The sequence below is a fragment of the Andrographis paniculata genome, unplaced genomic scaffold, assembly GCF_009805555.1.
Source record: "Andrographis paniculata isolate CXL003 unplaced genomic scaffold, ASM980555v1 Contig71END, whole genome shotgun sequence".
Lineage (NCBI taxonomy): Eukaryota > Viridiplantae > Streptophyta > Magnoliopsida > Lamiales > Acanthaceae > Andrographis > Andrographis paniculata.
This window is the reverse complement of record NW_026137608.1, coordinates 5,891,788-5,963,876: the sequence shown is the minus strand read 5'-3', so window position 1 is coordinate 5,963,876 and position 72,089 is coordinate 5,891,788. Positions and strand designations below refer to the sequence as shown.

The 72,089-nt window shown below is 31.4% G+C and overlaps 6 protein-coding genes across 10 annotated transcripts in view; 3 read left to right on the top strand and 3 right to left on the bottom strand.

Moving 5' to 3' along the window:
• LOC127264922 (glutamate receptor 2.7-like) overlaps positions 1–4,350 on the top strand; it is a 4,713-nt gene extending 363 nt beyond the window's left edge. Inside the window, exons 1-5 of one of the 2 annotated variants that reach the window (XM_051294518.1) lie at positions 900–1,339; positions 1,489–2,744; positions 2,830–3,136; positions 3,217–3,605; positions 3,685–4,350. In XM_051294518.1, the coding sequence (XP_051150475.1) occupies positions 1,710–2,744; positions 2,830–3,136; positions 3,217–3,605; positions 3,685–4,182 (2,229 nt within the window). In that variant the 5' untranslated portion in view covers positions 900–1,339; positions 1,489–1,709 and the 3' untranslated portion in view covers positions 4,183–4,350. Of the gene's footprint in view, positions 1–899; positions 1,340–1,488; positions 2,745–2,829; positions 3,137–3,216; positions 3,606–3,684 lie in introns of those variants that run through there. The other variant, XM_051294517.1, reaches the window with a different exon arrangement.
• On the bottom strand, positions 4,122–7,946 carry LOC127264923 (diacylglycerol kinase 7-like). The gene is made up of 12 exons (XM_051294519.1): positions 7,405–7,946; positions 6,368–6,490; positions 6,070–6,207; positions 5,916–6,001; positions 5,745–5,832; positions 5,588–5,663; positions 5,418–5,500; positions 5,231–5,301; positions 5,082–5,159; positions 4,911–4,998; positions 4,713–4,829; positions 4,122–4,446 (listed from the first exon to the last, which is right to left on the bottom strand). Exons 1-12 carry the CDS (start codon positions 7,741–7,743, stop codon positions 4,288–4,290), a joined length of 1,446 nt encoding a protein of 481 aa, XP_051150476.1. The 5' UTR covers positions 7,744–7,946; the 3' UTR covers positions 4,122–4,287.
• A 28,872-nt stretch (positions 7,947–36,818) lies between these two features.
• On the top strand, positions 36,819–41,300 carry LOC127264749 (protein SUPPRESSOR OF MAX2 1-like). The gene is made up of 3 exons (XM_051294255.1): positions 36,819–38,569; positions 38,900–39,188; positions 39,275–41,300. The coding sequence occupies exons 1-3, from the start codon at positions 37,296–37,298 to the stop codon at positions 40,925–40,927; spliced, it is 3,216 nt and encodes a 1,071-aa protein (XP_051150212.1). The 5' UTR covers positions 36,819–37,295; the 3' UTR covers positions 40,928–41,300.
• Positions 41,301–58,509: 17,209 nt separating this feature from the next.
• On the top strand, positions 58,510–62,121 carry LOC127264897 (alpha-xylosidase 1-like). Its single transcript, XM_051294475.1, has 3 exons — positions 58,510–58,815; positions 58,899–59,581; positions 60,112–62,121. Exons 1-3 carry the CDS (start codon positions 58,601–58,603, stop codon positions 61,986–61,988), a joined length of 2,775 nt encoding a protein of 924 aa, XP_051150432.1. The 5' UTR covers positions 58,510–58,600; the 3' UTR covers positions 61,989–62,121.
• An 882-nt stretch (positions 62,122–63,003) lies between these two features.
• LOC127264899 (cyclic nucleotide-gated ion channel 17) lies at positions 63,004–68,320 on the bottom strand. 4 transcript variants are annotated; one of them, XM_051294477.1, is made up of 9 exons: positions 68,201–68,320; positions 66,954–67,015; positions 66,661–66,787; positions 65,966–66,470; positions 65,676–65,888; positions 64,691–64,998; positions 64,405–64,516; positions 64,080–64,316; positions 63,004–63,995 (listed from the first exon to the last, which is right to left on the bottom strand). In XM_051294477.1, the coding sequence occupies exons 3-9, from the start codon at positions 66,687–66,689 to the stop codon at positions 63,264–63,266; spliced, it is 2,136 nt and encodes a 711-aa protein (XP_051150434.1). In that variant the 5' UTR covers positions 66,690–66,787; positions 66,954–67,015; positions 68,201–68,320; the 3' UTR covers positions 63,004–63,263. The 4 variants fall into 4 exon arrangements, with proteins under 4 accessions (XP_051150434.1, XP_051150435.1, XP_051150436.1 ...); XM_051294478.1 differs by lacking the exon at positions 66,954–67,015 and having other exon boundaries at positions 68,201–68,313; XM_051294479.1 differs by lacking the exons at positions 66,954–67,015; positions 68,201–68,320 and having other exon boundaries at positions 65,676–65,801; positions 66,661–66,920.
• Positions 68,154–71,321, bottom strand: LOC127264898 (probable alpha,alpha-trehalose-phosphate synthase [UDP-forming] 11). Its single transcript, XM_051294476.1, has 3 exons — positions 69,113–71,321; positions 68,757–69,030; positions 68,154–68,668 (listed from the first exon to the last, which is right to left on the bottom strand). Exons 1-3 carry the CDS (start codon positions 71,065–71,067, stop codon positions 68,342–68,344), a joined length of 2,556 nt encoding a protein of 851 aa, XP_051150433.1. The 5' UTR covers positions 71,068–71,321; the 3' UTR covers positions 68,154–68,341.
• Between the last annotated feature and the right edge of the window lie 768 nt (positions 71,322–72,089).

Sequence of the window (72,089 nt, the reverse complement as noted above, 5' to 3'; positions counted from 1 at the left end):
TTAAAAAAAATTCAATTTGCTGAATGATTGATAGTAATGGTTGGTTTGTGTGAGTTTTTCGATAAGAATATACTATCTCCTCCGTAAAATTTGAAAGTAAATGTTTAGTTTTTTTTACGGATTTAAAAAATAATAAAATTTTAATTATAATGAATAATTAAAACTAGCATAAGGATAAATTATTTTTACTTTTTTTTATATAAAAATAATAATGTAATGGTAAAATATAGATATTAATAAAAAAAGAAATTAAATAATTTAAAATAAAAATATATATATTTAATAAGTGGTCGAAATGAGTATTATTTTTTTTTTAGCATAAATATTAAAATAATTTTTAAACCAAATCTTCAATTCAAATCAAAACCAATTAAACAAACACATTGGTTGTGTTTAGTTTGACTTTTTATTTAAAAAGGAAAACAAAATTTTAAAAATTTTAATAATAATATTTTTTTTTTATTTTTACAAAATATAATATTAAATCACTGTTACACAAACCAAAATCAAACAAACCCATGCTATTCAACACTGAAAATGTTTTTGCTTTTTTTTTTTTTTTTTTTTAAGATATAATAGTAATTGACTATATTTTTTAATTTGTTAACCGTAGATATTTTTTTTATTTTAGTTTTGTTGTAAGTGAGATAGTAAGTGAATATAATATTTAGAATAAAAATATGTTGAACATAATTGTTTAGAGAAATTGATGATATTAAACAATAAAAATTATACAAATTCAATTTTTTATTATTTAAAGTTCAAATCTAATTGAAGTTAATAGGCCGGCCGACCGTCCGTCGTTTTGTATAGGTTTCAATTTTCGGAATCCCTAATTTTCAGAAGATTCTTATCCAATCTTGGAAGAAAGATTTTGGTGCGTGCCCGAAATCCTGTAATGTTGCTTTACAACTGATATAAGAGAGAAGAAAAGTATGGCTTTGATCCTCGCAGCTGAGGCAAGAGTTTCTGCAACGGCTGCACGCAAGGTGTTTGTTGAAATGCCTCAACAAGAAAATGGAATTTTTTTGGCTCATTCAGTTGAAGAGAGTTGTGAAGGGACAGAACGAGAGAAATTAGGGACAAAGGTTTATCAGAAAGATGTGGAAATATATATGTATTACATTAGATTGAATTTTCCATTTGATAGCTAGAGAAAATGGAGATGAAGATGGCTGAGAAGAGCATTGAAATTTTGGTCTTGAAGGAGACAAGAAAACATTTTTGTTGAATGTGTTCTTTAAGGTTACATAAAGGCTATGTAGGAATCGAATTACCGAAAGTTTCGAAACAGAATCCTCGATTCTTTCGAAATGGAATCATCATTTAATACGTTGAGGTAATGCAATCGCGCAGCGAAGTGAAGTTTAAACGTCGATTCGCCAAACAAACAGTTCTTTTAGAACCACATTATGCATCTCTTTTGCTGATTCAGGTAACTTTACAAAAGTAAAATTAAAAACTTACTGTCTAATGTTTGTGATGCAGTTTTGGAGTCAGCCAAGCGTGGAGAAGTAGTCGGCGTAATTCAGCCTCTAGAATCGTCGCAAGCAGAAGCATTTGCCGCAGCCGTGGGGAAAAGCCTTCGCGTGCCGATAATTTCCTTCACTGCACGAAGCTCGGCTCCATCAGATGCTCGAAACAGCTACCTTGTTAGGACAACATTGGATGACGCCGTACAAGCGCAAGCGCTCGCGGATATTTGCAAAATGTTCGAATGGAAGAAAGTTATACTTTTGTACGAAGACGCCGGAAGTGGAACCCAATTTCTTTCTCGGACAATTAAGTCGTTCCAAGATGTCGATATCCGATTGGAGCGAATGAATTCGATCCCAACAGCAGCAGAGGATCGCGATATCTTGAAAAAGCTCGACGATTTGAAGAAGGAAGAAACGAAGGTTTTCGTCGTCCACATGAGTCCTGCGTTGGGCTTTCGATTCTTCAAGCTTGCGGATGCTTCTGGAATGATGAGCAAAGATTACGCGTGGATCATCACCGATAGCTTATCAATTCTCCTGAATTCGTCGAATTTTAACGTCGATGGTTCCATGGATGGAGTTCTTGGGATAAGACCTTACGCTTTTGCCGCGAAACGTTTCGAACAAAGATGGAAGAGGATCATGCTCGGGGAATTGATGAATTCTTCGATTATGAAGGTGAATATCTACGGTTTATGGGCATACGATGCCGTAACGTCGTTAGCAATAGCCGTGGAAGAAATTGGCTCGACGAACTCCAGCTCGTCGTATGGTCCAAGGCTTCTCCGGAAGCTTCTAAGAACAAAACTCAAAGGCTTAACCGGGAATTTCCAACTCGTCGACGGAAAATTGAAGCCGTCGCTGTATGAGATTTTCAATATCGTCGGAACGGGAGAGAAGCGATTGGGATTTTGGACACCAAAGAGACGAATCGTAAGCGATTTACGAGGCTCCGGTGCTTCAACAGACGGACTTCGAAAGATTGTGTGGCCCGGAGATTCAGTAATCGCACCGAAGGGTTCGAGAATCCCGGCAAACGGAATATTACGTGTCGGAATTCCATGTAAGCCCGGATTCAAAGAGTTCGTCGACTTGCCATTCGATGATCCCGAACATAACTGCAAAAACGCAACTGGATTCGCTATGGATATCTTCCGGGAAACATTAAAGGTACTACCTTTCCCGGTGAACCCCGAATGCTATTGCTATCACGTTAATAGATCGACGGGCAAGACTTACGACGACATGCTTCGTAGAATTCCTCAGGTAGGCATCGATTCTTCGAGCATTTTCTTAAACGAGCGTTTCGTTTTGCTTATTTTCATAACTATGGTTTTACGTATGTTGATAGGACTACGATATCGTCGTAGGAGAGACTACGATCTGGTCTCCGCGGACAGAATTTGTCGACTTTTCACTACCATATTCCGAAACCGGAGTTGTTCTTGTTGTTCGAAACCGGAGGCCACTCGATATATGGATTTTCATCAAGCCATTGAGATGGGATCTTTGGCTCGCGATTATCGTCGCCTGCGTTTACATGGGAGTTGCGTTGCATATTTTGGAACGACGAGCGATTGTTACGGATGAGCAAGCGACTAGACCTCGACCCGGGTTGATCAATTGGTCTCCGATCGCAATTCTTGCTTTCCCCGAAAGTGAGTGTCGAATCCTACTCTCTTTTATAGCCGTTTCACAACATCTCATAGAGTCGTATGTTCTTCGTTTCTGTCCATAGGGAATCTTGTGTCGAACAAGTGGTCGGTTTTCACGTTGGTTTGTTGGATTTTCATGGCGTACATACTTATGCAGAGCTTTACAGCGAGTTTGTCCGCGATTCTAACGGTCGATCAGTTGAAATTCGCGTTCTCGGAGAATTACTACATCGGCTACCACGACGGCTCCTTCTTGGAGAGCTTCTTGAAGGATCAGCTGCATATAAACGGAACACGGCTCAAGTCGTTAGGTTCGCTCGAAGAATTCGACGATGCGATGATGAAAGGAAGCAAAAACGGCGGCGTGGATGCTATAATCGACGTTGTTCCTTACATGAAGCTCTTCCTTAACAAATACGAGCCCCGGTACAAGAAAGTCGGGCCGACCTATCGAACCAACGGTTTCGGATTTGTAAGTTCTCGCCATCGTCGTCTCTTCACTTATATCGAAATTTTGGCATCGTTTGACATATTCGATCTTTAAAACGCAGGCTTTCGAGAAGGGATCTCCGCTCGTACAACACTTCTCGCGGGCTATACTGAATGTTACGCAAGGTTCGACGATGAACAATCTCGAGCAAAAGAATTTCGGGCCGGGATATTCTTCGCAAGATCCAATGTCGTCCGAGTTCTCGCAAGGGAACTCGGAGCTTACGCTTCGAGATTTCGCAGGATTATTTCTTATCGTAGGATCACTTACTCTGCTAGCCCTGTTCTGCTCGGAGACGTCGATCGGACAGAAAATGAGCGGCGCAGTCGAACGTCTGATCGCAAATAACTGTACATGTTCGACCGTGCAAGTACATTCCACGGTGGAAATTAGCGTCACCGGAGATACAAATCACGGTGAAGGGGACAATAGCTGCGAATCAGACAACCCCTTCGACACGTCTCAACACAACCACGACGAAATCGAAACACCGGCGGCGACAACCAACGAGGTTGTTATAGTTGCTTTAGAAGTCGAAAATGGCAACAATGCAGTCTAGTTTGTACATTATCAACACTCATGTTACAATCCAAAGCCTGTTATACGATGTCCGATTCTTGCAAAGAATAATTCAGCACAGTATGTACAACGAGTGGGTTGAACGCTAGTCAGCTCGGACCATAACGGATTGGTGCGGGACTCTCTTGATTTCGACAAACGCCGAGAACTCATTGTCCAACGGCTGTTTCCATGGCTCGCCGTCCATTTGCATGTACGCTCGCTCCCATTCGCCTCCCCTGAGCTCGAACCGTATCGCCGAGGCCTATATAAGAATTGTAGTTCTCATTTTGTTAAATATCGATTGAAAGTACCAATCATGTCAAGACTTTAAAGTTACATTTCAGGTTATCAGTTCAATCCGAAATCCGACCTGATCTAACCTGAATTCTTTCAAATTCAGATCGATCTGATTTTTAAAAAATCCAAACCGCCTAAACCTAAAAATATTCAAGTCGATCAGGTCCGAGTTTTCGGGTTATGTTCAATCTAACTTAAGTGTGAATAACTCGAACAACGCTATTACGATACCTGGGCGATGTGTTTTGCGGATATCAGTTCGACCATCACCATCGAAGCGTGCCACCCGTGTTTTAAGCCGAAGATTTCTAGCAACCCATCATCGGTGTGGGCCTCGACAAATCCTCTCTGTGAAATGAATTAAACGAAAAATGGATCAGCTTGCAAGCTATTTGGATTAAAAGAAGTTCGATCTGATGGGCTCGATACCTTCTCTAGATAATCTGGCCGCAAACGTCCCCATGGATGTCGACCACTGCCATAGCTTGGGAGATTGAGAGCAACAATAGATCGAACGCTGTGAAGTTTTATGGAATTTGGGTTAGTTTAGGAAGCATCGGCATTAATCAGAGGCGAAGATAAAGTCGTGAAAATACCAACCTTGAAGGGACCGCAATCTTCTCCCACTTCGAACAATTAACCTTCTTGACAAATATCCTCAAAATGTTCTTCAAAGATCTGAACCAACAAAATCAAGCGAATTAGTTTTTGAAAAGATGTAAGCAGCAAGCGGAAGGTGAAGTTGGGACCTTAATCCCGGATTGCTGCTGCACGGTGTGAAGAACCATCCTTGCATGCAACTGAATCCCGAATATATGATCTGCATTCGAGATAACAATAAATTCATAATCGTAATACAATCTCGACTTAGAGAAGAACGTAACGTTGAAAAATGAAAAACTTCCGCGCCTATTGCCAAGAAAGAAGAGTTTTCACCTTGTTTGAGACGGGACCCCGAGCGAGGTAAGGTTTATCGTTGCGTAAATGGTGGAAGTCGTATGCAACTTGGGCATCCATCCCTTCATTAGCATAGCACAGTCAATTTCTTCAATCCGAACACAAAATAAAACAAGAAAAGAAGAAAAATTTGAAATTCGAAGACTAACCGATGCTGAAATAATTATAAAAGACTCCTTGATAGCAAGCAACTTTCTCCGGAAGCTCCCCTTCGATAGCCAGCTCCTGCATTCGTCGTGAAATTCAACAAACGAACAAAGTGTACGAAACAAAAAAAGTGAAAAAATAAAAAACATATATCTAAACCTGATCGAGAAGTGTTTCTTCCGTCGCCTTCAGAGAGTACGGTACCTCCAGCTCCTCCCCACCCGGCATTGATATTAACACATGCCAACTGCACTAACATTTTGATTCCTTAAAGCATGTAAAGAATTGACGGGAAAGACTATTAGAGTTAATACAGAGATGGCACTTCACCTATCAAGATGAGCAATAGAACCGTGCGCAACCTTTTCAAGAATTCGCTTCACGGCAGATTTCCAATTGAAAGGGAAAGAACCACCCTGAAAGAGAGTTTCAAGAATCATTCGAAATTTCCGAGACGAAAAGGAAGCATACAATAAAAGCTCACCCAACCGAAACTTCTGGCCAAGTCATTTCCAGTACCGAGCGGAATAACTCCACTCGGCGGAAGGGGTAGCCTCCCCTGTTTGTTAAGGTCGCCAAGGCACCCGAGAACCCAGCCAACGGTACCATCACCTCCCGCGACCTGTCAAAGACTATATATTTGAAGTTTTTCTGTTGCAATTCTTCTTAAATTTTAAAAAAACCCGTAGAAGTAAGCACACATTATCAATGAAGGATGTTATGTGTATATATATGTATATATATATATATGACAAATGTATTCGAGGAGTAAACAAGTATACCACAATCCTAAGCTTTTCGCGGGTTTGTTTTGCACAGTTATCTCCCCGAGCAGCGAAATTCTCTAGGCAAGACAATCCATACTGAACAAATTCATGAGGCTTCACGGATTGCAGGTCGAATACCTGCCGGCATTCAACAAGATACATTAAACACAATTCGATTAGCCAGACACTTCCATCTTAACAAACTTATAAATGTACATTAACAATAAGGATGATGTATCGAAATCGAGGAAAAAGGTCTTAGTTCTAAAGGTGTGTTTGGTACAGAAAAATGAAGACAACAGAATATAGAGATAATCTCATTTTACAATTTTTAATGTTTTTTACTATCTAACTTTTATAATTTTTACTAAAAATAAATTTTATTGCATAAAATATCGATATTTAAATTACTATTCAAAACTAAAATTAAATAAAAATTCACTAACTAAATATACTAATGCTTATTTGCTAAACCATCTATCAATTGCTTTGCTAATACATTGTTTCCTCCAAATCTATTCTTAGATTTACCCAAAATAATAATCAATTCTTATTTTTAATTGAATTCTCTCTTTTACAAAGAGATGACTCATTCTTTGTTTTTATTGATTCAATTCTCTATTCCAAATAAGCTCTAAGCTTCGATTCATTCTTTGAAGGAACATTGCTTTAACAACTATGGAGTTTAATTCGATTTGCGAAGAATTACCTATACATGAACACTACAATCACTTCAATTAGCTTGAGAGATTCTGAACTTCATATTAAGCAAAACAAATGCAATTGATTCATAGATTATTCCCAAATACTCATTGCTTCAAACAAGCTATCTCAAAATTGAATCAACTTAAACTTGAGTGCACTCGAGCTAAACATATCAAGTGAATTGTGAAGAACTCAAAATCCTTAAAAACAATGGATAACTAATTCGAAAAAAAACCTAATATGAAAAAGGGGAAGAACTCAATTCAGCCTCAATCGATAAACAGTGAATAAAACTAAAATAGAATCGGGAAAGAGTATTATTCAGAGGAATTAGGCATCGAAATCACCTGCTCTTCGCCCATGAGTTCCTGCAGCCGAGCCATGAGTTCGGGGCCGTGCCGGCCGCCGCTTTTGGAGTTAATAAAAACCACCATCGGCCACTCCGGCGCCTCCGGCGGCTCCTTCCCTTCGCCGTGGGCGTCGTCGTACAGCCGCGTCACGGAGGCAGCGGTTAGATCCCTGGCTCGAATCGCCTCTCTCATGGCGAGGCGGAGGTACTCAGGAAACGTGACCTTCCTCCGGAGCTCCTCCTTGTGGATGCGCACGCCGGAAAGCGTGACGCCGCGGAGAGACTCGATGGTGGAGGAGCGAGCCGTACCCGTTCTCCGGTCTTCGGGGGTCTCCATAGGTGAATTTCCGATATCGTCCTTCTCTACCTTCCTCCGACGAAATTGGGGCTGGAAAACGACGGAATAACGAGAAATAGGAAACGGACGGGTCAATCAATTGCCGGCGTGGAACATCTGGTGCGTGGCTGCGATCTCAGCTGGCATTTCGTCGTCTTCAGTGGGTGTGGAGCATCGAGTTTGGATTTTGGACTCTGGAAGAATAGAATAAAAGCATACGCGGACATGACGCGGAAATTCTTTTCAAAACTTTTTCAGATTAATTTTATTAATATCTAAATTAAATTGTTTAACCAATATTTTATATTAAAAAATAATCCTATATTATTCGATTTAGAAAAATTGTACTCTTCGTCCGAATAAATAAATAAATTTCATTGGAGCCGGCGAGGAGATGTTTTTTGAATTAATAGTTTAGGGTATTAGTAAAAGATGTACCGAAGAAATAGCTAAAAGGTTAAATATTTAATGCTGTGAAAATTAATAATTTAGTAAATTTAACGGACAAATAAAAATAAATAAATATATAGTAAGTATTTTATTTGATTGTAATTTAAGGTAATGATCACTCATATGTTACAGTTGATTAGATCAAATCAGCATGTCAAATGTCTATAAAAAAATATCAATACAATATATAATATATATTTGAATAACACAATTACAGGTAAAAATATATTTTTATTTCAGCAAATTGTATTATAATTTACAATCCAATCACCAAATGTATATAAAGAAAGAAACAAATATGAATATAATACACATCACATTATATAACACAACATATGTTATTCATTGTGACAGGCAATGTGTTAATTTGATAGTACGTTGTTTGTTTTATAATGATTTATTAATTATTTTATATTAGTTTGTTGATTGGATCAAATCAGCACGGTCATTAACTGTGTCTTATATAATATTCTAATGTAATATTTTATGAAAAAATATATATTTTTATTAAAAATTGTGTAAAGCTAAGAAGAATGACAAAATAATATTTGTTGTCTTACATCATTTATACTCCCTTAGTTCCAACTCAAAGTATTTTATATTTTTGAATTGTTGTTTTTTTTAGTGAATAAAATATATTTATTATATATATTGTGTTAATATATGTGGTATTTTTTAAATATTATACTATTCGTCTCACTTAATTTTAATTTATAATTATTTTTACTAATATATTTTTTAATTATTTACTAATTACAAAATACCTAAAACTTTATACACAGCTAGAGTGAACAAATTAATTGGAATGAAAAAATAATATTTATAAAAAATCTTTCGTTTTTTTTTTTTTTTAGAATAATCCAACGGCTGAAATCTGGTAACTCCTTGAATAAGTTAGATAAAATGTTATTAAATGAATTCGGAGGGCAGAAGTTTCTTGGCGTTGGCCTATTCAAATATTAAGAAAGTTTCTTTAGGTGGATTTTCCTTATTTTTACTATTTATTTATATAATTTAAAATGTGATTTTTTAGATTTAACTTCGATTCGAATTTTTTATGTTACTATATTCAGACAAAAACTAAAAAAAAAAAAAAAAATATATGTATTTAGTACAAAAATAAGATAAGTAAAAATAAAATATGAATATTATAAAAAAAAATGAAAAATTAATAAATAGAAAAATAATGACAATTATTTACTACTGATTTATAAAAATAATTAATTTATATATATATATATATATATATATATAAGAAATACTAATAAAATCCAATTCAAAACTCTCAAGTCTCAAAAACACGGCCAAACATCATTTTTTTCCAAATGATTATTGGGCTGTTGACTTGACTTAGACTAGTTTTTATTTTCCTATTTCGATTCTTATGAAATATTTATATTTAAATAAATACATGTGAAAAAAAAAGTGTTGGATTAAAATATCTGTCTGATAACTCTACTTATAATTCAGTCTCTATTTGAAATAAATTAAACTGCAATCTCTATTTTATGGATTAGGTATGTTATAACTCCTCAATTGCCCTAAATTAATGTTGTATACGCAACAGGTATTCGAAATAGATTGATCAATACTATAAATGTTGTAATAAATATCTATAGTATTTATCGTTCTACCCCCATTATAATTTTATATACTTCTAGTTAAATATTGTATATTTTTTTCGCGAATTAAAAAAATAGAAACAATTATTACCCACGATTTAATAGGAGTTGAGACAGGAAATCTCTCATAACTCATCTTACCTCAATTTTAAACCTTACATCTTCTATCTTTAGGTAAACCGACATTCTCCAACCCCTAGCGAGCAAGTATTGACCGACCGGTGCAAGAAGAGTGAAGAAAATAACTGACCTACTCATATTTCCTGACAAGCTCGAAGAAGCAAGTGTCTAGTCGAAATTTTTTGATTTTTTATTTTGTTGACATTAGTATTTTATACCGTAATTTGTTTGATTACTTGAGATGTAAGTCTTGGTCCCGTGTTTGTATATCTCGGTTCGGTGTTGAGGAGCCCTGGGTGATTGGTGTAGTTGTGTTTGTTAATCAAGTTTGAAATTGTTCATATATTTGCCCACGTAAATCGGGTTGGGTGTTTTATTTTCGCACCGATTTGGATGATTTTATTTGCTTAATCTGTGATTTTTGTAAATTTTGTAAATGTATATCCTTTTAGTTATCCGGAGTTGCATATTTTAGTTTTTTGTTTGATTGTTCAGTAATTAGTCATGTTTGTGGGTTGACAAAAGTGGTATTGTTAGGTACCCCAAGTTGTATCTTTTAGGTCTAGTATGCTAAGAGTATACTTTTAGGGGACTACTATGAATTCGAAATATATTGTTACATAGTCTTGATAGATTCTGATAAATTTTTAAATAGATTTGAGATTTAGGTAATATAGATTGATGATATTTATTTACAAAGCGTAGGTCGGGTTGTGCTTGAGTGCAATTCACTGCGTGATCCATTCAGACAAGGGAATGCGAAAAAATTAGTGCGTTTACAAAATAAATATAATTAATTAACCATGGATAAACCAAATTACGTAACAAAATATTGTGTTATTTTTGCAGACGTATTTTTTTTTTATACTTGTACAGTTGTACCTGATCGCCGTACACCTATGGCCCATGGTGAGGAAAACGCCCGAATATGTAAGATTTCAGCATCAAGGTGACACTCTCGGCTGCAATCCTTTAGTCCGCATGTTCGCCGAAAGTTATGCCCACGAGAATCCGGCAGTCCATCCCATTGGTGGTATTGGCAGCGAGTTTGATAACGTAAAATGCTACCACAGTAAAATTGCGGCCAAAATACTTAATGGGCCATCCTCTGAACCGTAGATTCTGATTAGTAGCGCAGAGCAAGTTAACATCTGTAATGAATTTAGGATTGATATGAGTTATGTTATTTGTGTTTGGTTTGGGTAATATGTTATTTTCAGATTGAATTGTTGGTTGAATTGGTTCGATTGGTCTCCAATTGATGAGATTGTATTAAGATTGATTAAGGGATTGTATTAAGATTGATTAAGGGATTGAATCGTGGGTTGAATTTGGTGAAACTTAATCTTTGGAGTAATGTTATCAATTGTGCTATGAATGGTTGTGTGATTAATTCTTCACATAGTTAGAATTGCAATAATGCACATGATGTACCTCAACAGGAGATCGATGTTCCCGTCTAATTAGATCAAAATACCTTCAAAATACATATATGCGCATATATATGTTACCCATTAGTTAAGAAGGTTATCCTTATACAAAGACAACAACGAGCCAAAAAAGTTATGCATGCTTCTCTTAAATTTGAATTAAATAATTTATTACAAGACGTTGCAATTGTTGAAGAAGTAATGCTTGAAATGAACAAAAGTGCATTTACTGATACTTGAGTACATTAGTGGTGCATCTAAAAAAGAAAAAATATATATATACTGCAAAGGTTTATACACTCTCAATCGTTGTCATTTCTCTCAACCACCAATGAAGTGAAAAAATGCTAATAGAAGAAGTATTTTCACTGAGTTCCTTAATTGCCTCATATGTCAAGGGATTGAATGAAGTTGACCACATTCAAAGTTACCTGCTACTATATAAATAATATCTAAGTAGCCAACAATAATATATTGATTGTCAATGCTCGTACCTAGAACATATTGTTACATACTGCATTAAATATCAAAATACCCCGGGGTAGTCTTTATGTACCTATAATACGATCTCATATGCTTCAGTAATGAGTATCTATGCCCTGATAACTTGTTCTTGGAAACAGATCATTCTGCATTCAAAACATTCAATTGTTGTCGGTAATCATAAATGAATTCATCATTATAGTGTTCTCATGAATCCTATAATTATATGAAAGATAAACAGCACATATTTACTACGGATTAATAAACAATATAGAAAATACTTAGTTGGAATTACGTTGAAAATATAAAAATAATACGAGTTCTAGGATGCAATCTATTATGCACCAATATACCCATAGTTCCATTATAGTCCAAACAAGTCTCATTCTTATATAATTGTATCATTGAAAGTAAATTTAATCTCACAAAAATACTACTGACACAATCAATAATTTTAATAAAATAGTCTTGAAAAGCAATATATACTCACATGTTAATGGTAAGCGAAGATGAATTAAACAAGATAGAAATTTTTACAAATTTTTGGAGGGTATTAGCGTGCAAATAGTACATGTTTACAAGAATCCAATGGGGATGAATTAAACAAGATAGTATATTTATCAATTTATGGAAAGTATTAACATGCAAAGAGTACATATCCTAAATTAGATCCAGTCCTTCAAAAGATTAGATTAATCTTGTGTCATTGAAAGTAAATTTAATCTCATAAAAATACCATTGACACAATCAATAATTTTAATAAAATAATCATGAAAAATACTATATACCCACAGGTTAATGGTAACCGGGAATGAATTAAATAAGATAATATTTTTATCAATTTATGGATAGTATTAATATGCAAAGAGTACATGTCTAAAAGAATCCAACAAGGACACACCATCATACATTATTGCTCCCACGGATTGATTGTTAGTTAAACCTATTATATAGTAATTCATATGGTAGCACACACAACAACATTATGTCCATCGAGGCTGAGAAAGGAAATGTTGTCACCGAGTTCGCGAATCAGTCCCTCTGCATAGGATTGAGTGAAATAAACTAAATTCGAGGATACCTAGTACTACACAGATAATACCTAAGCAACCGCTATTATACATTATTAGTCGGTGTTTGTACCTGGATAACGAGCTTACATACCTGCATAAAATATCTACATACCCTGGCACAGATCTTACGTACCTATAATAATAGTCACATATGTTTTAGAAACGAGTATATATGCCCTGGTAATATGTTGTTAGAAAATCGATTGTTTTCAGTTCCAAATATTCGTTTGATATCGGTAAGTAGGGATAAATTCATCATGATAGTGTTCCCACGAAACTTTGAATTGTATAAAAAAGGTAAACAATACATATTTACTACGGATGGTTAAACAAGTTATAAATGACGTTGTTAAGTTGTATGATATATGTACAATCATAGTACAACCTCCATTTGTAAATGTATAAACAAATCATAAGTGATTAAGTTAAATTATATTAGTTGTTAGAGTACATGATTGTTGCCAAAAATTAAAAATCTTTAAACATATTACATAGTAATCTACATCGTAGCACACATAACAACATTCGATCAGGAGCATACTTGCATAGGACATGACTCGGCTAGGCAGACGAGTACTCCATAGTGGCTTCGTCGAACCCCAAATATGGCTTGGTGTATGAAATCATATTAGTTGTGTACCTACTGCTACTTCATTTAGAGAATTCTCCATCGTTGTAGGAACTCAACTAAATTCAAATATACCTACTACTTTACAAATAATACATTTGTAATGTGTATATATACTCATAAACTTAGTGTTAATACCTGAGTACTTTATTCACGTAATTACATGCATTATCTTTATGTATTTTTTTCATTTTTCACATAACCATATATATATTTTACATACTTCAGATACACATACTTATACTCGTACTTTCCATTCATATACCACGGCGCAATAAATTTATAAACAAGTTTTAATGCAACTTTGGATCTTTATATTGTATATTTACATGATACACTTTGGAAATGACGAGGACATGGCCAGATACCTTGCTTGACATAAGCTCTTCGATCTCAAACCCAATCGAGTGAAGTGGATCATCCAAAAATCCTTAGTCTTGGATAATGATGACAATGAGTGTGGTTGCCCTTGTCGATTTATCATTCAATTGTCTTAGAACACAACGAAACAAATGCAAGATTCATCTTGTCCTAAATTAAATTCAGTCCTTAAAAAAAAATTTATATACTACAAACCTGAGAAAGATCAACAACTATTATAATATAGACAAAGAAAATACACGAGCAAAACATCCAAAACAATATTTTTCAAAATAAGAAAAAGTAGCAAAAAAACAAAAAATGACTGATTATTGTAGAATTTTTTCAAAATGGATATGAATATCAAACCAAATGAAAACCAGGCGAACATCAATAAAGGATCTGGATGAAACTCCACTAATTACACATGCATACATACATAAATACAGTTAGTGTTTGTTGGCATCAAATATCTCAACTCCAAAAATTTTAAACACAAATAATGAGCAAAATAAGATTAGGAATTTCATTTTTATATTTCTTGTTTTACCTATCTGTGTAGATTATTAAGCTCTACCACATCATGATAAATGGTTCCCACTCAGCATGAGGAAAAAGATGTAGAATTTTTTTATTAATAATTATCCAATCCCCAAAAATATAGAATCAAAAGTATGTTTAAAATCAATTACGATTTTCAAAAACAAATGTCTAGGCTCTAAAATATTCTTAAATTATTTATACGCATCAACACCGCATGCTGCAAGGTTAAGCAGGGCAGATGAACCCAAGCCTCCGACACCAATAACTAATACAAAAGACTTCAACAAATTTGTTTGTGTTTTAACCCCAAAGGAATAGAGCAACATATGGGGACTGTATCTGTGTATCATATATCGGACGATCCATTTCAACATCAATTTAAGCACAATAGAAAGACATACCTCAATTGATTGATGGAGAAAATAGAAAAATGAAATTCGACCAAAATCAATAATATCAAGTAACAATATAGAAGTTTAAGCAAGCAACCAAGGTTCCTCCAAATAAATCGAAATCAAATTAAGCACAATAGATATGAGTTACCTAATAATTGATTAAAGGGAAAATAGACAAAATATTACCTAAGAGATTAGAGAGTATTGAGGAGAACTGTGAAGGCAATGATGGGAGTCCAGTCCGGTGTCGACTAGGGTTGAGGCGATATGGGTTGTTATCGGTAGAAACGATTGAAGGTGGTGGGCAGTTGACGAGGCGAATGGATTGACGATTGAGGCTAGAACTTGAGTGGCGGTTCACGGCATCGGCGGAGAGAAATGAGGATCAATGCTGGCGGACAGAAAGGGGAGGTAACGGCTGGAAGAAGGATCTGGAGGTTAGCGATGACGGTGTGGCGGGATGGATAGATGGGTTTGGGAGAGAATGAGAGAGCGATAGAAAATGGAGCAAGACCGTCGATTGTGAGTCGCCGGAGTGGGATTAAGAGAATACAATCAATTTGGGATGGAGTTGGTATTAAGGAAACAATCGAATCCATTTTGTTGGTTTTTTCTAGTTGAATTTTACATATGATTTCGCGCGAAATGCAACCAACACCAGCGATTTAGGAAGTGAAGATTGAATCGAGATGAAAAGGGAGTAGCGATGAAATAGAATGAAAAAGAAAGGAATGCAGACTAATTAATTTGTAATGAAAACTGAATTTAAATTAATTTATATGAACGGAGATTTATCTCCGATTATCTGAAAAAATATCATGGACATTAATTTTTCATTAAATAAATAATATAAGTAGATTTCAAATTGACTATGTTCATAAAAATTTGGAATGAAATAACTCCTATATATCAGTGGCTCAAGCATCCACAATGGTTGTTTACTTAAAAGTTCGATTTTGTATTTTAATTTTATATTTTATTTTAAATAATAATTTAAATTATAATATATTTATAAAATGAAACATATTTTTATAAGAACAGTAGAAATGCATAACTTCAAAAATAAAAAGAAAAAAAGAAAACTTAATTTTTATTTGAACAAAGTCATGATTCTACCGTTCTAATAAAATTCAACAATATCATCATAAGAATTTATTATATATTTGTAGAAATTAAATTTATTCTATTTTATAAATTTTATTTTTTAAAATATACGTTGAATATAATTTTATTAAATTTGAATTTAAAAAACATTCACATTCGTTAAATTATGTATGTTTAATTAGACACAAGACTTAAAAAATAATAACAATTTAATATTAAAATTGATAGATAAAAAGTAAAGTAAGATACTATAAAAAAAAAAAAAAAAAAAAAATTATCAAATTATTGATTAAAAAATAATAACAAATTAATTATAATTAATTAAAGTAAAAATAATAAAATTGTAGATAGATAAAATTATTTACTATACATAAATCATACTATAAATTTAATAAACAACAAAAAAATAATACTTCATCCGCCCTATTTAATTTGTCCATTTTTTCTATTTCAATTAGTCCACATAATTTGTCATTTTTTTTAAAAAAAAAAATATAATTATACACTTTAATCACAATTTATAATTTATAATTTTTTTTTAATTAAACTATTTAGTCGTTTTAATTTTAATTTATATTTTTGTTAAATTATAATTATTTTTATTGACACATTTTTTAATTATTTACTAATTATATAATATTTAAAATTTTGTACCTAAATTAAAGGGAACAAATTAACCGAGACGAGAATCATAATTTTGACATATAATATATATATATATATATATATATATTTGTGTGAGAGTCAACTTTGCTTGTGAAGAGTGATTGGTATATGTATATTTCGGGGTTTAGTCGTTAGAGAACTTTCGTAATAATTACGTGAGGTAATCTTTTGCCTCGCAAGAAACCCACTTAAAAAAATAAATAAATAATAATAATAATTAACAAATGATAATACTTTATAAATTAATAAAAATATTAAAAATAATTTTAATACTTTTGTCCTTACAAATTCAAAGCAAAATCGGTAAAAAAACAAATAATAATAAATTGAATTAAAATGGAAAAAGCATAATACGTATTCAAATGATGCACATTTGAACGGGTATCACGTCCCACAATAAGGCTCCTTTCTAATAAAGATTTTTCAAATTTTAAAAGCAATATTTAGATATTTAAAAATGCTATTGTTAAATAATATCAATTTTTTTATTATATATTTAAACATGGTCTAAATTATTGACAATGACACTTTTATGGATGAAAAAAAAAAAAACAAAATAATAGTAATAACAACAAGACTGCTTCATTTCTTATGAATATATAACGAGGGTAAACTGTTTTTTTAATCCCGTAACTGGACTCCTTTATCATTTTAGTTCCGTAAGTAGAGCCTATCGCAAACTAGTCTCATAAGTGAAAAAATTTCGCTGTTTTAGTCCTTCGGCGCTGAAGACACCCGCGTGGCTCGCCGAATGTGACATGTCCGCCAAGTGTCCCGTCAGGTCAGCGACACCTGGCGAACACGTGGATTTATTTTTTTTTTCATTTTTTTTTTCAGGTCGCTGACCTGGCGGACACGTCACCTCCAGCGAGCCACGCGGGCGTTTCCGGCGCCGGAGGACTAAAACAGTGAAAAATTTTCACTTATTAGACTAGTTTGTGACATGCTCCACTTACAGGACTAAAATGATGAGAGGGTCCGTAACTAGGCTAAAAAAACTGTTTACCCATTTATATATATATATATATATAAAGAGAGATGAAAAACTCAATAAAAGTATGAGCATAAGAAGAATCTAAACAAAAAAATTCATAAAATATACTTCATAAATAAAAACAACATTAAATTTTATAGGCTTAGTCCCTAGTCACCAAAAGCAACAACAAATACGACACAAAATGTATGTCGCGTGAGTTCAAATTCTTTATATTTTCAAATCTTATCTCTGTCATATATAACTTATTTAAGTGGAATTTTTTTTTAGATTAGTTCTAATTTACAAATTATTATATTTAATCAAAAATTTACCTAAAACGTACTTGAAAATAACCGCTATAATTTCTCAAATTTGTGATTTCTCATATCATCAAATTAATAATAATAATAATAACTATAGTTATCCCGTAAGATATAGCAATTAGCGTGGTGTTATGTGTAGAACTGTTAAAGATTCGAGTCGAGACAAATTTTAAGTATTCATTAATGTTCGCGAACAAGGCTAGTGTTTGTTGGTTAAGCTTTCGAATTCATTCGTAGTGTTCGAACTCAACTTGTTAAAAATTTTGTTGTTTGAATTCGTGTTCGTGTTCGGCTCGTTTAGGTTTGATTAAGCTTGTTCAAGCTCGTTTGTCTTATTTTTTAAAATTTATATATAAATTATAAAGAAAATTTAAAATTATTTTATTTATATATTTTAAATTAATATTTTATTTATTTATAAATTATAATTTTATATGTATATATAATATTTATAATGAATATATTATTTAAACGAACGTTCGCGAACAAAGCTCGGGCTCGTTCGTTAATCAAATGAGCTTGTTTATATTGTTCGGCTCGGCTTGTTAACGTTCGCGAACGAGCTTAAACCGAGCTGAACTGAGCCAAGTTCACGAACGGCTCGATTCGTTTAACAATTCTAGGTATGTGGAGGTGAATTTGTAACCGTAAGATCATGAATTTATACTCAAACAGTAGGTTCAGATAATGCTAATTTCAATTTTGAAATATATAAAAATAAAAAATAAAAATAAAAATAAAAATAAAAAAAGAAAGAAAAGAAAAACACCAAAACCTTATATATATATATATATAATTATAACAATATTGCATATTACATTCTTTATTTTCAGCCCAAAAAAGCCCTATTGTTTTCCTGAGTTAATGATTTTTTCATATGAGCCCAAAACGTTCAAAGGCCCATTTATTTAAAAAAAAAAAAAAAAGAAAAACAAAACTAGAATTGCCTGCTTTCAGTCTTATAATAATGTACATAAAAAAATATTTTATTCAGCCGGGAAAAAAATGAAAAAAATATGAAAATTTAAAAATAATAATATTACAATGATTAGATATAGTAAATAAAATAAAAAGTGAGAATATTATATGTATTTATTAATAAATTGACAAATAAAAATATGGGATGAGTAGAAAAAAAGTGACAAAATTATTATTATTTGTTAAAATGATACTAATAAAATTATAGATGTATAAAATATTTTACTATAAATATTAAATAAAATATGCATAAGTTCTAAGTTTAGTCGAATAATTAAAAAATGTATATATTAATATAATTTTGTCGAAAAAAAAAATATAGTAAAATCATTCGAATAGCCTATGATCATTTTTAATTTTCTTTTTTAGCAGAGAATTATTTTTTAAAAAATTTAAAAATATAAAAATTATCGATTATTAATCATCCATATTAATTAGAGAGATTTTTTTCTTTTTTTTTTCACTAATATGATAATTTTTTTAGGATGTCATCATTTTAATACTATTTTTGTCCAGATATAATTAACTTTGGAATTTTGTTAGAATCCAATAAATTTGAATATATGATATCGTAATTTCAAAATTATGCTTTTTAAAAAAAAAACTAATAATATATTTATATATGCATATATATTTAATTGAATAATTCTATTATAAAGTTACCACAAGTTTATATGTATATTTTTTAATGCAACATGTATAAAATACATATTTGTTACATGTGTGAGTTATAAAGATGTAAGAATTGATGATTAATTATTATATAACTCATCAAACCATATTCATCATAGTGATTTTATGAGTGGTAAAGTTTAAAGAAACAAAAATGATATTGCACTTTAGAATAAAAATAAAAATAAAATTAATAACAAGAAAATGTTATCTTATAAATTTTTACAATATTTATAATTAAATAAATTATGTTTCTTTGAGTATAAGGGTTGCCAAAAATCATTTGTCCCAACAATTATAAAAAGCACAATTGAAACTTTTAACTAACATTCATTTTTTACATTTATATATATGATTCCTATTTTATTATTTTATTTTATTTTTTTTTGAAATCTACCACAATATAATAAAATATATGTGGTGGCGAATACAATAAAGATGATAAAAAATAAAAAATAATCGACAAACAGAATTAATCTATACTTTCTCAATTCCGTCATGCTTCAAAATATTCCAAATGTATATTTAAGATAATATTTTCTATTTATTATGACATAAAAATATGCAATCGCTAAACAAATTTTCGGGAGAATGTAATACTCCTTCGTCTCATAACAAAGTATCCATTTTTCCATTTTAGTCCGTCTCATAACAAAGTATTCAGTTTCTTTTTTAGTAACTGTACTATCTACTTAACATTACAAATACCCTTACAACTTACAATATATTACACAAATATCGTTACCTTTATATCACACATACTAACAAGGTTATTTTAGTCGGTTCTACTTTATTTCTACTATATCCCAATATAATACTAATATTTTTAAAACTACGTGCAAAAAGCAAATTGACACTTCTTTTTGGGACGGAGAGAGTAGTTTACAAACTATATCAGCGAGGTAAGACATATTAATAGTATTTTATAGTTAGTATATAAAATATAAATGTAATTTTAATTTTAAATCGAAATCGATATTGTTTATGCTATATTATTTTTAATAAAAACATACTTAGTTTTTTAATATAAAATATCATATTAAAATATAAATATATATTAAAATAAATAGTTTAATTCTTTTATATGAAATATTAAGATATTTTATTAATATCTTATATCAGCACATTTAAATAATTCACACTGTTTTGGTCCAATCAAACCTAAAAAGTTTTCTTTTGTGCAAAGTATGTTATATTATGATGGATGCTTCATAATATATAAATAATAAAATAATAAAAAAAAAATAAATAATGACTTTTGAGTGGTTGAAAAGTTGCCTTTTTTCTGAGTGGAATTTTTTTATTTTCATTATAACCTTTTAAGGAATTTTTCTTTTTATTTTTTCAAATTGAAATTTCAAACTTTTTCACCTTTCTCATCTTAATTATGTTTAAAATTTCATGAATTGTATACTAAGCATAATTACCCTACGAGTATTAATCATATTCGAGAATAATGATATAATTAAAAATAAAATAAAATAAAATAAAGTGGCCATTAAATTTATATAAAATAAATAAATTATAATATATATATATATATTTCTGTTGATTTTCATAACAAAATATTGAATAAGTACAAAATTACTTTTTAACCCTTAAAGTGTTGCAAATGTGAAAGGCATCTTTTGCTTCCAATAAAAAGTTGATCAACTTTTTAAAATATTCTTTCCAAATTTATGTCAATAATAAAAATAAAATAAAAAATATATATAATTATAACATTGACTTATACTTCACTTTTAAACTTGTAGTTTAAATATATAGATTTTTTGAATAAAAATATGCCTCAATTTTAAAATTAAAATTATATACCTTCTTGAGTAGTATAATTTTGATAATTTTTTTGTGAGCTAATTTTATAGATTATAATATTTAAAATAGTGAAATAAATAGTACTCTTTTCATCCTGCATAATTTGTCCCTATTTTTTATTCTGGTCCGTCCCACATAACTTGTCCTTTTCTTTTTTGAAAATATAATTACACACTTTAATTACATTTTAAACTTTATATTTTATAAATTTTTTAATCTAAATTAAAGTATTTAATTATTTTAATTTTAATCTATAATTATTTTTACTAATACACTTTTTAATTATTTACTAATTATATTTTACCTAAATTCTCGTGTCTACGGTAACACGCCCAATTTACCTAGGAGGAGGGAGTATTAAGAAAGGAAAATCGCAAGAAAATTTTTGAACATTTTCAAATTACAAATAATAGCAAACCATTTGTGTTTGTAATTTGTATCAAAATAATACTTTTTATGTGATTTTTGTGAAGAAAAATAATACTACTATATTTTTATAGGAAATTTTGAAAAATTTTATAATTTAACAAATAAATAAATAAATCTAAGAGAATAGGCATGAATTTGATATTATTTATAAATCAATTAATTATGTGATATAATTGGAATGAGCTTTACATAGCCCAGTATAATTAATAATTTAATTATCATTAATAGTTATCTTATGCTTTTTGTTAGTATAATAAATATTGATCTATTTAAAACAATAAATGAATTAATAGCCCAAACTCAACCATAGAGTTTCACATCAACATTTGACCCAAAATTTACGACTTTTTTATTTTTTTTTAAAAAAAATGAATTGTATTAAAATTATATACTCCCTCCATTCCGGTGCAAGGTTGTTGTTTACTTTTGCACGTAGATTTTTTAAATATTAGTATTACAATGAGTTGTAGTGAAAATGACAAAAATACTCTAAAAGTAATGGCATTTGTGTAATATAGTATAAGTTGGAAGACTATTTATTATGTTAGGTAGGTAGTACAATTACTAAATTAGGAAATGGTAACCTTGTTTTGGGGCGAACGAAAATGAAAAATGACAACCTTTTAATGGAACAGATGGAGTATTTCAATTTATTTAACTATGAAAACTCTATTTTTTCTATAAAAGATAAAAAATCATAACAAAACTCATTATTTTGTAAATATTCACTTGTAATTTTAATAATTTATTTTTAATGATTCTTCTTTTGTCAGAATAATTGTTAAATATTTGTTTTAAATAAATAAACAAGGATCTATTCTATATGTTTTTCAAAAGCCCATATGATAATTTTAAAATTGAATATATATATATATATATATGAGTGTAAATATTCATACACATATTGATTGGAAAATTGAATTTGAATGGAAAAGATTAAAAGAAGACATTTGGAGCTTGTCCTATTATTACAACTATATACACAAACATATATATAACAAAAAAAGAAATAAAGAAGACTTTGAATTTTTCATACCCATTATTAGGTACCCTGGAAAATGTGACAAAATGGTTTGTTTATTCGGTGATTTATTTATTTTTATGTTTTTCGATTAAATAATTTATTTATTTATTTATTTTCCATTGTATGAACAAGGTTTTAGTATGTATTTGCATTTTGGGCGAAGATTAAACCAATATGCAAACTGGAATTATATATTTTTTTTAAACATATATATATATAGATAACCCTAAATTTTAATTTATAATCCAACAAATTAATTTGTCTGTATTTTTAAAAAATTATTATTTAAGCTACAATTGGCTATTAAAATAATTTCTCTATTTTAGGATCAGCCCACCCTAATTACACTAAGAGACATATTAATTATTAATAATTAATTTAGAATAGGTGTAACAAGTAATTCAAGACTTAATATTTTTATCAATTTTAGCCAATCCCTATATATATATTTTTTCATTTCTAACAATTATATATTATTTTTCCCACATTAATTTGATCATATATATATATAATACAAAATAAATATCATAACAGTGCTAACACTAGCTACCTTCATTTCCAATCTTGACTATTTTTTTTGGGTCTAATTTATATACAATATGTATTCACATTAATTGCTAAATTAACTACTACACCCAATAAATTTAACCCTTTTATTTAAAAAATGTATATATATATATATATCCTCATTAATTGAGAAATTAAAATAAAATTATCTTAAGACTTTGTCTTGCTTGCCTAACTAATTCTATCTATAAGATTATAGACCATCTTGTAATGCATTTAATTAATTAACTCCATTAAATGATATATTATTTATAGGAAAAATTTAATAATTTTGTTAAGTATAACTAATTAAGAGATTTATTATAAAAAGATAAGAATGATTTTTTGGTTAAGTCGTAAAATATAAATAAAATAACATAAAGGTAGAGCCATTTAAGAGTTGCCCTAAAATGCGCGACGTTCACCGTGTAAAATCATAACTTTTTTTAACTTAGTAAAAATAATTAATTGTTACTCTTCAATTGTGTTCTGAATAAATTTTCAATCAAACAAAAATATCTTGCAAACAATATTAACAAAAGTTAGGGAGTATTTTACTATGAGTGTGTTTCTTTATAAAAATATTTTTTAAAATTTTATTATTTGCACTTTGTGTTTTTTTAAATAAAAATATATATATTTTTATGAAATATTTTATCAAATATTATTTAAATATCAATCTCAAGATAAGATAGATGGATTGATAGAGATATATAGAATAGCTTTGTAGTTATTTTTTATTGATAAATTTTTATGTGAACTAGTTGTAATTGGAAGATATTAAGAAATAAAAAAATAAAATAAAATAAAACAAAATAAAATCAAACAAAATAAAATTTATATTGTGTTGATGAACAAACTCAGATAAATTTGATAATTAATGAAAAAAATGTTGTAGCAAATGATATACAACTTTCGTCCGGTTTTAAGGATTTATTTACTTTTTGTTTGTTGGTTTTAAATATTAATTATTATATCAAAATATAGTACAAATTAAAAAAAAAAAATTTGCAAAAATATTTTTATTAATATTTTATAATACTAATAAAAAAATATTTATAAAAAAAATAAAAATATAAAAATATTTTTAATATTAAGTACAATAATGCAAAAAGTAAATATGCTCCCTAGGGGCGGACCGGGAGTATGATGTATTTATTTTTTGTTTTTATTTTTATTTATTATTGTGGTTGGAGTTAAAAAAGTCAAAACTGGAACAAACGGGGGCGGAATGAGAATTGATGAAAGTAGGGGGTGGATGAGTTGGAATTGGAATAACATGAAGAGGCAAAACGGTCTTTTCACAGAGTGTAGAAAATAAAAGAAAAGAACTAAAAAAATGTGTTCAATGAATGTTTCACGGAGCAGTGGCAGAAAAGGACAAAAGAGAGACAAGACGGACAGATAATGTCCTGACTCATTAATGCGAAAAGTTGGACTCAAACTCAATTTATTTATTTATTTATTATTTTTTTCCCCTTCATACTTTCACTTTATTATCCCTTCACGCCTTCCTTTCTCTTTATCGTCCATTTTTCAAGGAATTTATTATTTCCTTAATCCCAAACAAAGTCCAATATTTATTTTTGACACAAAGGTTTAGTTGAATAGCATTAAGTAGAATAATTTTAAAATAAAGTGATATGATAGAAAGAAAAATATATTTTTTATTTTTTTATTTGGATGATAAAGTGTGAGGTAGAGATTAAGTATAATTAATTATTTCTTATTTTGAAAATGTTACATAGTGTTTGTGACATACCAAAAAGAAATATTGCAAAATGTTTGGGACGAATGAAGTACTATTTATTAATAATAATTTGATTATTTATTTATTTACTGATACATATATCTGCAAAATCAATTTATTTATTTTTCGATTTCTATTTATTTGAAATTAATTTGTTTATTTTTTTTATTATTATTATTTTTAATGATTATGATTCCCTTGAGAATAATATCATCACTTGTAATAAATTATCCATTCACTTATTTATTGCAATATATATATATTAAAATATTTTTGAATGTACATGTAAAAAAAATGATATATTGATTCAATCTGGACTACAAGAATACAATTTGTTTACTATATACTTCTTTTAAATGTAAAAAATATTTTGTTTGATTTAACATAAAGGGTTTGTTTTTTTTACAAGAATTTTTTAACATAATATTTTTAAAAAAGAATTAATATATTATACACCCTCGTTATTTTTATATTACCTATACAATAAGTGTTACAATTAATACTATAAGCACAAATTTAATAGATATATACTTGAATAAAAAAAAAGTATAAACTTAATAGATGTGGTATTTTTATTTTAAAAATAAAATAATTATTTGCTAAAATATTTATACAAATATCAGTTTAAATATAATGTTTGTTTACAAAAGTATTAAGTAAATAAAATTTTAGAAAAGATAGTATAAAATGTGTATGTGTGTGTTTGTTAAAGTTTGTAATATGTTAGTAAAATAGTTGATATAGTGTTTATAAATATTTTAGCTTGAGATTTTTATTATTATTTTTTTGTGAGATAAAAAAATTATATTGATAATATAAAATTAATATTTTATATTAAATTATTGAATTTTTATGAAAAAATGAAGTATAAATAATATATATTGAAAACGTATGAATGCAAAAGTGCTTTGCTTTGGAAAAACACCTTTCTTACTGAATTTTTTTTTTTCAATTTTTTTATTATATATATCTTATTGTTTACTGTTGAAATATACTGCTATTATTGTTTTTAACAAAATATTATATTGAATTATGAATATATTTATTTGTGGAATTTTTTATTTTGAATTGAAGTTTTAAATAATAAAAATTTGAATTAAAATAATTATTAAAATATAATATAAATAAATATTTATGTAATATTTTTTATAAAAAAATTAAAATAATAAAATTCAACCAAAAACCCCACCAACAAACATCATGCTTTGTTAAAATTTGTTATATTTTTAGACGAAATAATAATATTACATAGTAAATGAATTGAAAAAATAAATAAAAAAGTCAAATTCACACCAGCTTAATTTGAATAAAGTTGATTAATAATTCAAAATAATCATATCCTAAGACTTTATTTTGATTTTGGTTTTGTGTATGTTATAGTCATTGGATGATGAGTATTATTCTTTGAGATAAAAGACATATTTCTTTAGGCTCATTTCAATATATTTATTTTACTATTTTCTTATGTTACCGTCAAAAATATTTATTTTAAATTGTAATAAAATTAATTATATATAAATATCAAAATACTCTTAAATTTTACAAAAGTATCATTCTTTTAATTTTTAGAAAAAAATGTAAAAACCATTTTACAATATAAATTTTTACTGACGAATAAAATACTATTATTTTATAATTAATTACAAATAAAAAAACAAATGTTTACCCACTTTTAGTTATGGACAAAATATCGAAAAAGATAGTAATGTTTATTTCAATTTTTATTGAATATAATTTTAATAAAATATAAGTTCCGTTCACCAAATATAATAAATATTTGATTCGAATATATTATTCGGGTAGTTCATGCAACCAAATATAATAATTCTCACAAAGAATATTAATAGTTTAGCAAATCAAACAAATATACCAAATAAGCAGAGTAATAATTAAAAAAAAAAAACAGTGCTATAATTTAAACGGAATATCTTTAATAATTCGGTAGGCACAAATCACAACCAACTTCGCGCAAGTTCCAAGCCTTGATGCAACACCACAATGGGGAGAAATCGAAGGTTTCAGTACCAAGAAACCAGTAATCCTACAAGAAACAAGAAAGAGCACAAAATTTAGAAGAGAGAAGATCTGGCAGAACTCTAACGTCCACTAAGCAAGAAAGAACACAAATAATCGACACCAAACGATTTTTCTCACTTCCAACAAACCCATGAACGTAGTATATAGTGCCAAAAAGAAGGAATTGATAGACTCCCTAAGAGAAGGAGACTGACATACATTATTTAGTCTTGATAGACTCGATCAAAACCGAAAGAAAAGGAACCACCATGGTTGAGCGCGAGAGAATAGGGATACGAATGAAGAAGCAAATTGTTCTATCGCAAAGAAACCGTGAGGGAGAGAAGTGAATGGATTTGGATTGGGGTCTTTTAATTTCAATCCGATCATGTCAGGTCAAATTCAGGTTGAATCGAAAACAAATTCTCCCTTATTTTTGGTCGACCATCATGATTGTTTTGGAGAACATACAAGAATAGAAAACATGATGACAATATTGCCTTTATAGTGCAACTTACCACTTAATTATTGCACACAAAACATATAAAAAATACATAGCAAATATATATGCAAACAAAATAAAAAACACCAAGTTGTAGCACATCCATTCTTTCAAAAGTTAACATATAACAAAATAATTAAACTTTAGCATAATTAATATCAACACAAGCATGCGATATAGAGTTGCAAATCGAAGACAAATTTCTTAATGGCAATATTAGATAATCACTCATTTCTCCACACTAGATCATTAGTAGAAAAATTATCTCTTAGTATAAACACGTTACTTACGACCTTATTCTCTATAGTTACATTCGCTTCATCACATTGTTGGTTTCTAAATTTTTTTTAGGATGTAAACATTGATTTATAACATGATTCTTGTTCCCACAATTATAATACTTCCTATTTTATACTTAGACTTTCCTTTCCATCTGCCCTTATTCTTTTAAGTTTCAAAGTTTTATAAATTATGTGATTTATTCATAGGCAACAAGACTTCATCAACTGTTTGTTTTTCTTTTTCATTAACCTGTAAATCTAGTTTACTATTTAATCAACTTATAACTGTTTTAAGAGTTTTATTATTTTTTGTCCCATAAGGGATGATCTAATGTTGTGGGGATGAACTTGTGATCGTAAGGTCATGAGTTTAAATTTCGACACCTCTAGATCTTGTCTACCACACATTGTTCGCTTAGTGTGACTTGTCTTGTCGGGCCTAATTTGCAGACTATTATATTCGGCCGGGGGTTTACCCAAAGCGCACCCGAAGGATAGCAGCTGCGAGTTTCTAAGTTATATATAAAAAAACGTTATATTATATCTACCATATTTAATAGCATATTTGACATTAGAAAAATATCCATGAATGACATTCAAGAGCACAATATGGATGTATTCATCAATGTCTTCAATTTGTTTAGTATCTTGAACAAATTCAGTAGAAATATCAAGATTTTCATCAATTGACTTAGTTAAATCAAGTTTTAATATAAAGAACTTTCACGTAGAAATAATTTATTCGGCAAAGACATTTTCATATAAATATATTTTCTAAGTTCTTCCCAGACTTCTTTTGCAAAATTATATTTTCCTACTTTTCTAATTACAAAGTCAGATAAATTCAATATTATCAATAAATATGCATGTTTATCTAACTCAATTTTCTATCCTTAGATAATAAACGATTAAAATCACCATGAATAGTTTTGGCAATTTTTTGTGTTACTAAGATACTTTTCTTATGTGTTTGTTTGGGGATTAGATTTTCAATTCACTATTCATCTCATTTAACCCCCAAAAACATCAAATCAAACACCTATTTTTTTATTTTTTATATTATACTAAAAATCAATTTTACATTCAAAACATCACATCAATATCTATTTATATCACATCATACAACTATTCAAATTCAAAATTTTTACTATTCAAATCTCAACTCAAAATCCAAACCCTTAAACAAACACACCCGAGTATATTGTTTCCAAATTAGAAAATCAATTTTGTCGTCAAAAGATACAATAGACACAGTTTCCATAATGCTCAAATATTAACGACAAAGATCACACAATTAGTCACACAAAAATATCACATAATTTATTAACTATCAGTGATCAACTATTAACTCGTTTTTAGAGCAAACAGTTACGTAATAGTAGTGTGAAATTAAGGTTCACATAATTTAATCATATAATCCAAGGCACAATTTAAAAGATTCGATCGCACAACCTGCTTCTAACCCGAAAGCTCTGATATCATTGTTGGGACTGGGTCAACTCAACTAGTACGATATCGTCCTATTTGCTCTGATCCCGGACGGATTTGTTTAGGAACTTTCTCCAAAAGACATCATTCTAGTAGAGTTTATGTAAGATTTAAAAAATTATAGATTTTTCTTCTAATATTCCAATGTAGAACTTGAATTTGTACAATAACAATCATTCTTTCAAACCAATGACCAACTTATGGGTCTTCCCTACCCACCTTGCACCCCGCCTATTACAAAGGAATTCACTGTCTGACCACAATGATCGAACGAATCAACGCCAGAAGTCAACAATATTACTACCGTTTTATAGATATTATTTAAAATAATATAATATATATTTTTTCCCTACCACAAAAAATCAATAATTATTAATTTTATGTAAAAATACAAAATGAAGAAAGCCATAATATAAGTCGATATTGCAAGCGATTTTAAAACCGACAGTTGGGAGAGTAAAGAAAAAGGAAATGTGAAATGAAATGATGAAGGGAAAAAGTGGGTTTGTATGCCCAAAGCCGAAAACAACAAAACGCGTAAAAGGTAAGTGAAAGCGTGCGTTGCGTTACCAAAAAGCGCACTTTCTAATCTATCTCACATTCATCATTTTTGCTTCTCTCTCACATTCACAAACCTCATTTTTCTTTTTACACCTTTTTCAGCTATTTTTTTTTATTTTTTTTATTTTTTAAAAAAGGCTAAGAATCTGCCAAAAGTTAATGGATTTGTTTTTTAAGGTTCGATATTGTTGGAATTTTGAAAATTTATGAAAATAATATGGCAGGATTTTTTTTAAAAAAGATAAATTTATTGTTGATAAATATATATATATATATGTAAACAAAAAACTTTAATATTATGTGTCTTTTTATTTTTTGTTATTTTTTAAAAATAAAATAATAATTTGATATAATATTTTATAAGAAAAAATAACTCAGTAAAAAGTGAAAATAATAATAATAAGGTAACCAATCATTTTTATCGTTTGCTTCCAATAATATGAAATTTATAATAATAATCATTTTAATGGAACTGGTCCATAATCTTAGGCTCTATTTAGATTTAGATAAAGGATATTTGATTTGATATATCCCTCGTTCAACTTTAAATAATACATTTGATTTGAAATAAAGTATAGAAGGTAGCAATGTTTAATTAATTAATTATAATAATAATAAAATATGATAGTATTTTATTAGTTGTTATGTAAATGATATTATTAGTAATTTTAATAAAAATTAATATATCTAATTAAAAAAATTTTAAAAAATATATTTAAATATAATTTGTTATGAGACAGTTTGTGTCATTAGTTCATATATGAAATAGAGACAAAAAGATAGATATGGTAAGTCAAAGTAATTTCAGATATATAGAAAAATATCTCATTCCATATCAGTGCAAAAGAAAATTAATTAGTTTGATTTTTTGAATCAACAAGGTGGCCGTAAAATCAGCTGTGGGACAACCATTGTTGGCAGTGAGCATATTTGAGAGACAAAATTTAAATAGAGAAAAATTATTATACTTCCACTCTATCTCCATGTTTTGAATTTTTGTTTTACATTTAAATTCGTTGGAGGAGTCGTTGGAGATCGGAATTATCGGAAATCCAACTAGAGGAGATGACCAGCTCTGAGTTGCCTTATTATCTGACAATTTTTTATACGCTTTTGTGACAACCAAAGCATGTGGAGTTATTTCAAGACTAGACATTGTTGATAAAATAAGTTGAAGGAGATTGTGGTTGTTTTTATTTTGTAATCAATATCGATTATAGTTGAACTACTCATAAATTGGGATATCCACGATATAGATTGATTTACAGTCGAGCTGAGTTAACAAATATATGTCTTATTTATTACTTTGAAGTTCTGTATATAATTCGTTGAAAAGTATTATTATTACTGTAAGTTAACCATGGCTTATGTTTTGATCTTCGAAAGAGATTTGATAGAACCCTTTTTTCCAACAAATACATGTAAAGAAACGAAACATTCCCAATTCACGAGCAAAATTGTAAATGTCTAGAATTATTTGGAATGATCAAATAATCATGAGATAATATAACGTAATATTTACTTTAGAATTATTTATATTTATGTTTATCTTAAAAGTTCTTAATTTAGAATATACCTAAATTTAAATAGCTACTAATTGAAGATAAAATCATTCGTTAAAGTGTTGTCATGTGATAATTTATGTTACATTTCGTTATTTAAATAGTTGTTGGATATTGAATTTTATAAGATAAAATAAAAAAAAAAAACCTAAATAGTTATAAATTTTTAAATAAAAAAATTGATAATAAGGCAATAATTACATGGAACACACACGTTTAAACAAACACCAAAATTAAACCTGAAGAAATATACATTTAAATATATTATTGGAGAATCTCATTTACGATTAAATAATTAATAGATGCATTAAATAGTTTGAACTTTTAACTGAAATGATCTTTTTGCATCCGATATATATATTTTTAAAGTTTGAAATAATAGATTTTCTAAAAATAGTAAATTTTATAAAATAGAGTACTTCCTCTGTCCCATTGGAAGAGTGATATTTATTTTGTTTTATTATATTGAATTGTAATAAAAAAATACAAAAATACCCCCGATAGTATTATGTAATATAAAAACAATGATATTTGTGTAATTAGGGGTGGAAATAGGCAAAGGTCAGACTTGACTTTGGCTAAATAGGTTTATCCTATTTTAAAAATATCTGAGCTAAACTTGGTCTGTTAACTTGAATTTTTTTTTAAAAAAACCTGAGTCTAGCCTTTAAAGTATATACAATTATTTAATATATATAAGTTAAAAATTTCTATTTTCTATAATAAATTTATAATTAAAATTATTTAATAAATATTATTATCAGATAGAAAATTATTTTTAATATATAATAATAAAAAATAATAATAATAAATAGGCCGGCTTGTTAATTTAAAAAGTTTTTTTTAAGCATAAGTCTGTTCTATTTAAATAAAAAAGCTTTAAATAGATCAGACCAGGTTAGACTTTAGCCCCTGTATTCACATCCCTATGTCTGTATAGTGTAAGTTGGAATGAGATTTATTTTATTAGGTAAGTAGTATAATTATTAAATTAAAAAATGATAATATTATTTTGGAACGAACGAAAATGAAGAATAATTATTTTCAATAATTAATAATATATTATTTTTTAAAAAAATTAAAAATAAAAAATGGTAAAAATGGTTATGCAAAGGGAGTCTAAAGATACGGAAGAGGCAGCGGCGCGGCTATTGGTGGATTTGTCCCATTGCCTTAGCGCGTCAAAAGTTGTAAATTGGTTTTTAATTTAAAGCCAAACATCACTTAATTATTAATACTACATTTATTATATGTTATGTATGTCCGATATCATTATTAACTAATTAATTATTAATTAATTACCTACTCACCTCACCCCCACGTTATACCACAGCGCGTGTCGTCGCGTCCTTTCACCACTTTATAACAATCTTTTCATTAAAAAGATTCCTGTTTGCTTTGTATGTTTGAAATTGATTTTTATTTATAAATAATATTTTTATACTATCTCCGTCCAATCAATTTATTCATTTATTTTTTTAAGTTAATATTTAAATATTAATTATTATATCAAAATATAGTACAAATTAAAGAAAAATAACAAAATTATTTTTATTGATGTTTTATAATATTTCATCGTCCTTTAAGAATCTATCCATTTTTTTCATTTTGGTCCATCCCATAACAAAGTATCAATTTCTTTTTTTAGTAATTGTACTATCTACCTAACAATACAAATACTCTTCCAATTTACATTATATTACACAAATGTCATTACTTTTATATCATAAAATACTAATAGAGTTAATTTAGTTTTTTACCTTTATTTTTATTTTATCTCAATATAATACTAATATTTTTAAAACTCCTTGAAAAAAATAAATAGATATATAGATATGAGACTAATGGAGTACTAATATAACGACATTTATAAAAAAAGTTATATAACTATAAAAATATTTTTATTGTTAAAAATAGTAACGTTAAATATAAATAGATAGAGATAATATAATATTTTATAAAAAATTATTATTATTCTTTTACACTACTAAAAATAGAATGAATAATTATTTGAAATAAAAGACAAACACGCCAAAGTTTGTTCATTTTGTAATTTTGATTTCTTTAAAAAATATGATAAAAAAATACAATACATATAATATATATTTTTATTCGTTTAAAAAACATATTCAAACACAAAAGTATTATCTTTTTATATTATCAATATAATTTTTGATTTTTATCATAAAAGATGCATTTATAAAAAAAATATTATTATAAATTCTTTATCAATATATTTTTATAAATTTGCGTTTTATTAATAAAAAATAAATAAAAGATATATATTTCTCATTTAAAAATATTTGCATACAAAATATTTTTATTGATATTTATTCATATCACATTTGATATTTAATATTTTATTATTATAAAAATTACAATATTTTCAAAATCCTTATATAAATAAAAAAAAGCTGTAATATTTCCTATGTCCAGAATATTATCCAAAAATTTCAGTTATATTTAATTTAAAATAATTTTAAAGTTTTAAACTTTATTTATATATATATATATATATTCCTTTATTTTTTTAAAAAAAGTGAATATAAATGATTTTAAAAATTATGAAAATTGTAACACATTAAATAGCGGACAAAAAATAGCAAATGAAAATCGGTTAAATCTATTATGAGTTTGTTTGGTTGTGTTCGGAGAATAATTAAGTTAAAATAATTTTAATGTAATATAAAGTAAAATTTAAAGTGATTTTTTAATGATTTTTTTTTTTAAAAAATATAAAAATATTAAATATAAAATAACTGTATTTTTAATATTATAAAGAAGGAATATAAATTAACAAAAACAAACAATTAAGAATACAACCATAAATTTCAATGTTATCGAAAAAACTTTGAATTGATTTCAGGTGACTAATAAAATTTTAAATTTAAATAACATATCAAATCAATCCATTGACAAAAATCATGTGGACATAAAAATGTTAAAGAGGTTAAAATCCTATTTAGTAGCAACACATCAAATATTAATTACTTATTGATGTTATTAAATTTCTTAGATAAGAAAATTAATTAACTTATTTATTAAACAAACAACATTCCAATATATTATTTTTTAAAAAATAATTTATTAAAAGGGGTTCTCATAAGTTTACTATTTACTCCATCCGTCTTATATCTATATATCCATTTATTTTTTGCACGGGGTTTTAGAAATATTATATTATATTGGAATGCAGTAGAAGTAAAGACAAAAATACTAAATTGCCCTTATTAGTATTGTATGATATAAATGTAATGACATTTGTGTAATATTTTGTAAAGTGGAAGAATATTTGTAATTTTAGGTAGATAGTACAGTTACTAAAAAATAAAATGGATAAATTGTTAATGACAAACGAAAATGGAAAAATAGATAGATTGTTAAGGACAGAAGAGAGAGAGAGTATTAAATTATACTCAATTTATTCCAACTTATTTTCTATAGTAAAAATAATTATAAATCAATATTGTACTAAAATATTATTTAATTTTTACAGAAATTATAAATATACTATTATGCATACAGGTAATTGAATATATTGTGTAGTGTGTGTGTTTAATTTTTATCATTTTCAACATGTATATTCTTAATAAAATTATACTCCATTTGTCTATGTTAATATTTACTTTTGTTGTGAAAATTAAAAAATACTACTCAATATTTAAATGATACTCCCTCCGTCCCACATAACTTGTCCTTTCTATTTTTGAAAATATAATTATGCACTTTAATCGCATTTTAAATTTTAAATTTTATAATTTTCTTAATTTTAATTAAACTATTTATTTATCTTAATCTTAATCTATAATTATTTTTCCTAATATACTTCTTAATTACTTACTAATTATACTTTACTTAAATTCCCGTGTCTACAGTAATACACCCATATTACATGAGACGGAAGGAGTACTTAGTAGTATTTTTGCATGTAAGATATATATATATATATATTGCATTTTTATTTTAGTTTAATGTAACTATATTTATATAATAAATGTAATCGTAATTCATAAAAGTATTGATAATTTGTAGCGGGAGTTTTATTTACTTAAAAAAAAAAAAAAGCAAATACAAAAAGTAAAATATGAATTTAAGTGGATGAAGAAATTTTTTCACAAAATATATAAAAAAATAACAAAAAAAAAATATTTTAATAATACTTTTAAATTTTCGATTATTAACAACAAATACTTCAAATTTTTCTAAAGCACTAAAAAAACACATCTAACATTTTTATACATTCGGGCTATTTGAGTAACTTCACTTACCATTATTATTATTATTTTAAAAAAATTAAATAGTCATTTTTTTTATCATTTATAATTTACCATTCAATTACCAATTTATTTTATATTCTTATTTATAGTTACTCAAATAATATTTTATATTTCACTGAATCCAAGGAATTTTTTATTTTTTATTTTGCATAAATTTATTCACAAATATATTAACATTATTTTTCACTTAAAAAATAAATCTTTTAGGACAATTTAGATAAAGATGAAAGGAATAATAATCGAACATACCTTAAAAAATCTGAAATCCAGAGCCAAACACGTCCTTACAACGCGTGGCAACACGCTCTCCGCGAAGAATGTAGGGCTGCACTTTGTCTTATATTTAATTTATAAAATAAATGCAACATGAAAAGTAGAGTCAATCCAAAATTCAAAATTTAAAATACATATCATTAAATAAAAAATTAAAAAATAAAAAACAAAATAAAAATAAAAAAAATTAAAAATAAAGTAGTAGTAACATTTACTAAGAAGCTCCTCATCACCTCCAATAAAGTCACATTTACCTTTCTATTTTTAATTAAATAGCGTAAAGGCATACTAATAATAAATCAAGAACTCCTTCACTTATCCAATGAAGTATTTTTTAAATTAATAAAAATTGCAGAAATTTTTGCAAGCCCAGAAAAAAAGTTCCCAAATCTCCATAAATTCCTCTTCTCATCCTTTCTGACACACCCTTTTCATTAAATAAATAAAAAAACAAAACTTTCAACTTTTTCATGCTGTAAATCCCCTAAATTTCACTGTTGAAAAATATATAATTTTATTTTTTGTATTTTTGTTTTTTTTTTTTTAAATAAGGGAAGTGAGTTGTGTGATGTACTTGCATTTTCAATTTAATTTTGCTTCCATATCCCTTTTGATAATTGTTTATGGTTTCTTTCCGAAAAAGCAAAATTAGGGAAAATTAAATTAATTTATTATGGATTTATGGCATCAGCGCTTACTTTTTTGACAATTTGTTTCTTGTGTTCATGTGGGAGTTGGAAGGAGGGAGGGGATATTTTTTGGGTGTATTCAATGGGAAAGAGACGGGGGTTTGTATATGTGTATGTGTTAATTGAGGGTTAGAGAGAGAAACAGAGAGATGGGTTTTTAGAGTGAGAAGCAAAATTGAGAGAGAGAGAGAGAGACAGAGAGATGATTGATTGAGGGGTGGTTGGTTGTGTGAAGGAGATGGTCTGATCTTTCGTTTTCTTGTTTCAGCTTTTTCTTGATCTCATATACTCTGCAACTAATTTGAGGTTTGGGATTGGAAACCCTAAGATCGGTTGATTTGGTTTTGTGCATTTGTCGAGCGATTGGGGGTTTTGATTTTGAAATTGATCTGGGGATTTTGATTTTCCCCCCTTTTGGTTGTTGAATTCGATTGGAATTCGAGAAAAAAACCACACTAGTCGATTATTGATTTGTCGATTGTCTCGCCGGAGAAGACGAAGTTAGGGGGAAGGAATATGAGAGCTGCTCTGAGTACGATTCAGCAGACTCTGACGCCGGAGGCGGCGAGCGTTCTGAACCACTCGATTGCGGAGGCGGCGCGTCGCAACCACGGCCAGACCACGCCGCTGCACGTGGCGGCGACGCTGCTTGCCTCGCCGTCGGGATTTCTCCGGCAGGCCTGCATCCGGTCGCACCCTAATTCCAGTCATCCCCTCCAGTGCCGCGCCCTCGAGCTCTGCTTCACCGTCGCCCTGGATCGCCTCCCCACCGCCCAATCCGCCACCGCGCCGGCGACGGAACCGCCGATCTCCAACGCCCTCCTCGCCGCCCTCAAGCGCGCCCAGGCCCACCAGCGCCGCGGCTGCCCTGAGCAGCAGCAGCAGCCCCTCCTCGCCGTCAAAGTCGAGCTCGAACAGCTGATTATCTCCATTCTCGACGATCCAAGCGTCAGCCGCGTCATGAGAGAGGCGAGCTTCTCCAGCCCCGCCGTCAAAGCCACCATAGAACAATCATTGAGCTCCTCAAACCCTAACCCTAACCCTAACCCTAACCCCCTTCTTCATCACCAATCCACTTTCGGATCTAATTTGGGCTCAATTGGACCTCGAGTCCTCTCCAATTCCGGCCAATTATCAATTCCGCCGCCTACGGTGGCGGCACCGTCCCCATCTCCGTCCATCCCCTTACCCAATCGAAACCCTTATCTAAATCCCCGCCTGCAACAAATTGGGAATAATCCAAAGATCGAAGAATCGAAGAAGCTGTTAGAGATAATGCTGAGAGCCAAGAAACGGAACCCAATTCTCGTCGGCGATTCGGACCCCACCGCCGTCGTGAAGGATTTCTTAAGAAAATTAGAGAACAAGGAATTGGGGGGAAGCTCTGAGCTTCTGAAGAATGTTCATATCATATCCATGGATAAAGGGGATTTATCTGACAAGAATCAGATTCCGGCTAGGATCTCCGATCTGTCGGAGACGATCGCCGATGGGATTCGGATTGGCGCCGTGGTTCTCGATTTGGGTGATTTGAAGTGGCTGGTGGAGCAGCCGAAGCCGCAGGTGGTTTCGGAGGCGGGCAGGGCGGCTGTAGTCGAAGTAATGAAGTTATTGTCTAGATTTGATGGCGGCGCCACCGGAGATGGCGGCAATAAGCTCTGGTTGATCGGCGCGGCCACGTGTGAGACTTATTTGAGATGCCAAGTTTACCATTCCACCATGGAAGCCGATTGGGATCTCCAAGCTTTGCCGGTCGCGCCGAGATCGCCGCTCGCCGGAGCTTTCCCTCGGTACGGTTACAGTTGTCGGAATTCAGTTGAAATAATTCTATGCTTTTGATTGGAATTTTGCATATTCATCTGATCGAATCTTTATTTGTTTTAATTTATATTTTGCATCATTATTTTTCATCAAAGATTCATAATTTTCCTGCAATTCCTAAAAAAGTTATATGAATTGTGCTGAATGATGATCGAATTGGAATTATTCAGAGGTATTTTATTCCCTTTTTAGACGTGGTTCCCTTTCGGACAACACATAAAAATAAAAAGGGGGCTTAAATTTTGATTCTTTCTTATCCTGTTCTTTTTGTGCCGTTTGCTTTGTCCGAATTATCGCAGGCTTGGGGCCGAGAGGCTTTTGAGCAATCCGGTCGAGTCGTCGTTTTTGAATCCGTTGAAGCCGGTGACGTCGACGCTTCCCGTCTTGTCGCTCTCCGAGAATTCGGATCCTTCTCAGAGGCCGTTGAACTTTTGCCCGCAATGCCACGAGAATTACCAGAAGGAACTTGCGAAGCTCTCGGCCATAGAGAAGTCGTTCTCCGACGCTAAACAGGACTCGTCTCGACCGACGTCGTTACCGCCGTGGCTGCAAAGCGCCAAACTCGACACTACCAATGCTGCTTCGCAGGTTTACATATTGATTTCGTGCTTTCGGGAGATTAAATCGATTGGAGGGCTGATGATGTTTTTGTTTTTTTCTTCGGTTTTCGACAGGGGAAGGATCAAGGGGTCCTTTCGAAGCAGAAGACTCAAGAGCTGCAGAAGAAATGGCGAGACACGTGCTTACATCTCCACCCGAATTTCCATCAAAATACTCGCCCGGGTCGACCCGGTCCGCCATCTCTGTCGATGACGAGTTTGTATAATCCGGCGTTGCTTTCGCACCCGCCTTTCCGGCCTAAGATGCCGACTTCGAAACCACTCGGAGAAGCTCTGCAATTGAACATGAATAGCGGCGGACGTACGGCGAAACCGCTCGGAGAAGCTCTTCAATTGAACATGAATACGGTCGAGAGAATGCGGAGTCCTCCGGGAAGCCCGGTGAAGACCGATCTTGTTCTCGGAATGAAAGGATCCGAAACCGTGCTCGACAAAACTACTACGGAAAATCAGGCAAAGGATTTCCTAGGATGTATTTCGTCCGAACCGCAGACGAAACTGATCGAAAAGTTCTCGAATGCTTTGGATGCCGATACGTACAAGAAACTCCTCAAGGGGCTCATGGAGAAGGCGTGGTGGCAGGCGGAGGCGGCTTCGGCGGTGGCTTCGGCGATTACGCGCTGCCGATTGGACAGCGGGAAGCGGCGCGGCGGAGGGTCGAGGGGCGATGTTTGGTTACTTTTCACCGGACCCGACCGTGTCGGGAAGAAGAAAATGGCTTCGGTGCTGGCTGAGCAAATATGCGGCACAAGTCCGGTGATCATTTGCTTGGGCCGGAGACGTGACGACGAAGAATCGGACATGAATTTCCGAGGCAAGACGGCGATCGACCGAATCGCAGAGGCGGTAAGAAGGAACCCTTTTTCGGTGATAATGCTAGAGGATATCGACGAAGCGGATGTGCTGGTGCGCGGGAGCATAAAGTCGGGAATCGAGCGAGGCAGGCTCACCGATTTCTACGGCCGCGAAGTGGGTCTCGGAAACGCGATATTCATCATCACCGGAGATTGGTCGACGACGAGCCCGGAAGCGTTACGGGACGGTCACTTTGTCGACGAGATGAAGCTCGCTGCCGTCGCGAACGGCGATTGGCAGTTGGGATTGATTGTGAGGGAGAAGAATGGCAAGCGGCGAGCTAGCTGGTTGAACAGCGGCGACGATAGGCCGTCGAAGGCTAGAAACGGACCGGTGTCGTCGGGGCTTTCGTTGGACCTAAATCTTGCGACGGGATACACCGAAGATGACAAGACGGACGGGTCTCACAACTCGAGCGATCTAACGGTCGACCACGAAGACGAACTCAGCCTCGTGAACCGGCATTTCTCGATAACGTCGGTCCCGCACGATCTCGTCAGCAGCGTGGACGAATCTATAGTGTTCAAGCCGGTCGAGTCGGGGTTCGTTAGGAACGAGATCAAGAAAACGATATCAGTGCGATTCTCGATGGCTGTCGACGACACCTTGTCGATCGAAGTGGAGGACGATGTCGTGGACAAGATCTTGGGCGGGTTATGGCACGACCGGACAAGTTTAGAAGAATGGATCGAGAATGTGTTGTCGCCGAGCTTCGACCAGGTCAAGACACAGCTGGCGTCGACGAGGGATCCGGGCGGGTCGGTCGTTCGACTCGTTGTCGAGTCGGAATCTTGCAGCCGTGGCAAGAGAAAGGACAATGCGGATTGGCTGCCGAGGAGCATCCTCGTATGATAGAAGACTGTAAACTCAAGTGATGAAGTTTGGTGAGGTGAAAGTGATATTTTTGGCTTCTTACGTGGTCGTTCTGTAAATACAGAAACTATTGGGCAGGGATTTTAGACAGGGTAGAAGAGAAGGGATTAAATTAGGAAAGAACAAAAACTTAAGTAAAATAAATAAATAAATATAGTATTATATATATGTGTAAGCACAGCGGTTATAAAGTGAGAGACGTTGACAGGTTAACTAATCTTCAACACTACTCACTTGTCTGTTTTATTTTTTTAATTTTTTTAATTTTTTTTTTATAGTAATTTGTTTTAATATAATGTGACCGTATCAAATTATTAATATTCACTGCCTCCGGTAATTAAGCATTCTTTTATTTTTGTGTGTTGATCTTGGATACTATTTTCTTTTTTCGGCTTTAGGAGTTTTATTTTTATTTTTTATGATTTTTTAATATTAATTATTAAATTAAAATGTAATACGAATTAAAAAAATTATAAAAATACTTTTCAATGAGTGTCTTATAGAAAAATATTTTTACATAAAATTATACAAATATAAGAATATTTTTAATATTAAATATAATGACGCAAAAGTAAATATGAACTTTAGAGGCGGACGAAGAGAGTATTAATTATTATATTAAAATGTATAATAAATAAAAGAAAAATAATGATTCTATTAGTATTTTATAATACTAATAGAATCGGGGTGAATAAAAGATGCAATAAACTTTTATATGTGGGGGTATTTTGGTCATTTTAGGTGTAATGGGAGTGGTTAGCTTTCCTGACTGAGTCAGTGCAAAAAGGTGTGGTGAATAAAGGAAGGTTCAGCAACGGTCGTACGAATCGGACGGTCAAAAAACAACTTTTTGCTTTGATTATTTTTGTCAACAATTAATAATAATAATATTAATATTAATAGTAATTAATAATTAAAAAAATAAATTAATTAATGTGGGCCCCAACATGGGTGCAGAAGTCACGTTTTTGCATGTGAGACGTGTCGCGTCCCTAAGAAGATGCGACTTTGATTAAAAGCGCACTTATTTAGTTTATGCTTTTACTATTTTGCCCCTCGTGTCTCTACCTGCATGATTTGGTTATCTCGTTGATCTTCATTATCCATTACAACTAACTGTCACAATTAATATATTAATTACGTTTTTTTTTAAAGATTTTTTTTTTCATTTATTTTTATAGAACAATAAGAATCACAAAATATTGGTTGTTGATAGGATTTTGCCTCGATTACACGTCAAAGAAATTATTTTATTTTTTTATTTTAAAAGAAAATCATGGAGATTTTATGAAATGTATTGTTTATTTTATGTGTTTAGAGATGAAAATATGAGTGTATGAGATTGTCAAGAATGATACGTATCTCTATGAATTTAAAGTGGTGTGTATTTCCAACTGCTTTGCTGATTTTGGACGAATTGGGACAACACATTTTTTATGTTACAATTATCTTCTATATATATATACCCCAAATATCTTGATGGTAGTATTTAGATTTTTTTTTATTTAAATAATTATTAAATTTGAATTTTATAACAATATATATATATATACGGGTTTGCTTGGTTTTAATTTGAAGTTGATTTTTTTGTTTTAAATTTTAATTTACATACTATTTAAATATAATATACTTCCTCCGTCATGAAAGTATAGTCTTATTGTGTTGAGCACGAGATTTAAGGAATATTTATATTATATTGGTAGTTGGTAAAGAGTAAGGATAAATGATTTTTTTTTGCCCTTGTGAGTATATTAGTGTAAAAAGTAGTGACGATTGTGTAATAATAATAAAAAAGTAAGGATAGTTTTATGGTGATATGATTATTTATGGAAATAAGATTATTTTTTTAGGACGGACAAAAATGATAAACAAAACTATTATATTGGGACGGAGGGAGTAGTTCAGTACTATAAGCTATGTTAATGTCTTCGTAACATCCAACATGTTTTGTAATCAGTTCAATAGAGATCTCATGTAGTTGAACTTTTATATATATATATATATATATATACATATAATGATCAATAATATAAGGGGGCGTTTGGAATGATAATTAATTCTCTTATTTGGTAAAATAAAGAATTTAGTTGAGAAATGTAAAAAAAAAATGAATGGATCGGCCAATAATAAATGATTAATCTGACAAAAGAAAGTTTTAGCGAGTGACAATTATGAAAAAATATTTCTGGTAATTTTTTTTAAAAAAAATTATAAATTATATACGATTGAATAATAAATTAAATATAATTTTTGTAAAACTGAAATAATATAATATAAAATATTATAAAAATTAAATAGTAAAAAAAATAAAAATAAAAATAAAAAAATATATATTGCAATATCATTTCTCTCCATTTTTTTAGAGATAAATAAAAATAGAGAAATAAAAACTATTTCTCTAACTCAAACATACAAGAGAAATAAATTCAGTATATAATCAAACACTTAACAAATTAAAATATACATATATTTAATTGTGTGTATAAATAGAAAATAGTTTATGCAATGACTAATATCTAGAGAATTTGATCACATACAACTTCACAAAAGTAACTTTTTTTTTATATATAAATTTTAAATAAATGATATAAATAGTACTCCATAATAATTCGTATATAAATTACACATATTTATAATTAAAAAATAAATGGCAAAAAAGTGTTTCGGATTAATAACAACTAATAATGTTTGTTTGGGGGTTTAGATTTTGAATTGAGATTTGAATAGTAAAAATTTTGAATTTGAATAGTTGTATGATGTGATATAAATATGTGTTGATGTGATGTTTTGAATGTAAAATTAATTTTTAGTATAATATAAAAAATAAAAAATAGGTGTTTAATTTGATGTTTTTGGGAAAAAAAAATTGAATGAATAGTGTAAATCCAATCCAATCGCCATAACAAACACACCCTATAACGTGTCAAATTGACTTGAAGATCTTCCCTTGCCTTATGGCCAAAGCCCAAAGTCAATGATTTTGGTATCCTTTGATTTTAAAAATAAAATTTAACTTAATAATTAATATTTTGAAAGAAATTATTGAATTCACTTTGTTGACATTGCATTTTTCATCTACACGATTTCTTATAAACATTATTTAAATATATATATATATACATATATTAACACATTATATATAATATATATTATTCATTTACAAAAATCAATTTATCAACATAAAATATTATTTTTTATATTATCAATACAATTTTTCATACTTAAAATAAAAAATAAATTCATCAATAAAACGCTAAGCGAACTAAGTGAATATTTTTACAATACATTTGAATACTATTATTTCCATTAAATATATGTTGTTTATTTTACTATTTTATATGTATTGTACGAAATAGTCATATATTATAATATGTATTGTATTTATATTATTTTAATGCAGTATATACTTTGTGCTATAAATTTATAATTTGCACTGAAACTGCTGTCATATATATATATATATGCATATATAGCACCAAGTAAATAATGTTTCTTTTAATAAGTTTGAAAAAATTTTAATTTGAATTTGATATTAAAATAATATTATATGATAAAATATTTTGTGATAGAAAAAAATATATTTTTTTAAAAAAACGTAGAATCCAAATAGTAGAAATCCGAACTATGGTGGCAAAAGAAACAAACCCATATATGTATTGCCTGTAACGCGTATGCTTGACTTGACATAAACAATAACAAACACACATATATATATATATAATAAATAAATTTGTGTCGACATATATGTAAGAAACAAACAAGCACCCTCTTAAATTCAATATTTCTCAACAGCCACAAATTAAATCAATAAAAACTTGGATATAAAAAAAAAAAAAAAAAAACCTTTCTCAAAAAAGGACAAATCCTTCGAACCTAGACACAACCATAACGAGAAACAATTCAAAAGCAAAATAAATACTACCAACAAGAAAATTGCAATAATTAATTTTATTTTTTCTTGCCAAAATCAACATGGACAAAAATGTTGCAATCTTTGCTACTCCACAAATTGTCAATAATTTGGCCCATTGCCTATTAACTCATCCATGTGTTTCCATTTATTACATACATACTTGAGTTGCCCCACTCGACCAAGTTGGTTACGACTCGCTATAAATACATACACGCATATGTGTATATATATTAATGTCGCGCCCGAATACGCGCACTTTTTCTATCCTTAGCGCCGCTTTGTGAAAAGGGTTCCGGGTTTTTCGTGTCGACAAGAACTATTAATGGCCATTTTGTTAACTAGTTACATACGTTATTATTGAAAATTATATATTTTTTTGTATGTATTTTTCTTTTTTTTTTTTTAATCCGTAAAAAGTGTTTTTATTTTATTTTTTGTATTTTGTAAAGAAAATAGGAATACTTTTGGTGGATGAAGAAAGTATATTATTTGACGAAAAAAATGCTTTTGAAAGTACTATAAATGTATTGTAAAGTAATATAATGTATTGATATGTTTAATTGTTATTTTGAATAAGAAGATATTTTGTTATTTGTATAAGAATCATATCTATTAAATTATATAATGGATAATTTAATATGGATGATTCAAAATGATAAATTAGTAGATCCATTACTAGCCATATATATATACATCCACTATTCATTTTGTAATATAATTATATATAAAAATTATATTCAATAACTTGTTCTACATGTATGATTGTGTGTGTATATATATAACTTTTAAACAAAAAAGAAAAAAAAAAAAAAAAACACACACACACATTCAAGTGTATACCCCTTTCTGTAGTATAAGAAGAGTTTTATTTTTCCCATAAAAAAAAAAGTTTTATTTTCTATTTTTGTCTATTACAAAATAAGGTATTATTTTCTAAATTAATAATTGTACTGTCTACCAAATATAATAAATATATTTACTATTTATAATACGTTACACAAATATCATTACACAATATTAATAGGAATATATATTTTTTAATTACAAATCAATACTCCCTCCGTTCCATATCTATATATCGATTTGCTTTTTGCACAGAATTTTAGAAATATTAGTATTATATTCGGATAAAGTAGAAATAAAGGTAAAAAAACTAAATTAACCCTATTAGTATTGTATGATATAAAGGTAATGTTAGGTAGATAATACAATCACTAAAAAGGAAATTGATACTTTGTTATGGGACGAACCAAAATGAAAAAATGAATAAATTGTTAAGGGACGAAAGGAGTATAATATTAATATTAAAAATTATACGTGCAAAAAAGGTAAATGTTGTTCCGAATATATATTTTCTAGGCCATAACACAATATCACATTGATATTGGTAAATGTTGTTCCGAATATATATTTTCTAGGCCATAACACAATATCACATTGATATTTATTACATTTCAAATTTGTGCATTGTTGCATCGATTATATAGATTGATTATTGACAATGTTGATGTAAATTATTATTATTATTATTATTATTATTATTATTATTATTATTATTATCATTATAATAAGGGATGATGCCAAAGAAGATCAAGTCAACCATAACTACTTAAAATATTGGTAACACATGTGTGCCTACAAATTTATAAATAAATTTTCTTTTATTGCAAATAAATGAATTAATAGAGCTTATATAACTTTTATGCGTAATTATTATTATTATTATTATTATTATTATTATTATTATTATTATTATTATTATTATTCTATGTAATTTGTGAATAATTTAATGGGCAAGTTTCCAATCAAATCAATTCATAAAATAAAAATATACAATTGAATATTATATATAATACATGGACAAATTAAATAGGTAGGACCTAAAATTATTAGAAATACAAAAATAAATAAAAACCAGCCATCCATCCCCACTATTATTAATAAATACATCTCTATCTACTTCAAAAATATTCATTTTCTTTTATTTATTTATTTATTTATTTATTTGTCTTTGATGTTTAAATTAATGTAATAATATTGATATATGTATTGTTAGAAAAAATAAATAAATCTATTTTTATAAATAATCAATCGTAATACTTGCATAGTGCAAAAATTAAAAATAATTGTCAAGTAAACCAATCGTATTTAAACAATAAAAAATGATAAAACGAATAACTTTAGAACAGATTGAGACAATATTTTATGGCTACTTTTCAGCTTACTGATTGTCTTATTATTTAATTGATGCATATTACAAAAAGGTTGAATTTCAATAAATTATTTCAATATAACTACAAAATCATCTATAAAAAAATTATAATTGATTTAATTTATTAACTTTATATGTAACATACATTCGTACATTGCAAATTATTATATTATTCTTTATATTTTTTTAATAATATTTATTATTCTAAATATATATACAGCTCATCGTAGAGATACGGCGAAGACGTGTCGGAACTTTACAACTAATGCAGTAGTTGTCTTGTCCCGGTCTACTATTTTTGCAATTAATGTTTCTTTAGCATCTTGCTCCTAATCTTACACTTATTTACGAAATTGCACCCCAACTTTTGGAAATATCAATGCTGCCGGTGATATTCTTTCTGGGCTTTGTGGGTCGAGTTGGGCCCAAATCGTAAATCATTTTGGCTTCTTAAATTTTTAAAATTTATCATATTATGTGTATTTTATTTATATAAATATTATTTTTATTAAATTAATATATGAAGTCAAAATCCAAACCCCAAAACAAACACACCAATGTGTCTTTATATAATATATTGTATTACATCTGTCCGACTCTAAAGTGTCTCATTTACTTTTTGCATGTTGATCTTTGAATATTAATTATTATATTAAAACATAATACAAATTAAGAAAAAAAATTACAAAAATACTTCAATTAGTGTCTTTTAATACTAATAGAAGAGATTTGTACAAAAAAAAATTATACAAATATAAAAATATTTTTAATGTTAAGTATAGTGATGCAAAAAATAAATTTGACGAAGATAATATGTCTTTATATGATGAATTATCTATCATATTTTGTCAAGTTATGTATTGTCTGTGCTTATATTATATATCGTCAGCATAGTAACTATTACTATAATATTAAGTTGATAGCTTCTTATTAATTTGTCTTCTCGAAAAATATTATTGTAGCGAACATATTACTCCCGTCGTTCCATAACAAAGTATCCATTTTTCTATTTTAGTCCGTCCCATAAAAAAGTATCTATTTCCTTTTTTTTTAGTAACTGTACTATCTACCTAACATTACAAATACCTTTACAACTTACAATATATTACACAAATGTCATTACATTTGTATCACACATACTAACAAGGTTATTTTAGTCATTTCAACTTTATTCCTATTATATCCCAATATAATACTAATATACCTAAAACTACGCGTAAAAAGTAATTGGATACTTATTAATGGGACGGAGGGAGTATTTAATTTACGTACTTTGTTTGTATATTTTCATACTTATATATATATTCCAATTGTATATTTTCACACTTATATATATATATATTCCAAACAACAAACTAACATAATCATCCATCAAAGACAATCCTCTAAATTCTAACTTTTATTTATTTAAAGAAATTCGAAACATCCAAAACAAATTATAGGCACAAACAAACACATCACGAATTGTTTGAAATATCGTATGGGACAAATTTAATGTCACTTTATTTGATATTGGTGATTGAGAAAGTGTGTTAAATTGAAATTTAGATTTTAAAAAATACTCCCTCCGTCATACGGGTTTAAATAAAAGTGAATAATAATTATTAATTTTTTCTTTTATAGTAAAAAATAGTACAAAAATAAAATAATTTTTTACTTAAAAAAATAAAAACATTTTTCGATTACAACCCAAAAAAAAAAAAAAAAAAAAAAAAGTATAAATTTGAATGTCATGTAAAGAAAGAGAAAGGAAGTAAAGTTTAAAATATTAGTTGAGTTTAAAGGTCTCTTTTAACCTAATTTGTCTATCTTTGCTTATGTCCACAACTAACCCAAATATATATATATATATATATATATTCAAAGTGGGGCCCACCACTGAATTATCTTACAAGGAATATTATTCAATAATTGAAACTTTTTCCACACTACAACTGAAAAAGTTAGAGATGACATCTGATTTCACTTTTTTCATCATCATGGAATCACTTTCAAATTAAATAATAATAATAATAATATTGAATGTTAGATTTTAAATAAAATATTGGTGTTTGTGTAATGATATCAAATAAGTAAATTGAGCCCTTTTAGTTAGGCCCAAATATTATATGGGCTTCACATCACAATCATCCTACAATTAAAATATTTCACACATTTAAAGCTAAGACTAAATTGGGCCCGTGCCCAAATGGACTTTAAAATAAATAAACATTTTATTTTATTTTATATATATATACTATTTATAAATAAATTTTCAAATATTTATAAAAAGTTCTACTTTTACATACATTACGAATATATTATTATATATATACATAAAGTACAGAAGATAAAAACATCAAAATTGTTTTATATATTTCTATTAACTAATAAAATATTATTATTTTTAATTTACTATCAAATTTAAATATATGCTTTTGTTGGAAACGGAAGAAACGACCAGGTCATCTGTTTTGTTCGTATTTATATGCATGCCCATTATTGCTGCCTTCCATTATTTACTACTATCATTTTTAGCTACACTGCAGCCAGTTGTTTGATTATTATTATTATTAATGTTGTAATAAGGGCTTGATAAATGCTCATTAATGATTCATAAATAATTTTTGTTTTTTCTGAATTAATTAAGCGCATGTGTATTTAATTCATTAGATAACTATAATAAGTATACAAATAAAAATTTTGAATATAATTTAATTTTCCAACAACTATATATATTATGACTTGTGAATCCACAACTGTTATAATTATATTAGGTGAATCATATCTAGCATACAATTAGCTGATAGTTATTAGCCGATTCAATTAGCTGGTTTGATTCAATTAGCTGGTTTGATTAGCTGATTCGATTAGCTGTTTGTATTAAAATGTTTGGTAAAATAACTGTTTGATATTAGCTGTTTAAACGTAAAATAACAATGGAAGACATTTCTATTTTATTTTTGTTTCTAATATATTTGTTCTTTTGAGTTTAGAATGTTTAAAGTTTTTTGTTATTAGTTATTGAAAATTGTAAAAGTGTTATAAAAGTATTTCTTTTTATTATAGTTAGATTTAAAAAATAATATATTTTTATTGAAATATATAAATAGTTTTTCTATTGAAAATGATGTAAAATATAAAATAATAGATTTTTTGTATATATATTTATTATATTTATACTTTTCAATAAATTTAATTTATTTTTAATATAAAATTTATATAATGTAATTTTAATATGAAAATAAATTATTAATATTTATATTTTCTATTTTATGTTGATTTTAATAAATTTATATATTTTACGATTAAAATAATTTTTATATAAAAATTATTTTAAATTTATAAAAGTAAAACAATAATATAATAAAATATTCTAATATAATTAATAAATAATCAAAATATATTTATTTGTGTAAAATGCATAATAAATTTTTAAGGACATATAAGGAATAAAATTTTTTTTACTGAAAAAATTATTTTAAAATGCTGGGTAAGTTAGCTTTTTAAAAATTAGTTTTTTGGGTCCAAAAAGCTAATTTACCAAACACCTAAATTAACTTTTTGACCGGTCAAACAGCTAAAAGTTGTTCAATAAGCTAAAAGCTCTTCAAAAAGTTATTTGCCATACGCCCTCTAGGTCCCGTGAGATAATAATAAATAATTTATTTCTTATTTTTCAAACCTACTACACTACATGTATTCCTTTTATCGTCTCTATATATCAATAGTATTTATTTATTTAATAACATCCATTATTATTCAGTACGATTATGTGTTTCTTTTAGTGAATTTGAAGAAAATTTAAAAATTAATATATTATAAATATTTATTATTTTATATTATTTATACAATTTTTTATATTTTACATAAAAAAATAAAAATAAAAATAAAAATATCTATTTAAACTAATTTAACAAACGCCTGTTTTAATTCACTTTGGTTTGGTGCTAATTGACAAATCCTAATCATAAAAATATTATAAATAACATAAAATATAACAAATATCATATGTTTATAAAATATTAATATGTCCTAGTAAATTTATATATGACATATTGTTTGGTATATATTATTCTGCTATCAAAACGGTGCGTGTTTTATTTTAAGGTTATCCACGTAGTTGTGTTCATAATTGTTTCCATAACTTAATTGTGTGATTTGGGTCTACGTCATTTATATATTATTGCATTCCTTTTTTTTTTTTTTTTTTTTTTTTTTTTTTTTTTTTAAATGCAAATAATTTTTGGTTGTTAAGATGTCTATTTCCAACTATTTAATTCTTCTTACTCAATTTAATTTGATTCGCTAAGTCAGCATAATTTGACCGATCCGCTATGATCAACATATATTTATACATATTTTAACATATTTATAATATAATATATATTATATTATAATTCAACATATGATATTTTATAATACAATATATATTAACATAAGTATACGTTGGTCACCTATATAATATATTTCATTCTGACTTGAACAGATCGACACAAAATTTGCAGCCTTATTTTTAATTAGTGGATTTGTGCTTTAGAAGTATTATAACATAAATTTTTTAGGTTGTAAGCTAAAATTTTATTTTTTATGAACTTTTGTATGACCATTGCTTCCTTTGAAATAAAGCTACATAAAATGTGATATTTCCACTAAGTAAGCTAATTATTTTATATAACTTATTATTATTTCTTAAAAATATATCGTTATTGAATTGAAGTTCAATCATTTAATTTAAGCTAAAGCAATATATAGTATACCATTTGCTTAGATTTTAAATAAAAGGAATAATAATTGATTTCTAAGTATGTATACTAATTTTTAAATAAATACAATTCATAATTTTATTTTTTATTTTTTGCCAAAATATTCACATGTATAAATTATAGGTTTCATTTAAAACCGAGGGGGGCCCGACATGCTTGTTTGCTGCCAGCAATGACTTGATAATATTTTTAAAATATTTTTAACTATTTATTAATCGTACCTGACTCAAGTGAGCTAATTTTAATGAATTGACAGAGTACATTTTTTTAAAACATATTTTTTTTCCAAAAGATAATATATTACATATTCATTATTTTTATATTATTTATATCATTTTTAATACTTCATATAAAAAAATATATTTCAAACTATTTCACCAAACAAATAGACTAAAAAAATCTCAAAAATCTTATTTTATTTATTTATTTTAATTATAAAAACATTATTCACCATGTCTCACAGTGTCATGTTTATTATAGATATGAAATTTTAAAATTAATATAATATATAATTAGCAAATCAATAAAAAAATATATTAATAAAAGTAACTACAGTATCGTATATACAAGTAATTATATATTAAAAATAAGATAATTAATTAATTAAATTAAAATTTAAATACTTGTAAATTAAAATAAATTTAAAATATAATTAAAAAATATATATTGTTGGGGAAAGTGATTTATCGAATAAAACACATTCAAATACTTTAAATAGCCAACTCAAGAAGCGTGGACGTTCATAGTTATAACAACGTTGTAACAACGAAACACAATGCAGAACATAAAACAACAATGAGACAAGGTGTTTGTTGACCCGGTTCAATTATCAACAAATCTACATCCGGGGATACCAATCCAGGAGGAATTCCACTAACCAGTGCTGATTAAGGACACAAACAACCACAACTCATTTAACTCTAACGCATGTCATGGTTAATTCAGGAAAATACCTCCTAAGGTTCTCGTTGCTACAACCTCGTACTAACAATGACCACACAACAAAGAAATTCAGAGCTTGATCATTCAATCCGGTTGGAACTCCATTAATTTCGAATACATTCGACCTCTCCAGTTGATATCAATGTAGAACACACATTCAAAATATGGAGAGTTGAACTGGATGAGTGGTGGGAGCTTTTCTCAATAATATTCTCTCTAAGATTTGCACATCAACTCTCACACCACAAAGTTTGTCTTTTTTTATTTTATATGCAATGCATTCTTGGTAAGAACACACTTCTCATTAATTTCCCTTAACATAGAAATGGATAGAGTGTTCTCCAATGTTCCTGCACGAGTTTGACCATCCTCCAAATATTAAGTTTGTCACTTGTGGGCATTTCATGGATTGAACAAAAAGAATAAAGTCAAGCCCACAATTTCAGTTTGCAGCACGGTTGTTATGATAGCCTTCCTGCAACCTACGAATACTAAAAAAGAAAAGTGGCTACAAGAAAATGGAAAGCAATTTTGTTCATTTGCCAAAAATAAAAAGTGTTTTTTTCATTCACATATATATATTTCACAAAATATGAGACAAAAAATGTAAAACAGATTGAAATAACAAAATAAAAAAATGTAGCATGAAGAATGTAGGGAATTATTGATTGCTCATAGTAAAATATAGAGATATATATCAAAGACATACATATGACTAGTTGTACGAATGCCTACGTGATATGACTTTTGTACATTTTTTTCATTTATTTATTGTTAGTGTATTAGCTTTGTTGTGTTAGGTTGTAAAAATTGCAAGTCTTCGAGGTCCTAAAGTGTCATTTTGTTTATCTTTTGTACTTTTGGTAAATATGAGTTTTTTACCGATTTGGGAAGGGCATTAACGTAATTTTTAACCGTCTCGCCAACCACATAACCCAACGATTGACCAACCGACCAATCAAGATACTAACTGGTCGCTAGACCAAACGACTCATTGGTCGTCCCATCAAGCGATCACCATCTGGTCTCTTCAATCGGCTGAACAACCATTCGTCCAGACGATTCAATGGTCGCCCAATCAAGCGATCAACTGACCTCCGTTTCACTTGTTTGACCTCCGGGTCGGCCGTCTCATCCTTCTTCGTCCGACCTCCTTTTGACCGACCTCCGTGTCTGTCATCTCATCTTTCTTCGTCCGACCTTATTTTGTCCGACCTCCGTGTCGTCCCTCATCTTTCTTCGCCCGTCTTCCTTTTTTCCGACCTCCGCGTCTGTCATCTCATCATTCTTCGCCCGACTTCCTCTTTCGACCGACCTCCGTTAAGACCCTGCTACCATTATCAGGCCAATTGGACTATGAATCAATCCAATTTATAAACCTTATACATTATTATTGTTATTATTATTTTTGTTACTCAACAAATAAAAAGTAAAATTTGAAAATAAAAATTATCTTCAAATTTGATAAAATAAATGTCTGAGATTAAGAATCTCTAGACACCGTACGATACATAAGGAAACTAGAAAAATAAATACTACAGACTGAAAAAGTAAATGGTGATCCCCAAAAGTAATTCACTTGAATTTGATGTCGATTGAAGATGCTTTTGCATGCGAACCCCCTCTTTAAATATTCTCTAAGGAAACATTTTGGAACCGTCGTCTGTTCGGTTACACCAACAGCCGTCAACCGCCCACCAATTCCTCCTCAATTAACCGTCTCGCCGACCGCTCCTGCCAATTACAGGACTTAACTGGCTCGACCGACCGAGCAATCAAGATACTAACTGGTCGCTAGACCAAACGACTCATTGGTCGCCCAATCAAGCGACCACCATCTGGTCCCTTCAATCGGCTGAACAGTCATTCGTCCAGACGATTCATTGGTCGCCTAATCAAGCGACCACCATCCAGTCCTTTTAATCGGCTGAACAACCATTCGTCCAGATGATTTATTGGTCGCCTAAATAAGCGACCACCATACGGTCCCTTCAAACGGCCGAACAACCATTCATCCAGACGATTCATGGGTCGCCCAATCAAGCGACCAACTGACCGCCCTTTCAAGCGACTGAACTACTGTTTGACCAAGTGACCGGCCAATCGATCAGTCGATTAACAGGTCGCTTAATGAAACGACCAATTAACAGACCTTTCTTCGCCCGACCAATTAACAGACATTTTCTCTTGTCCGACCTCCTTGTCTACCATCTAATCTTTCTTCGCCCGACCTTCTTTTGTCCGACCTCCGTATCGGTCATCTCATCTTTCTTCTCCCGACTTCCTTTTGTCCGACCTCCGTGTCTGTCATCTCATCTTTTTTCGCCTGACCTCTTTTTAACCGACCTCCGTATCGGCCGTCTCATCTTTATTCGCCCGACCTCCTTTTAACCGACCTCCGTATCTGCCGACCTCCTTTAAGACCCTGCTACCATTATCACGCCCATTGGACTATATATCAATCCAATTTATAAACCCTATACATTATTATTATTATATTATTATTTTTTTACTCAACACTAATACATATATTTCTTAAATATTTTTATTTTATCTTTATTCAAAATTAAATTAAATTATGTATTAAATTTATTTCTTAAATGTAATTATCTAATCAATAATTAAAGAATCACGGATGCATGGAGAAGACGGATGGTGCCAGTGTAATATCACAGTTGGAGAAATTGATATTATTTAGCGATAGAATAATCGCACTAAATCTCATTTATGGGGGCAGATAATGATGGCAGTGGACACTGTCAATTTCTTAACTGGAGAAGGCGGCTCACCTATTGGGAATGGTTAAGGACGACCGATGGATAAATTGATAGTGCCTGAAATGGATCACCTATGGATAATGGTAAGGATCACTGATTGACAAGTTCATAAACCATGGAGAAGGCGGGTCACCGGTTAAGAAATTGATTGTGTCTGACAGCAAAGAGTCATCGATGGAGAAAAATTTGTAGTGTCTGGTTGCGCAATCAAGCGACCACCATCCAGTCCCTTCAATCGGCTGAACAACCATTCCTCCAGACGATTCAATGGTCGCCCAATCAAGCGACCAACCGACCACCCTTTCACTTGTCTGACCTCCGGGTCGGCCATCTCATCTTTCTTCGCCCGACCTCCTTTTGACCGACCCTTTGTCTGTCATCTCATCTTTCTTAGCCCGACCTTATTTTGTCTGACCTCCGTGTCGTCCCTCATCTTTCTTCGTCCGTCTTCCTTTTGTTCGACCTCCGTGTCGTCCGTTTCATCCTTCTTCGCCCGACTTCCTCTTTTCACCGTCCTCCGTATCGTCCGTCTCATCCTTCTTCGCCCGACTTCCTCTTTTCACCGTCCTCCGTATTAGCCGTCTCATCTTTCTTCGCCAACTTTATCTTCTCCGACCTCCTTTAAGACCCTGCTACCATTATCATTATTATTATTATTTATACTCAACAGTAATATTTAGATAATTTAAATAAAACTTATATTAATTTCAACAACTATACATATAAAATATTTAACGCTACCAATATTATGCGCAACAGCGTAGCGCGCCAACTAACACTAGAATATATATATATATATATATATATAATAATAATGTGATTTTGGTACATGTATTGATCCTGAATTTACGTGTCAACACAATCGTTCAAGTCATACATACCACCTACATAATATTCAGAGAAGCATATACTATATAGTATTATTATATCGAATCTACAAAATCATTTTATAACAAGACAAGGGGAATAACCTTATCGCATTACAGCTAATCTATTATTATATATACATATATTTCTTCACACATCCCAAAGTAGTTCTGACACTACAAAATTGCCTTGCCTTGGGAAGTACCTTAACGTCTATTACACCATCCGCAATCGATATATCCGCTTTTGAATATTTTCACTGTGTTTTATTATCTACATTATTTTCTTTCTATCAATCGATATATCCGCTTTTGAATATTTTCACTGTGTTTTATTATCTACATTATTTTCTTTCTATCACGTTAGCGGAGATACTTTCTTCTATTTTATATTTATAGCAAAGATACTCATCCTAATTTTTTAATAAATTTTTATTTGCATATTATATATATTGTTTTTTAATTATAAACTAAATATATTTATTATTTAATATAATTTTATATTATTTAATTACTTTAAAATTTATAATTATATTTTATTTAATAATTAAATTTATTAATATTGATTTGTTTACTAGAATTATATAATATTTATATTTATATATTTTAAAATTTAAATTGATAAAATATATTCAATATTGGTATTATTTTATAGAATACAAAATATTATGAATTATAAAAATATTACAAAATTTAAATATAACAATAAATTCAATATAAATTACAAAAACAAAATATATATAATATATATATACATATATGTCATGTGTCCCAATTCAATTAGGACACATGATATTTGAACGATAAGCATCCATCCCTTTTTTATTTTTTAAATTTTTTAGAAGGAGATGCGCCGTTGCTGATGGTCTTAGCTTTTGATTCTAAATTTTTACTTCAAACAAGTCATGCTTAAGTTTTAAAATTATTATTTCTACAAAACAATTTAAGCTTAAGCCAAAATTTTAGTTAAAATTTTTTTAACGAATCGAATTGAAGTCAGAATCAAACTTTTATTGTTACCAAGTTCGAGCTTTAAGTTAAAATAACTGCTCGGCCATTTTGAACCGGTTTACCTTTTAAGGACTTGGATTTTGTGATGATCTGGACAAATCAGTATGTGGATTTGACCAAATCAATATATGTCATACAAATAATTAATATATATATTTATACATAATATAATATATATTAAGTTATAATACTTTTTTTTTTTAATTCAAAGTATATTTTTTTTATATTTTCAGCAATTTTATTTCAAAGTATATTTTTTATTTTAGACAAAAAGTAATTATATACTAATATAAAAATATTATTGACTTTTACTTAAGTTACAAATACATTATTTTACGTACAATTACTTGCAAAAATATCAAAAAGTCTTACGCATCCCATTGAATAATAAAATATTATTATTTTTTTATATATTACTAAACCCGTAAAGGCACATTTCATTTAAGACAGAGAAAGTATAATATATTTTGAATTACAATATAACATATATATTAATTTCCTCTATATATATATATTATATTGATGCGATCAAATCAACATAATACTTAATTGGATCATATCCTAAACTTATATTTTATTTTTAACATAGGCAACAGATTTAGCGGAAATTCCATTCCAACACATGCACACACGGCGCATCCAGAATGAAACTTGGACCCAACCCTCAAGCCTGATGTCTCATCCCTTGATTTAGGTTTGAGTGTCCGCAAATTAAACATAGAGACACGAAACTAAACCAGTTTAGGGTGGGTGTGTTTGAGGATTGAATTTTAAATATAACGTTTATCTCATTTTTTTAAAAAATATATCAAGTTAAACATCTATTTTTTATTTTTTATATTATATTAAAAACCAATTTTATATTATATGAATATTTATTTACGTCGCGTTATACAACTGTTCAAATTCAAAATTTTTAAGGTTAAAAAACCCCAAACAAACAATGCATAGAAGTAATGGCGGATGGGACCAGACACACATGAAAATTGAAAGGATGTAATAAGAAATTGGGCCCCAAACAAACCCCATACTCACATGCCAATTCTGCAACAAAACTCCATTCCTTAGCAACTTACTACTGCTAATTATTACACTTTCCTGCTCGATCTCCATCGATCAATCGTTTCCCACATATTCTTCGTCGACACTTTCTTGACCAATATCATCGTCATCATCGTCTCATATCATGTTGTCAATTTCTTTCCCTCACTTTCTGCTATGCCTCTCAGCTCTATCTCTGCTTCATCTTCTTCCCACTGTTCGTCCTTCCAAAATCGGCCATGGCTACCGTCTGATCTCCATCTCAGAGCCCTCGAATGGCGGACTCCTAGCTCATCTTCAACTCAAGAAGAAAACCAGTATCTATGGCGATGACATTCCCCTCTTACAGCTCTATGTCAAGTAATAATCAAATCAAATCAATTTCGAATAAATTCACAATGTAATATTCTTACCTATTTATTTATAAATTATTATTTCTACAGGCACGAAACTGATAGCCGTCTGAGAGTTCACATCACCGACGCAGAAAAGCAAAGATGGGAAGTTCCGTACAATCTTCTTCCCAGAGAAACCCCTCCGCCATTAAGACAAAAGCTTGCTACTGAACCATCCTCAATAAAATCATTCTCACACTACATAGGAAAAGAACTCATCTTCTCTTACAAACCAGACCCCTTCACCTTCTCCATAACCCGAAAATCCAACGGCGAGACTCTCTTCAACACAACCTCGGACGAATCAGATCCTTACAGCAGCTTAGTGTTCAAAGACCAATACCTAGAAATCTCCACAAAGCTGCCCAAAGATGCATCCTTGTACGGTCTGGGAGAGAACACTCAGCCCCACGGGATTAAGCTCTATCCCAACGATCCTTACACGCTATACACGACTGACATATCCGCCATTAATCTTAACTCCGATCTGTACGGATCCCACCCTGTCTATATGGACCTGAGGAATAATGGTCTGAAGGCTTCTGCTCACGCGGTGCTGCTTTTGAACAGTAATGGAATGGATGTGTTCTACAGAGGAGATTCTTTTACGTATAAAGTGATCGGAGGGGTTTTGGATTTCTACTTCTTCTCCGGACCGTCGCCATTGGGAGTTGTCGATCAGTACACTGCCTTCGTTGGGAGGCCTGCTGCAATGCCCTACTGGGCTTTTGGTAATTTCACACTTTTTTTTTGGTTCCTTACAGCTGTTCATTTATTACATTTAAGTTTCGTGTCTGCTGTGCTCTTTTGGTATGGTTGCTTAAAGCTTTGTCGAATGTGTAGTTTATGTGCCCCTTAGAGTAAATAGATTTTTATTAGTGAGCATAAATTCGAATATTATATTTGAATTAAGTTGATATTTAAAATTAATTCGAATTTCTGACTTTTTTGGATTTCAGACATCGGACAATTCAGTTCAGTTCGAATTAGTTTTTAAAAAAAAAATCAAAATTTTCTTACTTGACAAAATCGAATTTGAATTTGACAAAACCCGATCATAAAAATCGAATACTTTTTCTTACTTGAGAAACATAAGTTTGCCAATAATTGCCATAATTCTTCCAAAAGTTTATTTTATTGAACAACTACTTTCGTATGTCTTGAAATAACACTATACACGATAGATAGTTACCGGCTGTTCGACTGTTAAATTTGAATTTTGATTTAAATAGTATATCAAACTCTATTGGCGCCAATGCAGGATTCCATCAATGCCGATGGGGTTACCGGAACCTATCCGTCGTCGAGGACGTAGTCGAAAACTACCAAAAAGCCAAAATTCCTCTCGACGTAATTTGGAACGACGACGATCATATGGACGGCCACAAGGACTTCACTCTCAACCCCCACAACTACCCCCGCCCGAAACTGCTAGCCTTTCTCAACAAAATCCACGCTCGAGGAATGAAATACATCGTCATAATCGACCCCGGAATCGGCGTCAACACGACCTACGGAGTCTATCAACGCGGCTTAGCCAACGACGTCTTCATCAAATACGACGGGAAGCCGTTCCTAGCCCAAGTCTGGCCGGGAGCTGTCAACTTCCCCGATTTCCTAAACCCGAAAACCGTCGAATGGTGGGGCGATGAAATCCGTCGTTTCCACGAACTTGTCCCTGTCGACGGCCTGTGGATTGACATGAATGAAGCTTCCAACTTCTGCAACGGACTGTGCACGCTTCCGGCCGGGCGAATCTGCCCGAACGGGACAGGACCCGGCTGGATTTGCTGCCTCGACTGCAAGAACATTACGAAAACCCGATTCGACGATCCCCCGTACAAGATAAACGCGTCGGGAGCGCAAGTTCCCGTCGGGTACAAAACCATAGCCACGAGCGCGTACCATTACAACGGCGTATTGGAGTACGACGCGCACAGTCTCTACGGCTTCTCGCAATCGATCGCGACGTATAAAGGCCTTATCAGCATCGAAGGAAAACGCCCGTTTATACTATCCCGCTCGACGTATGTCGGATCAGGACACTACGCTGCACACTGGACGGGGGACAACAAGGGGACATGGCGGGATTTGAAGTATTCGATCTCAACGATGCTGAATTTCGGGATATTCGGAGTCCCGATGGTCGGTTCCGATATCTGCGGATTTTATCCCGCCCCGACCGAAGAGCTATGCAATAGATGGATCGAGCTCGGCGCGTTCTACCCGTTCTCGAGGGATCACGCGAACTTCTATTCGCCAAGACAGGAGCTTTACCGATGGAAATCCGTCGCCATTTCCGCGAGAAACGCTCTCGGAATGAGGTACAAACTTCTACCGTATCTTTACACATTGAGCTACGAGGCGCACACGACAGGAGCGCCGATCGCGCGCCCGTTGTTCTTCAAATTCACGAACGAAACGCGACTCTACGGATTGAGCACGCAATTTTTACTCGGGAGCAGCCTAATGGTGTCCCCCGTTTTGAACAAGAAAAAAACGAAGGTGAGCGCAATGTTCGCGCCGGGGAGTTGGTACAACATTTTCGATATGAAAAAAGTGGTCGTCTCAAAGGTCTGTCACTACCGGTCGCTCGCTGCGCCGTTGCACGTTATCAACGTGCATTTGTATCAGAATTCGATCGTACCGATGCAGCGAGGCGGATTGATTTCAAAAGAAGCTCGAAAGACGCCGTTTACCTTGATCGTCGCATTCCCCGTCGGCGCGACGGATAGTGAAGCAAAGGGTAATCTTTACATCGACGACGACGAGCTTCCCGAGATGAAACTTGGGAACGGATATTCGACGCACGTCGATTTCTTCGCGTCGGTTAGCGATGGCGTAGTGAAAGTGTGGTCGGATGTTCGAGAAAGTAAGTTTGCCTTGGCGACAGGGTTGACGATAGAGAAGGTGACGGTGCTCGGGTTAAAAGGGTCGGCTCGGAGCGCCGTCGAAATTGACGTCGACCATGACGGAGATACTAATACTTCCAAAGTAGAAATTGCCTCTACAAGGCATGAATATGAAGAGTTGAGTGAAGAAGAAGAAGGGATGGAGAGTGTAATGGTGGAAGTTAAAGGCTTGGAATTGCTTGTTGGGAAGAAGTTCAATATGTCCTGGAAAATGGGAATCAATTGAAGCTTCAGAATTCATCCTATATATATATATAATTATTAATATGTAGCTGTCTTGGAAAAACAGCCATGATCGATCTTTTTCATATGATATATTTCTTTTATAAAATATATCGAATCAAATATTTAATTTTCTATTATATCAAAAATATTTCAAAAGCATTTATCTATCCAGTGCCAAAATTATACTCTCTCCCTCATGTGATTTATTTTTCTTCGCACAAAATTTTTTATACTCTATTTAAATTTCTAACATTTTTACTCACTTAAAATCGTTTATTTTTATCTTATCTTCTCAATTAACCAATATTTTTATCTATTTTTAAAATTTTCAAATTTTTTTAATAAAAGTATGTTGTGGTAATAAAAAGTAAATAAATAAATATATAATTTTTTATTAATTTATATTATTTAAAATTTAATTTTCTATAGAATAATATATATTATATATATGTTTTTTGAAATATAATACTCCCTCCGTCCCACATAACTTGTCCTTTTTATTTTTGGAAATATAATTATGCACTTTAATCGCATTTTAAATTTTAAATTATAATTTTATTAATTTTAATTAAACTATTTACTTATCTTAATCTTAATCTATAATTATTTTTACTAAATAATAATTATTTTTACTAATACACTTCTTAATTACTTACTAATTATACTTTACCTAAATTCTCGTGTCTACAGTACTACGCCCATGTTATATGAGACGGAGGGAGTATTAAAATAAATAAACACATATGTTAAATTTTTTTAATTTATATATAGTACTCCGTTCATCCCTTAATAAACTATCAATTTTTTATAACAAAATATTCATTTGTTTTTTTAATAATTGTGCTTTCTAGATAACAATATAAATATTCTTTCAATTTACAATATATTAAATAAATATCATTACCTTTATATCATAGCATAATTTAATCCTTTTACCTTTATTTCTGCTGCATCTTAATATTTATACAAATATTTCTATAACTTTGTCCCAAAAAAACAAAATAAAAAACATCATCTTAAATCTGAAGGGATTAATACACTCCATATATTTTTTTTTTTGATCAGAAAATACACTCCATATATTTATATATATAAACATATGTGCGTGCGTCTGAGATAAGAATTATGTCTATGAAAGCCTCAGCTCATACAACGAAACTAGTTACAACAACCACGCATCTATCTCTTGTACACAACGCATCACGACTTGTACACAAAAAGTTATACTCTTTCAACTACATCCCCATCGCCGGCCGTCCGCCGGCCGGAAAAGTAACTAATCCTCCGGCTCCGCCGAGAAATCGGGCTCCTCCGGCTTCGGCATCTTCGGCAAATCGACATCCTTGATCTTCTGCGCTCCTCTCCTCGTGTTAGCGGCAAATCTTGACGCCAATATCGTCACCCCGAGGTTAGTTTTTATCGCCGGCGCCGTCTCGGCATCGCCGGATCCGTCCCGTTCCCCGACGTCAACATTTTCGGGAATACCCTCATCCGTCGCGGCGGCAAACGACTCTCTTCTAGAAAGATCCTTGGCCATCGCCCGCCGCTTGTACCTCCGCCAGGCGGCCTGAACGAAGCACGCCGCCCACGTCCGCCAATGGTGCGAGTAAAATCGAAATGTATGCTGCAGTTTCTTGCTGTGGAGTCGCCGGAATTGATTAGCGACAAACTTGAGATCCTCGGCTCGTAGTGCGAAGGCCTCGACTTCGACGAGGGCCCTAACAGTCCTCGTCGACGACGGAAGATTCGACGCCGATTTCGGGAGGAGGGCCCAGGCGAGAAGCTCCTCGCCACAGAAATCTCCGGGCCTTAGCATGATCGAATTGAAGAACCCGGTCCGACCTCCGTTCGTCGTCGAGCTCTCGAGCCGTCCGCGGATTATGAACAACATTTCCGTCACCGGGTCACCTTCCCGGACAATGTACGTGTGCTCAGTGCTTAGGGATGAAACGAGACGCTCGCATATTGCGTCGAGCAATTGGTCGTCCATTTGCGAAAAGAACGGGACCTGACGATTTTGACGAAACAAGATGACGATAGATGCGAAAAATATTAACTTCGAATCGTATCGTCTCGATCGAATATCTCTTACCCGTCGGACGAGGTCTAAACATAGGTGCCGTTGAATGTCGCGGCTGAGATCGGCGGGTAACCCGCGCAAAATAGCTTCTTCGTCAACCCCTCGTGTTGCCAGCCATTTGTACTGAACGAAACGCCGTACGCGTCTCCTCAAATCTTCGGGAAGCTGTCGATGCCGCATCCACTCTTCGGTGTCTCGTCGCTTGAGTCGCCATTCCTCGAGCCTCACCGTCAGCGATTGCAAATACGTCTATTTATAAAATTCAGAAAAATTACCCAAAAAGATAAGAAGCAACTCAATCGACAAAGAAAAAAAATCCTCGAATCCTATCGCCGACCTGCATATTTCCGATAAGATGCGCGAACAAGACGAGACCCAAGATGGCAATGAGAATCGAAAACGACGTTTCGCCAATGAATGTGCTCGTCGACAAATTCTGCCCATACGAACTGCGAGTACCGAAATACAAGAATCAATACGAAAGAAAATGTAATCCCTAATCAGATTCCGAGCAACGATCGATAACGACTACAGAATATAATCGCAACAATCGACAGTGCGGCCGTCAAATGTAGAGCAAAAATGCACGACGACGAAATATATCGATGAAAAAAAAGCCATACCTTAAGTTCTGTAATCCCCACCATAAGCAATAGAAGTACTTGCGAACAAAAGTCGACGAGACAACCTGCTTTTTAACCGCATTCTCAAAAATCCCGAATTTGAATGTAATATCGCCATCCGGATCACAACTTTGGTAGATGGTTGTGTTTCGCAGCCAAATGTCACGTTGTGCTCCTCGACTGTCCGGACCATCACAGTTCAAATATTCGAGCAAACATTCCGTAGGGCTTTTTTCTCTCCGACATATCTTTTTCCAGCAAGACAAGTATCGATCAACGGATAAAACATACCACGCTGCGCCCAAGACCTACAACATCGACAAACGAATAAATCCAATAGTCGATAGAAACACATATTGTAATAAAAAGACAAAATTAATTATAACCTGTTAACCGATCGGAATGACCGTCTCACCTAAAAAATTAAACTATTATGAATACACATCATTAATTTATTTATCTATAAACAGGAGTCCACCAACATTAACCTCCTACGATTTGAAAAGCCTGCACTGTTTTCCATTGCGATTTTAAAATTGTTTGAGACTTCATGTTTTAAAAAATATTGCACAAAAAAATCTCATTTTTAAAGGATTCTCTACAATGTTACGAGGAATCTCATGCAAATTTTTAGAGGATTCTATGTACCCTCTCCGTCCTAGAACAATAAGGACATTTGAGTGTAAAAGTGTTTCTAAAAGACCCATAATTTATGTAATAATTGTGAAAAAAGTAGGAATAAATTTGTAAAATGGTAGAAAGCTGGTTACCAAAAATAGAAACGAGACTATTGTTTTGGAACGGACCAAAATAACAGAATAGGACTATTGTTTTGGGACACAGGAAATAATATTTTTTAAAACACGAGAGATCTCATACGATTTCTAAATTATGAGTGAATATAGTACTGATTTTTCAAATCAAACTACACATGAGTTATAAACAATTTTACGTAATAAAATAAAATGGATAGTAACAAACGTACATGGCTTGCCAACATATAGAGTAGCAAATTGTACGCCGCCCCAGCCCACGCCGTTTTAGTGACCACTCCCGTCGCTTTAATAATTTGCGAACTTAATGGGAAGATTAGATACAACCTCGGAATATACTGAAAGAGCACGATCAAAGCAAGGGCGTTGTTGTTATGATTCGTGTGATGGTTTCTCGTCGCCGGAATTATGAACCAAATGACAATCTACGCAACAAATAAAAACAATCCATTACATAAACAGGAGCTAAAGACAACCTCGACAATCCAAAAAACATTACTACCTGAGGCAGAGGCAATGTAGCGATAACATCAATGAAGAAGTCGGTCCTAATGTACCTTCGAGCAATTTTCCTCGGGTCCATCACGAGCTCGCCACGGCCAAAAACACGCGAGCTCGGCGCAACATAGGCTGTCCTAAACTTAATCACTACATGTAAGAGATAGAACAGGTCGGCAATTGTTCGAAAAAACGTCGCCACGATTCGAAGCTTGTAGTCGGTTTTCGCACACCACGAATTCTTGTTTCCTCCTATACTTGGTAAGTAAAAATACAATGGATCGATGAACAATGCTAATAAGCAAGAAACCATGAATACTCTGTTCCAATTTAGGACAATTTCACTCCCAGGATCGAGTATATGTTTATAACATGGCGTTCGATCCTTAAACGGCACTTTACCAACACCGATTTTACATTTACCATCAGAATTCAACAGCACTTGAGCTGAATTCGATTTACCCCCCAACAGCATAAACCCCTTTTCCTGTTTACCATCTGGATAAAACCTAAACAAAGATGAGCAGAACAACAAGGAATTGAAACCTCAATTTGGGGGAGACCAAAATTGGGGGAAATGTCGATTGTTGGAAGAAATTACGATTAGGTAAACAAACATATCATCAATTTCAAGAGTCGATCAGAAAATTGAAAGATAATTGAAACCCTAATTTCGAAGAATTGCGTTCTTCTGCTTACCTCACAATCTTCTCGTTCTTCACTTCCATTTGCGGAATTGAAATCTGCTATGCGCAAAATCCAGGCGTCGATCCGAAAGTGAGAATGAAAAACATTCTTGCTCAGGTTTAGACAGTCAAACTACGATCTGCAGAAGGCGATAAAGTGAAAAGGGGAAGATATTTTTAATTGCAGCAGGAAGGAAGGAGTGTTTCTGTCCACAGAGGTGTGTGGATGATTGGTTCTTCGATTGGAATTTAAAATCGAATGCTAGTCAAGATTCAAGACTTTGATTTCTTTATTATTATTATTACTTTTTCTCGAGAATCGCAGGCAGTCCAAATCGAGTCCATGGCTGCTGCTTGGGCGTGGTGGGCTGAGCAAGAACAGTACGGTCAATTCAATGCCTTAATTGTTGTTATTCACATCTTCATTAGTTAATTCTCCGATTCATAACGGACATGAGTTTTTATCTGTGTTTTTTTTTTCTTTAACAAAATTTTAATTTCATGCTAGCTATGATTTTTTTTTTAAAATAAAATAAAATAAAATAAAAGATAATAAATTATGATGATCTTATTTTGGAATTTTTATAGAATTATTGCTCGTGTTTTAGTGGTCCAGCAATATATTTTAATATTAATTTTTTATTTGAAGAATCACAAGTAAAATTTATTTTTGTTTTATAAAATTCTAAACACTCATCCAAAATTCAAACAATATACATACTCCTTTCATCAACAAAACATTTGTTCACATAAGTTAAGACATATATTTTAATCATATAATATTAGATTAATTAAAAAGAACTTAATTGTGAGATAAAATAAAAGTATTGTAAAAAAATAAATATGTAAGTTGACAAAGTAAGGGGGAAAAATTAACTACAAAGGTGAGATATTTAAATTAAAACATGTATAAAAGCATTTTTGCATAAGTATAAAATATTAGGGATATGGAATTATTTCAATAAGTACATAAAATATATTTGTGTACATTACACTATAATACAAATAAATTTAATGGATGAAGAAAATGATTCGATCATTCCTTAAAATCATATCTATAAATATTAAACATGTCAATTTAAGAAATGTTAATATAAAAATATAAATTAATTAGAAATATTATTATAAAATTAAAATTGCTTAAATAAAACTTAAATTATGCAAACTTTTAATACTATCTTCGTCCTATAAAACCAAGAACATTTATTTTTTTTTACGTAAACTTTTAATATTAATATTATATTAATTTATATTAAAATTGATAAAAATACCCTTATTAAATTATATGATATAAAAATAATAACTTGTGTAATATATTAAAAATTATAAAAATATTAATTATATTGATAAATAATATAATTACTAAAACAATAATATCCTTATTTTATGATAGACAAAAATAAAAAATATATACTTCTTTCATATGAGGAGTGAGTAATATTGTTTAGCCTTTTACCATTTCAATAAAAAAAAAAAAAAAAAAAAAAAAAAAGCCAATGCTGCAAATTTTAATGCCACATGATTTGTAGCATTATGAACATTTCTGCACTAACCTTTTCACATTACCGTATGTATACGTTCTTGAATCATCTGCCCTGTAAACAATACGTATAAATATATAGATATACCGATATATATATATTATGTACAATCTCTACTTCTCTAGAAGCTACAACTTCGTCATCATATCATCATCAAACTTCCCCATTCCAAGGCCCCCCCGCCGGAAAATTCTGCGGCCCCTTCGCCGGCGGCGGCGCCGCCAAAAGCCCCTGAAGCAGCTTCACGACCTCATACGTATCGTCAAGATAGTATTTCGCCATGCTCGGCTTCTGCCCGACCGTGCACGCGAAAACCTCCGTCTCCGCCGGCAACACCCGATTCTCGATCGAACTCGCTATCGCCTCGAACATTTCCTCGTCCGACCTGTCGTCGCCGATACACAACACGAAGTCCGCCGGCTTCCCCGAATCCCTCGTCGCCTCGACGAGATTCTTCACGACCGTCCCCTTGCTCACGCCCTGCACAAATTCGAACCACCTGTTTTAATGTTTGACAGATCGACGAATCGTAATGAAATTGACACTTTCAATTCGATTCGATACGAACCTGCGGCTTCACTTCGACGATCTGCTGCCCATTTTTCACGACGACGGGATCGTTCGCGAGAACGCTCTCCAAATGGTCGAGAAGCTCTTTCGCTTGCCACGACCCGAAGTCAGGATCAGCTTCTTGATGATGCCACACCAACGCGCTCTCCTTCTGCTCGATCGATGACCCGTCCGTTGCCTCCGTGTAGTGCTCCATTATCGGCAAGACGATGTTTTTCCAGTCGAGATCGACGGCCAAGCGGCAGGTCTCCCATCGCGCGCTCTCCGGCCACCTAATCGAACATCAGAAAACTAAATCAAACATCAAAACTTTCATTACATTGTAAGAAAACCGGACATCCGGCGACGTTATACCGGGTAAAGTAGCCGTGCTCGGCGGACAACCCGAGTTTCTCACATCGATCGAACCACCGCCCCAACGAATCCTTCCCTCGACCGCTCACGATAAACACAACATTCTTCGGATCGTCGCATAAACCGTTCAAGAGCGCAATCACTTCCGGGCTCGGCGACTTGTCGACTCTATCCCGCGCCATCATTGTGCCGTCATAGTCGAGCAGTATAAGCCGACTATTCGTCGCGTTGTACCCCGCCGCGATGTGCTGCACCGAAAGCTTCCGGAAATTCGGGCCAAGCGCGACAACCCTCGAGTTCAGCCCGAACCCGATCCCCCAACACCGCTTCCGATAATGCTCGGCGCAAGCCCGCTCCAAGTCCTGATCGAAACTCCGAGCCCAATACGCGACGTCGTGCGACGTAATGTACTTATAATGCTTCTCGTGTCGTAATTCTTTTTCCGAATCCGACATCGTCATCCCCAAAACCATCGCGTCCGCGACACTATTAATGTTCCAAGGGTTCACTCGGATCGCACCGCTTAACGATGGCGAGCACCCGATAAACTCCGATACAATAATGACGCTCTTTCTTGATGCGCCGGAGCCTTCGAGGCCCTCCCGACACACCGTGTACTTATACGGCACCAAATTCATCCCGTCCCGAACGGCATTCACGACGACGCATTCGGAAATCGCATAATACGCGACCTTATCGTTAAACGAAACTGGGCCGTTGATACAAACGATGGGCGTATAGTCGACGCTACCGTACTTCCGATTAATCTCCGTCGCAACCTTATCAATCTCATCCCGAACTTCCTGAATGTCCCGACCGCGACTCCTCGGCGCATTTGTTATCTGAACAAGGACAGCATTCCCGCGATACGACGGATTTTCGTCCAATAGGATTCCAAAGGCCATGAACTTGAGGCTTATCCCTTTAAACATGTCCAAATCGTCGACGCCTAAAAAGATGGTCTTGCCGGAGTATTTCTTCCTTAATTCTTCGACTTTCTGACGGGTGTCGGAGTCGGACATCGCCGATCGAATCTGGCCCATATGAATTCCGACGGGGAGGATCTTGATCCCGACAGTTCGACCGTAATAATCCAATCCGATATAACCCCTTTTGGATTGATAATCCAATCCAAGCATTCTGCTGCAACACGACAAGAAATGTCTGGCGTAATCGAAAGTTTGGAATCCGATAAGATCGCAATTCAAAAGAGCCCTCAAGATCTCTTCTCTAACAGGCAATGTTCGATAAATCTCTGAAGAAGGAAACAGACTGTGTAAGAAAAATCCGATCTTTACCCTGTGGTATCTCTTCCTCAAGAAAGTCGGGAGAATCATCAGATGATAATCGTGGACCCATACGTAATCGTCGTCGGGGTTTATGACCTCCATCACTTTGTCGGCGAAGATCTTGTTGGCGGACACGTAGGCCTGCCACGTGGACTTGTCGAAACGGACGCCATGGCTGGAGGTCATCGGAAGCATGTAATGAAACAGAGGCCAGAGGTAATGCTTGCAGAAGCCATGGTAGAACTTGTTCATCAAATCGGAGGGGACGAAGGTCGGGACGCAATTGAACTTATCCAGTAAGATCTGCGCAGCCTCGTCCTGCTCCGAAGGGTCGGTTATGTCGACTCCCAGACAACCGACGTAGACGACCTCGACCTCCGGCGGGAGGCCGTCCCGGAGCTGGAGGACCAGGGCGTCCCTGTCCCAGTCAAAGGACCATTTCCGGCCGCCGGAGGCTTCGTCGCCGGGGAAAGCCTTCACCGGAAGCCGATTCGCCACAATAATCCGCCGCTCTTTACACGCCGCCGGCGACGATTCCGGACTTCCGGCGACGTCGTCGCAGTCGGAAAACACTCCCGGCATCGAAATCACTCTCGGAATCCGGCCGCCCCTCTCGCCAGAGCAGTCGTCGATACTTAACAGATTGAAACAAGATCTGGACAGCATAATAAAATAAAATCCCCAAATTTCAAAAAAACCCTAAATCGTCGAATTTCATGAAAAGCAATTGGGAATCCGAGAGGAATTGGAATTGGAATTTGAATTGGAATGGAAGATGAAGAAGACGATGAGGAGGAGGAGAAGATATGGGAGAGTCTACGTAACGGGTTTGGTTTTGAATTTAATGGCTAAAGATTGACTTGGAAAACCGCCATTGCTGCCTGCCTTCCTTCCCCAATTCTCCTAATCTGCGGAAACCTATGAGGGATTAATTAATTAATAAATAATTTAATTTAATTTGGGGATTGATCCGTTGGATTTTGAGCGTTCAAAGACTTACCTTAAAACCTCCATCATTATCCTGCAGGATTTTCCCTTCTATTTTATATTCGTATATATCCATCTGTTCACATTAAATTGTGATTTTATTTTATTATTTTAATAGTATAATAAAGATACCAAGTTTATTCAAAGTGAACCACCACTTTTATTTTATTTTATAATAAAATAAAATAAAATAATTAATAAATCTAGAAACAACTGCCAAGAACACCTGCTGGTTCCGATGTTAGAAAATTAAGGTTGTGTTTATCCTGTTCTTTTCTTCTTTTTAAAAAAATTATTATTTTTATTTCTTTACGGTACGGTTCACATTATTTTCGTAAAAATATAGTATTCTCTAAGTCAAGAATCATATGACGTGTTCTTTTAGTGTTTAAATATATATTTTGAATTTTGATTATTAACTATTCAAATATTTGTTTTAATTATTTTTTTAAATAATTTATGAAAATAAGTATTATTTTTTTATTAAAAATAAAAATGAACAAATCTGTGCATTTATTATTTTTTATATTTAAATCAAATATCAGTATTTTATATGTTATAGATAGAACGATACTTCTTCGTCTAAACGAGTGTTCATTTGATCAGATATAAGTTTTAAGAAATATATATATATATTTTTTCTTTTTATGGTTAAAAAATGTGATATTTTGTTGCTTTTTAAAAATTAAATTATAATGTAT

Excerpts from the sequence above, each read along its gene's own strand:
- LOC127264897 (XM_051294475.1), top strand. The coding sequence starts at position 58,601 with ATGTTGTCAATTTCTTTCCCTCACTTTCTGCTATGCCTCTCAGCTCTA. Across the intron at positions 58,816-58,898 it reads CTCTTACAGCTCTATGTCAA|GCACGAAACTGATAGCCGTC; the intron begins GTAATAATCAAA and ends TTATTTCTACAG. Across the intron at positions 59,582-60,111 it reads AATGCCCTACTGGGCTTTTG|GATTCCATCAATGCCGATGG; the intron begins GTAATTTCACAC and ends GCGCCAATGCAG.
- LOC127264749 (XM_051294255.1), top strand. The coding sequence starts at position 37,296 with ATGAGAGCTGCTCTGAGTACGATTCAGCAGACTCTGACGCCGGAGGCG. Across the intron at positions 38,570-38,899 it reads CTCGCCGGAGCTTTCCCTCG|GCTTGGGGCCGAGAGGCTTT; the intron begins GTACGGTTACAG and ends GAATTATCGCAG. Across the intron at positions 39,189-39,274 it reads CTACCAATGCTGCTTCGCAG|GGGAAGGATCAAGGGGTCCT; the intron begins GTTTACATATTG and ends GGTTTTCGACAG.
- LOC127264898 (XM_051294476.1), bottom strand. The coding sequence starts at position 71,067 with ATGCTGTCCAGATCTTGTTTCAATCTGTTAAGTATCGACGACTGCTCT. Across the intron at positions 69,031-69,112 it reads GAGCACGGCTACTTTACCCG|GTGGCCGGAGAGCGCGCGAT; the intron begins GTATAACGTCGC and ends ATGTTCGATTAG. Across the intron at positions 68,669-68,756 it reads TCGTCGAAGTGAAGCCGCAG|GGCGTGAGCAAGGGGACGGT; the intron begins GTTCGTATCGAA and ends GAATTTGTGCAG.
- LOC127264923 (XM_051294519.1), bottom strand. The coding sequence starts at position 7,743 with ATGGAGACCCCCGAAGACCGGAGAACGGGTACGGCTCGCTCCTCCACC. Across the intron at positions 6,491-7,404 it reads AACTCATGGGCGAAGAGCAG|GTATTCGACCTGCAATCCGT; the intron begins GTGATTTCGATG and ends GAATGCCGGCAG. Across the intron at positions 5,664-5,744 it reads AAGAAACACTTCTCGATCAG|GAGCTGGCTATCGAAGGGGA; the intron begins GTTTAGATATAT and ends CGACGAATGCAG.
- LOC127264899 (XM_051294477.1), bottom strand. The coding sequence starts at position 66,689 with ATGGAAGTGAAGAACGAGAAGATTGTGAG. Across the intron at positions 64,999-65,675 it reads TCTATATGTTGGCAAGCCAT|GTCTTGGGCGCAGCGTGGTA; the intron begins GTACGTTTGTTA and ends TCGATGTTGTAG. Across the intron at positions 64,317-64,404 it reads ATCTTATCGGAAATATGCAG|ACGTATTTGCAATCGCTGAC; the intron begins GTCGGCGATAGG and ends TTTTATAAATAG.